The sequence below is a fragment of the Ranitomeya variabilis genome, chromosome 8 (genome assembly GCF_051348905.1).
Source record: "Ranitomeya variabilis isolate aRanVar5 chromosome 8, aRanVar5.hap1, whole genome shotgun sequence".
NCBI lineage: Eukaryota > Metazoa > Chordata > Amphibia > Anura > Dendrobatidae > Ranitomeya > Ranitomeya variabilis.
Window position 1 is genome coordinate 80,416,717 of NC_135239.1, and position 72,089 is coordinate 80,488,805.

Consider the following 72,089-nt stretch of genomic DNA (forward strand, 5'->3'; position numbering starts at 1 on the left):
TATTAAACAAAGCAAAAAAATAAATAGGCTTTCTATGGCCCACAATTAGAGAGAGAGAGGTGGCACACCCAGGAGTCAAGACTGGCACACAAGCTGAAAGGGCAATATTACTCTCCCACTGTTTTTTTATGTATTTTTTTTTTTCAGGGAGACTTTAGAAACCAAATAATATTAAAAAAAGCAAAAAAATAAATAGGCTTTCTATGGCCCACAATTAGAGAGAGAGAGGTGGCACACCCAGGAGTCAAGACTGGCACACAAGCTAAAAGGGCAATATTACTCTCCCACTGTTTTTTTATGTACTTTTTTTTTTTTCAGGGAGACTTTAGAAACCAAATAATATTAAAAAAAGCAAAAAAATAAATAGGCTTTCTATGGCCCACAATTAGAGAGAGAGAATTGGCACACCCAGGAGTCAAGACTGGCACACAAGCTGAAAGGGCAATATTACTCTCCCACTGTTTTTTTATGTATTTTTTTTTTCAGGGAGACTTTAGAAACCAAATAATATTAAACAAAGCAAAAAAATAAATAGGCTTTCTATGGCCCACAATTAGAGAGAGAGAGGTGGCACACCCAGGAGTCAAGACTGGCACACAAGCTGAAAGGGCAATATTACTCTCCCACTGTTTTTTTATGTATTTTTTTTTTTCAGGGAGACTTTAGAAACCAAATAATATTAAAAAAAGCAAAAAAATAAATAGGCTTTCTATGGCCCACAATTAGAGAGAAAGAGGTGGCACACCCAGGAGTCAAGACTGGCACACAAGCTGAAAGGGCAATATTACTCTCCCACTGTTTTTTTATGTTTTTTTTTTTTTTTTCACGGAGACTTTAGAAACCCAATAATATTAAAAAAACCAAAAAAATTAATAGGCTTTGTATGGCCCACTGAATGAGAGATGGCACACACAGGAGTGGCACACAAGCCCTGACTGAGGCCAATATTTTTCTCCCACTGATTGATGTAGTGTTTTTGTGTTGAGGTAGATTTTAGAACACAAATCAAGGAAAAAAATAAATAGGCTTTCTATGGCCCACTCAGTGAGAGATGGCACACACAGGGATGGCACTGTAGCAGAAATGCCAATCTTAATCTTCCACAAAAAAAAAAAAAAAAAACAGGGACTGTCCTACAATTACTATCTCCCTGCAGTAATGTAAGCCAGGTATGGCAGGCAGCAATAGGAGTGGACTGATGCACAAATTAAATAAAAAGTGTGGACAAACAAAAAAGATAGCTGTGCAGAAAGGAAGGAACAAGAGGATATGTGCTTTGAAAAAAGCAGTTGGTTTGCACAGTGGCGTACACACAGCAATACAGCTATCACGGAGCCTTCTAGGGCAGCCCAATGAGCTACAGCGCTGAGGGAAAAAAAAAAAATGTAGCTTCCAGTGTCCCTGCACACCGAAGGTGGTGTTGGACAGTGGAAATCGCTACAGCACAAGCGGTTTGGTGGTTAGTGGACCCTGCCTAACGCTATCCCTGCTTCTGACGAAGCGGCAGCAACCTCTCCCTAAGCTCAGATCAGCAGCAGTAAGATGGCGGTCGGCGGGAACGCCCCTTTATAGCCCCTGTGACGCCGCAGACAGCAAGCCAATCACTGCAATGCCCTTCTCTAAGATGGTGGGGACCAGGACCTATGTCATCACGCTGCCCACACTCTGCGTTCACCTTCATTGGCTGAGAAATGGCGCTTTTCGCGTCATTGAAACGCGACTTTGGCGCGAAAGTCGCGTACCGCATGGCCGACAAGCACAGGGGTCGGATCGGGTTTCATGAGACGCCGACTTAGCCAAAAGTCGGCGACTTTTGAAAATGAACGACCCGTTTCGCTCAACCCTAGCTGCAACTGCAGCTCCGGCTGCTGCAGAAACTCTTGCTGCAACTGCACTGCTCGTAACCACCGCAGACTTCATGGACCCGCCGATCCACAGCAACCTTCGTAACCCCGCCGAGTTACAGCTAGCCGCCTTCAGTCTTCGTGGCCCCGCCGAGCCACAGCAAACACCTGCACATGTGCTTTGTAGAAAAAAAACACAGTCTTTCACTGACCCTGGTCAGTACAGCACACAGACTTCGGTCTGTTTCACACCCGGCTTTACAGCCCCAACACAGTTTTTCGCTGACCCTGGTCCGTATCACACAGTTTCCAGACCGTTACCTGTTGGTGGCGGCCACACAGGTTCCCGGATCCCTCTTCTCCTCAGAGGTATCCACAAACTGCAGTTCTCACTGACCCCGGTCAGTTTTTACTCACGGTTTTTCAAGACCGTCCAATCTTCTGGCTCAGACCAGCCAGCGCTGCAACATGTGCTCCTTGGATCTTTGCCCGCATTCCAAACACCAATTGTAGGGGTTCACTCGCTCAGATGCGTAGGATGAAACAGGAGGCACATTCTCTTCAGTGTTCATGTAGGTTTATTCGCTCCATAAACCATTTAAGTCAGCAAAATAAAGGTAAACAGTCTTACAAATAGCCTTTGGCTCAGGCATAGGGAAACAAATGTCCGTTCCTTCAGGCTCAGTCCTGAAGCCTTAACACACTGTGGAGGCTTGCCCCTCCACACACACAGACTCCTGTCTGTAGTGTCCGCCCTGGACACATGGAAATCTGTCCACCATGACAGACTCCCACACTCCCATGTGCCAAACACACCTCCATTATGTAGCCTGAAACCACACCCAGTAACCCATCACATGATTAGACATGTGGTTCTGACATCACCACAGGTCCTGAAACAAACATAGACAGGCATGGTTATGCCCCTTACCCAGGGGTGAGGTATATGGGTAGCCAGACCCTCCCATCTCTCATAGCTACCCGTAACCCGGACCCAAATATACTACACAATTCCTTATTACTTTATGAGCATTACAGAGAACACTCCGGGTCACATCACAGCGACAAGCCTTCTCTGTGATACATACCTCCCGTCGATTAGACACCCTTTAGCCATGCTACAGTGTTTACTGATCGGGTTAATTGTTGTTATATTTTGACAGAGCGGATATTTCTGAAAGCGTTTATACCATATGAACTCCACAGGCAGGGTTTCAAAGTATTTTTTCAACAGCATAAAAAAAGGCAGCAACACTTACCTGCCCAGATCTTGGAACAAATGCACTGCAGGGTGCAGCCAGCCCATAAAGCAAGATGTTAGCAAACAATAAATGCCTACATAGGGCGTTGTTCACACAATGGTACTGCATAGTGTCTGGTTCACAGCCTATTAGTCACACCCCTACTTTTCAATTAGGCGGGCTGGCCAGCACACTCTCAATGCATACCGGTGCGAACACCCCTCATGCTCGTATTTTTTTCTGCTGTTGAAAATTTAATTTTTATAGACCTTGAGTCTCTAATGGCTTTGCTATTTAGTTCAGTGTAGAACTCGTAAGCGTGGGGACCCTTGGCGTGGGTTACGAGCTTGTGTATTTTGGCCAAAATATCAACCAATATCTCACTATTTTTGTATATCTTTTGCACTATATTTTTCGGGGTGCAGCCAAGCCCAAACACGCTTGGTCTCGCATGAGGGGTGTTTGCACTGGGATGCATTGAGAGTGTACTGGCCAGCCCACCTAATCGAAAAGTAGGGGCATGACTAATAGGCTGTGAACCAGACACTATGCAGTACCATTGTGTGAACAACGCCCTATGTGGGCCTTTATTGTGCAATTGTATACTGGGCAGTCACCCCCTCCAGGAGTGGGTATGTGGTGAGTGGCTGTTGATCTGGTATTTTGCACCTGTGTTGCTAACATCTTGCTTTATGGGCTGGCTGCACCCTGCAGTGCATTTGTTCCAAGATCTGAGCAGGTAAGTGTTGCTGCCTCTTTTTTTTTTTTTTTTGCTGTTGAAAATTTTATTTTTGTAGACCTTAAGTCTCTAGTGGCTTTGCTATTTAGTTTAGGGTTTCAAAGTAGCTTATTAATGAGAGGCACAGGGATCAACAACTGACCCCTGGCTGTCATAATAACCCATCAGTAGTGTTGAGCGATACCGTCCGATACTTGAAAGTATCGGTATCGGAAAGTATCGGCCGATACCGGCAAAGTATCGGATCCAATCCGATACCGATACCCGATACCAATACAAGTCAATGGGACTCAGGTATCGGACAGTATTCCTGATGGTTCCCAGGGTCTGAAGGAGAGGAAACTCTCCTTCAGGCCCTGGGAACCATATTAATGTGTAAAAGAAAGAATTAAAATAAAAAATATCGCTATACTCACCTGTCCGACGCAGCCTGAACCTCAGCGAGGGAACCGGCAGCGTTGTTTGTTTAAAATTCGCGCTTTTACTTGGTTACGTGAGGTCCCGGCTTGTGATTGGTCAGGGCGGCCATGTTGCCGGGACGCGGACCAATCACAGCAAGCCGTGACGAAATTACGTCACGGCTTGCTGTGATTGGTCCGCGTCCCGGCAACATGGCCGCCATTAACCAATCACAAGCCGTGACGTCACGGGAGGCTGGACATGCGCGTATTTTGAAAAGCGCGCGTGTCCAGCCTCCAGTGACGTCCCGGCTTGTGATTGGTTAATGGCGGCCATGTTGCCGGGACGTCACTGGAGGCTGGACACGCGCGCTTTTCAAAATACGCGCATGTCCAGCCTCCCATGGCGTCACGGCTTGTGATTGGTTAATGGCGGCCATGTTGCCGGGACGCGGACCAATCACAGCAAGCCGTGACGTAATTTCGTCACGGCTTGCTGTGATTGGTCCGCGTCCCGGCAACATGGCCGCCCTGACCAATCACAAGCCGGGACGTCACTGGAGGCTGGACACGCGCGCTTTTCAAAATACGCGCATGTCCAGCCTCCCGTGACGTCACGGCTTGTGATTGGTTAATGGCGGCCATGTTGCCGGGACGCGGACCAATCACAGCAAGCCGTGACGTAATTTCGTCACGGCTTGCTGTGATTGGTCCGCGTCCCGGCAACATGGCCGCCCTGACCAATCACAAGCCGGGACTTCACGTAACCAAGTAAAAGCGCGAAATTTAAACAAAGAACGCTGCCGCTTCCCTCGCTGAGGTCCCGGCTGCGTCGGACAGGTGAGTATAGCGATATTTTTTATTTTAATTCTCTTTTTTACACATTATTACATTAATGTTGTTGCGATACCCGATACCCGATACCACAAAAGTATCGGATCTCGGTATCGGAAATTCCGATACAGCAAGTATCGGCCGATACCCGATACTTGCAGTATCGGAATGCTCAACACTACCCATCAGTAATCCGAGATCAATGTCACGGGTGCTCTGATGGGAGGAGAAAATGACACACATGCATGCCAGGGCTGTCAGCACCTTTCCACCCATGATTGTTAGCGTCAGATCCTGGCTGTATAACACAGCCATCACATGCCAAATATGGGGTGAGCTCCATACTTAAACCAGCGTAAACCATCTCCATATACCCACTTCCAACTTGCGCAGTACAATCAAGGTGGATGTCGTGTAAGGGTTAAAACATCAAAAACAACAACAAAAGTGCTGTTTTTTTCCTATTTGTCTCATGACCACATTTCAAATTGGCCTGTTCCCACTGGTTTTCCTGGTAAATTCAATTTGAGATGAGTGAATATTTTGGAGTGGAATTTAATTGTGAAAGGTCACAGTATCATGGCATCACGACATGCATCGTCACTTTAATTGCCCATACTCAGAACCCTCCCAGGCTTCATCAGAGCTGAAATTTCCATCCTAGCAAGAAAGTTCTGTTAGTAATGTCTGTAAAAAGTTCTGTGGAATACGATGGCGCTATATAAGGGAGGAAAAAAATAAATAAATTCTAAATTGAGAGGAGTTGATAAGAAGATGTGATGAGGACCAGATGGGTGATGATGAAGTGCAAAGAGATGGAGAGCTGAGCAGTGACATGAGTATAAGGATTTTTTAACCTTTTGATGGGCCTTTATGATTCATACAAATGATGACCAGTGTCTGCCATTTTGCTAAATCCATGCAGAAGCAAATTACAAAAAACCCTGAATTTTGCTGAATGCATATTTTTGTAAAATTTGAGAAGAATTCAAATCCAATCTAATATGTTCGCTCACTGTTAGGCACCAGGATTCTCCCGCTGCACAGGGTAGATACCAAGCTTTGTCTGCATCAGCGGTCTCCCGTTCAGCTACGGCCACTGCAGGTGCTGCTAGGCATAGACGTCAGTCCCAGTGTCTTGCTCAGGCTTGGGTTGTTCATCTGGTTACTGCCGGCTCTTCAGCCAAGTCTATGGTAACCAGCGGTAGACAGCGATGAACGGATGCTCTGGAGGTTAAGTCCAGAAATCACCTTACTGAACATGCTCGTGATGTGGTAGCGTCTCATCGGTGGTCGGTCGTCAGCTGCTCTGGTGATGTGGCAGCTCTGGATTGGTCTGCAAGCATGGTTCTGTCCGACTGGACATGAGCTCAACATATAAAAGGGTCTCAGAGGCGCACAGGGGCACACTAGTATCATTCTTATTGCATGTGTGTATGGGACATTGCACCAGTGTGGTCTTTACCAGCATGTGCACAGGGTCGGTGGTAAGCCGTTAGAATTCCAGTTCTCTGGAGATGAGATTGTCTCTGTGAATTTAGGGCTGGTGGTTAGCCTTAGAATTCTGGCACCTCCGGAGTGGAGTTGGTTGAGTGCATTTGCTGATTGTGTGACCACTGTTTGCCTTTTACCCTGTTAGCGGGATACGTTCCCTTGTGAGGTTAACAGGGGTCGTGTCTAGCGCCATAACTGTTTCTGTGTGCGAGTGACACAGCTCAGTTGCAAAGCATCTGTTCCCTTTCGGTGTGTGAGTGACACAGCTTAGTTGCAGAGCATCTGTTTTGTTTCTGCATTCAAGTTCAGTTCTTATGCTGTTCACACTGAGTGGCGTTTAGCTCAGTGTGTGCAAGCAGTCGCTCACCTAGCGTTCCGTCATTGCTTACTATCAGCAGTTTTCCATCTCTGCACTGTGGACCCCGGGTTGCGATTGCGCTTTATTATTTATTTCATTTAGCGAAACCCGCCAACCCTAACCTCTAGTATTAAGTTATTTGTATCTCAAAATACTGCCACATACAAATACAACTTGTCTTGAAAAAACAAGTCCTCATAACAACTACCTGTAGACCGTAAGTCTGCAGGGGCAGGGTCCTCTCCTTTATGTACCTGTCTGTCATTGTTAGTTTATTTACAGTAATTTATATTTGTATATTGTGTGTAAGACCTTCTCATGTACAGCACCATGGGATTAATGGTGCTCTAAATCACATATTATTATTATTATTATTATTATTATTATTATTATTATTATTATCAACAAACAAATGATACTACAATTTTTGAAAGATGACAATGAAAAAATGCTTTGCCCTAAAGTCCTCAACATTTTCAAACCCTGAAAGAAAAAATGTCACTGTTTTTTTCCTAATTCAATCTGAGCACACCTCTAATTGCCTCTGTTCTGCTAATTTTGTAATTGTTTTTTTGCCCGTCCATTCCAAAGTTATGTTACCTTCTAAGAAAGCTGCAACTTCACTGTGGGCATTTGCATCCTTATTACTTGGGGGAATAACTGTAGGATGGAGGGTCACAGAAAAAAAAACAAGACCTCTAAAGGTGCTAAAAAAGGTATAGCCTGTCAGCATTTTGTTTCTGAAACCGAGATCCAGAAAATCATTCCTTTAACATACTTAACCCCTTAGTGACAGAGCCAATTTGGTACTTAATGACCGAGCCAATTTTTACAATTCTGACCAGTGTCACTTTAAGAGGTTATAACTCTGGAACGCTTTATCGGATCCCACTGATTCTGAGATTGTTTTTTCATGACGTATTGTACTTCAAGTTAGTGGTAACATTTCTTCGATATTACTTGCGATTATTTATGAAAAAAATGGAAATATGGCGAAAATTTTAAAAATTTTGCAATTTTCAAACTTTGTATTTTTATGCCCTTAAATCAGAGAGATATGTCACAAAAAATAGTTAATAAATAACATTTCCCACATGTCTACTTTACATTAGCACAATTTTGGAAACAATTTTTTTTTTTTGTTAGGGAGTTATAAGGGTTAAAAGTTGACCAGCAATTTCTTATTTTTACAACACCATTTTTTTTTAGGGACCACATCTCATTTGAAGTCATTTTGAGGGGTCTATATGATAGAAAATAACCAAGTGTGACACCATTCTAAAAAGTGCACCCCTCAAGCTGCTCAAAACCACATTCAAGAAGTTTATTAACCCTTTACGTACTTCACAGGAACTGAAACAATGTGGAAGAAAAAAATGAACATTTAACTTTTTTTTGCAAACATTTTACTTCAGAACCATTTTTTTTAATTTTCACAAGTGTAAAAACAGAAATTTAACCACAAATTTTGTTGTGCAATTTTTCCTGAGTACGCCGATTCCCCATATGTGGAGGTAAACCACTGTTTGGGCGCACCGCAGAGCTTGGAAGTGAAGGAGCACCGTTTGACTGTTTCAATGCAGAATTGGCTGGAATTGAGATCAGACGCCATGTCGCGTTTCGGGAGCCCCTAATGTGCCTAAACAGTGGAAACCCCCCACAAGTGATACCATTTTGGAAACTAGACCCCTTAAGGAACTTATCTAGATGTGTGGTGAGCACTTTGAACCCCCAAGTGCTTCACAAAAGTTTATAACGTAGAGCCGTGAAAATAAAAAATCGCATTTGTTTTCACAAAAATGATTTTTTCGCCCACAAATTCTTATTTTCTCAAGGGTAACAGGAGAAATTAGACCACAAAAGTTGTTGTGCAATTTCTCCTGAGTACGTCAATACCCCATATGTGGGGGTAAACCACTGTTTGGGCGCACCGCAGAGCTTGGAAGAGAAGGAGTGTCGTTTTACTTTTTCAATGTAGAATTGGCTGGAATTGAGATCGGACGCCATGTCACGTTTGGAGAGCCGCTGATGTGCCTAAACAGTGGAGACCCCCCACAAATGACACCATTTTGGAAACTAGACCCCTTAAGGAACTTATCTAGATGTGTGGTGAGCACTTTAAACCCCCAGGTGCTTCACAGAAGTTTATAACGTAGAGCCGTGAAAATAAAAAAATCGCATTTTTTCTACAAAAATGATCTTTTTGCCTCCAAATTTTTATTTTACCAAGGGTAACAGGAGAAAATGGACACCAGAAGTTGTTGTACAATTTGTGTTGAGTACGCCGACACCCCGTATATGGGGGTAAACCACTGTTTGGGTGCATGGCTGAGCTCGGAAGCAAATTAGCGCCATTTGACTGTTCAATGCAAAATTGACTGGAATTGAGATCGGACGCCATGTCGCGTTTGGAGAGCCCCTGATGTGCCTAAACAGTAGAAACCCCCCAAAAGTGACCCCATTTTGGAAACTAGACCCCCCATGGAACTTATCTAGATGTGTAGTGAGAACTTTGAATGCCCAAGTGCATCATAGAAGTTTATAATGCAGAGTCGTGAAAATAAAAAATATATTTTTTTTAACAATAAAGATTTTTTAGCCCCCAAGTTTTTATTTTCACAAGGGTAACAAGAGAAATTGGACCCCAAAAGTTGTTGTCCAATTTGTCCTGAGTATGCTGGTACCCTATATGTGGGGGTAAACCACTGCTTGGGCGCACGGCAGAGCTCGGAAGGGAAGGAGCGCCATTTTGGAATGCAGACTTTGATAGAATTGTCTGCGGGCGTTATGTTGCGCTTGCAGACCCCTAATGTACCTAAACAGTAGAAACTTCCAACAAGTGACCCCATTTTGGAAAATAGACCCCCCAAGGAACATATCTAGATATGTGGTGAGAACTTTGAATGCCCAAGTGCTTCACAGAAGTTTATAATGCATAGTAGTGAAAATAAAAAATATTTTTTTTTCCCACAAAAAAGATTTTTTTAGCCCCCAAATTTTTATTTTCACAAGAGTAACAAGAGAAATTGGACCCCAAAAGTTGTTGTACAATTTGTCCTGAGTATGCTGGTACCCAATATGTGGGGGTAAACCACTGTTTGGGCGCACGGCAGAGCTCGGAAGAGAAGGAGCGCCATTTTGGAATTCAGACTTTGATAGAATTGTCTGTGGGTGTTATGTTGCGTTTGCAGAGCCCCTGATGTACCTAAACAGTAGAAACCCCCCACAAGTGACCAAATTTTGGTAACTAGACCCCCTACGGAACATATCTAGATATGTGGTGAGAACTTTGAATGCTCAAGTGCTTCACAGAAGTTTATAATGCAGAGTAGTGAAAATAAAAAAATATTTTTTTTCCCACAAAAAAGATTTTAAGCCCCCAAGTTTTTATTTTCACAAGGGTAACAGGAGAAATTGGACCCCAAAAGTTGTTGTCCAATTTGTCCTGAGTATGCTGGTACCCAATATGTGGGGGTAAACCACTGTTTGGGCACACGGCAGAGCTCGGAAGATAAGGAGCGCCATTTTGGAATTCAGACTTTGATAGAATTGTCTGTGGGTGTTAAGTTGCGTTTGCAGAGCCCCTGATGTACCTAAACAGTAGAAACCCCCCACAAGTGACCAAATTTTGGAAACTAGACCCCCTAAGGAACTTATCTAGATATGTGGTGAGAACTTTGAATGCTCAAGTGCTTCACAGAAGTTTATAATGCAGAGTAGTGAAAATAAAAAAATATTTTTTTTCCCACAAAAAAGATTTTTAGCCCCCAAGTTTTTATTTTCACAAGGGTAACAGGAGAAATTGGACCCCAAAAGTTGTTGTCCAATTTATCCCGAGTACGCTGATGCCCCATATGTGGGGGTAAACCACTGTTTGGGCGCACGGCAGAGCTCAGAAGGGAGGGAGCACCATTTGACTTTTTTAGCGCAAAATTGGCTGTCGTGTTTGGAGACCCCCCTGATGTACCTAAACAGTGGAAACCCCCAAATTATAACTCCAACCCTAAAGGTACCGTCACATTAAGCGACGCTGCAGCGATAGCGACAATGATGCCGATCGCTGCAGCGTCGCTGTTTGATCGCTGGAGAGCTGTCACACAGACCGCTCTCCAGCGACCAACGATGCCGAGGTCCCCGGGTAACCAGGGTAAACATCGGGTTGCTAAGCGCAGGGCCGCGCTTAGTAACCCGATGTTTACCCTGGTTACCAGCGTAAAAGTAAAAAAAACAAACAGTACATGCTCACCTGCGCGTCCCCCAGCGTCTGCTTTCTGACACTGACTGAGCTCCGGCCCTAACAGCACAGCGGTGACGTCACCGCTGTGCTTTCACTTTCACTTTAGGGCCGGATCTCAGTCAGAGCAGGAAGCAGACGCTGGGGGACGCGCAGGTGAGCATGTACTGTTTGTTTTTTTTACTTTTACGCTGGTAACCAGGGTAAACATCGGGTTACTAAGCGCGGCCCTGCGCTTAGTAACCCGATGTTTACCCTGGTTACCAGTGTAAAACATCGCTGGTATCGTTGCTTTTGGTGTCAAACACAACGATACACGGCGATCGGACGACCAAATAAAGTTCTGGACTTTATTCAGCGACCAGCGACATCACAGCAGGATCCTGATCGCTGCTGTGTGTCAAACTAAACGATATCGCTAGCGAGGACGCTGCAACGTCACGGATCGCTAGTGATATCGTTTAGTGTGACGGTACCTTAACTCCAACACACCCCTAACCCTAATCTTAACCTGATCCATAATCCTAATCACAACCCTAACGATAATCACAACCCTAACCCCAAAACAGCCCTAATCTCAACCCTAACCATAACCCTAATCAAAACCCTAAATCCAACACACCCCTAACCCTAATCCCAAATGTAACCCTCATCCCAACCCTAATCCAAACCCTAATCCCACCTCTAACCCTAAATTTAGCCCCAACACTAACCCTAACTTTAGCCCCAACCCTAACCATAACTTTAGCCCCGTCGTCACAAAAAAAGTTCAATGTAACCTTTTTTTTGTACGTCGCGTCCGCCATTTCCGCGCATGTGTGGCCGTAACTCTGCCCCCTCCTCCCCAGGACATAGACTGGGCAGCGGATGCGTTGAAAAACTGCATCCGCTGCCCACGTTGTGCACAATTTTCACAACGTGCGTCGGTACGTCGGGCCGACACATTGCGACCGCCCCGTACCGACGCAAGTGTGATAGAAGCCTAAGGCTACTTTCACACTAGCGTCGTACTCGGCCCATCGCAGTGTGCCGGGCCGACGTACCGACGCTAGCGTTGTAAGCGCCGCACAACGGGTGCAGCGGATGCTGTTTTTTCAACGCATCCGCTGCCCCATTGTGAGGGGAGGCGGGGGCGGAGTTCCGGCCGCGCATGCGCGGTCGGAAATGGCGGACACGTCGCACAAAAAAGTTACATGTAGCTTTTTTTGTGCCGATGGTCCGCCAAAGCACGACGCATCCGTCGCACGACGGATGCGACATGTGGCAATCCGTCGCAATGCGTCGCTAATGCAAGCCAATGGAGAAAAAACGCATCCTGCAAGCACTTTTGAAGGATGCGTTTTTTCTCCGACGCATTGCGACGGAAGCCAAAAAACGCTAGTGTGAAAGTAGCCTAACCCTAACCCTAGCCCTAACCCTAACCCTAAATTTAGCCCCAACCCTAACCCTAACCCTAGCCCTAACCCTAACTCTAACCCTAACCCTAACCCTAACCCTAACCCTAATTTTAGCCCCAACTCGTCTTCTCCTGCCGGCCGGCAGATGGCAGCAGATGGCGGGTGCACTGCGCATGCGCCCGCCATAAGGAAAAAGCCGGCTGGCAGGAGAAGACAGAAGAGGACCCAGGGACACCGGGTGAGTATGTTAGGGTCCCCGAATCCCCCTATTTCTCTGTCCTCTGATGTGTGATCACATCAGAGGACAGAGAATTACAGATCGCTTTTTTTTTTTTTTTTGCGGTCGCCGGTAAACTGTTAATTACCGGCGATCGCAAAACAGGGGTCGGTGCAAACCGACCCCGATCATGTTCTTTGGGGTCTCGGCTACCCCCGGCAGCCGAGACCCCAAAGATCTTCCGGGTGCCGGGCGGCGGGCGTACTGCGCGTGTGCCCGCCATTTTTTCCCGGAAAAAAGATGGCGGCGCCCATGGGGACCCACGAGGAGCACCAGGGGAGGTAGGTGAGTATTGGGGGGCTACCGGAGGCCATCGGGGACCCTATTTCTCTGTCCTCCGATGTGCGATCACATCGGAGGACAGAGAAATTAAACGGCACATCGCGTTTTTTTTTTTTTTTTGAGTTGCGACCGCCGGTAAACGGTTAATTACCGGCGATCGCAACTCGGGGGTCGGTAAAAAACCCCCGAATCATGTTCTCTGGGGTCTCGGCTACCCTTGGCAACCGAGGCCCCAGAGAAAATCCGACTCTGGGGGGCGCTATTCACTTTTTCCACAGCGCCGTTAATTAACGGCGCTGTGGTTTAAGTACCCTTAGCGGCTGCCGTTAAAAGGCGTATCGGCGGTCGTTAAGGGGTTAATCTGTGTCTCCTACTGTCTTGGTTGCTTGGAAATAGCAAAGTAGAAAATATAATTTCAAACTGAGAAAGAAAACTTAAGTGAACTGAACACACATCTATGTTTCAAGCCACCATTATCATTGAGGGATATTACAGAAAAATCCACAATAGAAACAGAACACTCCTGCATGTTATAGAAATTAGCGAATTTATTCAGATTCGGTTGCCGAATCTGATTTTGCCATGTTCGTGCCATATTGTGACCCTATTCATGCGGAATGTATGTTTGTTGTTTGGTTCCGAACATATTCGGTCATTTCTACACCCATTGATTCTAATGACGTTCGGCTGTGTTCGACCAATGTTGCAAAACAATATTCGCTGCCGATCTAATTTGGAACTGAATCCGAACAAATTCGCTCGACTCTACATAATCATGCAGGGAATGAGCCATGTCTCTTGCTAGTTTATACATCTCGTTATATTTAGGATCTAACAGAGAACTGATGACAAAAAATGTTCAAACTATGCAAAATTGTTTGAGTTTTTATTCAATTTTCTTTGTTTTGTTTGCATATTTTTGAGGACATTTGTCTATTATGTTAGTAATGATGTGAAGCAGGGATCAAATATTGAAGTGTAACTATACTTTTTACTTATTTAAAGGAATCTGTCAGCAGGATTTAGCACCCCAAACGATTTATATCTGCAAGTAGCTATTTCAAACACAAGACCAGCAATGCCTTTACCTAGAACATCCATTTCTTCGTTACTTATTAATCAGAGTTTGAATTGATATGCAAATGAGGCTATAGTAGATCTAAAGCCTGTTTGATAATAATAGCTTAACATTACAGTTAAAGAATAATACAGTATATTATTGTTTGTGAACAATAATAGATTGTTATCAAACAAAATGCTAAGATCTTCTCAGAACAGGTGTTGTTCTACTGAGAATAAATTACACACAGGAGAACTCAATTTACTAATCATGTGACTCCTGGAAGCAATTGGTCACTTACGATTTCTTTAGAGGTATCTGACTACAGACAGCAGAATACACAAGCACCTCACATTTTCCAGATTTATATTTTTAAAATAATTAGAAAACCATGTATCATTTCCTTTACAATTCACACATCTGCTGGTGTAGGTCCATTGTGTTTTATCAACACCAAAGTCAGCGCAGCAGTCCACCAGGAAATTTTTAGAGCACTTCATGCTTCCCTCTGGTGACAAGCTTTTTGGAAATTTCACTCTCCAGCAGGACTTGGCACCTGTCCACACTGCCAAAAGTACCAATTCTTGCTTTAAAAACAACAGTATCACTGTGCTTGATTGGCCAGCAAACTCGTCTAACCTTGACCCCATAGAGAATCTATGGAGTATTGTCAAGAGGAAGATGAGAGACACCTGAGCCAACAATGCAGACCAGCTGAAGGCTGCTTTTAAAGCAACCTGGTCTTCCATAACACCTCAGCTGTGCCACAGACTGATCGCCTCCATGCCACACTGCATTGATGCAGTAATTGATGCAAAAGGAGCCCCAACAAAGTATTGAGTGCATTTACAGAACATACATTTCAGTAGGCCAATATTTTGGATTTTAACCCCTTTCTGCCATTGGACGTACTATTCCGTCCATGTGGGATGGGCCCTAATTCCCAAGGACGGAATAGTACGTCCAGCGAGATCGGCCGCGCTCACGGGGGGAGCGCGGCCGATCGCGGCTGGGTGTCAGCTGCCTATCGCAGCTGACATCCGGCACTATGTGCCAGGAGTGGTCACGGACCGCCCCCGGCACATTAACCCCTGGCACACCGCGATCAAACATGATCGCGGTGTGCCGGCGGTACAGGGAAGCATCACGCAGGGAGGGGGCTCCCTGCGGGCTTCCCTGAGACCCCCGGAGCAACGCGATGTGATTGCGTTGCTGTGAGGGTCTCTTACCTCCTATCCCTGCAGGCCCCGGATCCAAAATGGCCACGGGGCTGCATCTGGGTCCTGCAGGGATTACTTCCGGGTGAAGACCAGTCTCTGGTAAGCCTGCAGCACTGGAATCAGATTGGTGATCTGACAGAGTGCTGTGCAAACTGTCAGATCAGCGATCTGTGATTCCCCCCCTGGGACAAAGTAAAAAAGTAAAAAAAAAAATTCCTAAATGAAGAAAAAAAAAATATTATTCCCATAAATACATTAATTTATCTAAATAAAAAGAAAATCAAACAATAAAAGTACACATATTTAGTATCGCCGCGTCCATAATGACCCCACCTATAAAACTATATCACTAGTTAACCACTTCAGTGAACACCGTAAAAAAAAAAATTGAGGCAAAAAACAACGCTTTATTCTCATACCGCCAAACAAAAAGTGGAATTACACGCGATCAAAAAGACGGATATAAATAACTATGGTACCGCTGAAAATGTCATCTTGTCCCACAAAAAACGAGCCATGATACAGCATCATCAGCGAAAAAATAAAAAAGTTATAGTCCTCAGAATAAAGCGATGCCAAAATAATTATTTTTTCTTTAAAATAGTTTTTATCGTATAAAAGCGCCAAAACAAAAGAAATTATATAAATGAGGTATCGCTGTAATCGTACTGACCCAAAGAAAAAAATTGCTTTATCAATTTTACCAAACGCGGAAAAGAAATTCATGAATAGCTGGTTTTTGGTCATTCTGCCTCACAAAAATCAGAATAAAAAGCGATCAAAAAATCTCCCATGCCTGAACATGTTACCAATAAAAACATCAACTCGTCCCGCAAAAAACAAGACCTCACATGACTCTGTGGACTAAAATATGGAAAAATGATAGCTCTCAAAATGTGGTAATGCAAAAAATATTTTTTTGCAATAAAAAGCGTCTTTCAGTGTCTGACAGCTGCCAATTATAAAAATCTGCTAAAAAAACCCCTCTATAAAAGTAAATCAAACCCCCCTTCATCACCCGCTTAGTTAGTGAAAAATTAAAAAATTTTAAAAATGTATTTATTTCCATTTTCCCATTAGGGCTAGGGTTATGGCTAGGGTTATGGCTAGGGTTAGGGCTAGGGTTAGGGCTAGGGCTAGGGTTAGGGCTAGGGTTAGGGCTAGGGTTAGGTTAGGGCTAGGGTTAGGGCTAGGGTTAGGGCTAGGGTTAGTGCTAGCGCTAGGGTTAGGGCTAGGGTTAGGTCTAGGGTTAGGGTTAGGGCTAGGTTTAGGGCTAGGGTTAGGGTTAGGGTTGGGGCTAGGGTTAAGGCTACAGTTAGGGTTGGGGCTAAAGTTAGGGTTAGGGTTTGAATTACATTTACGGTTGGGAATAGGGTTGGGATTAGGGATAGGGGTGTGTCTGGGTTAGAGGTGTGGTTAGGGTTACCATTGGGATTAGGGTAAGGGGTGTGTTTGGATTAGGGTTTCAGTTATAATTGGGGGGTTTCCACTGTTTAGGCACATCAGGGGCTCTCCAAACGCGACATGGCGTCCGATCTCAATTCCAGCCAATTCTGCGTTGAAAAAGTAAAACAGTGCTCCTTCCCTTCCGAGCTCTCCCGTGCGCCCAAACAGGGGTTTACCCCAACATATGGGGTATCAGCTTACTCGGAACACATTGGAGAACAACTTTTGGGGTCCAATTTCTCCTGTTACCCTTGGGAAAATACAAAACTGGGGGCTAAAAACTACTTTTGGGGGGAAATTTTTTTTTTATTTTCATGGCTCTGCGTTATAAACTGTAGTGAAACACTTGGGGGTTCAAAGCTCTCACAACACATCTAGATGAGTTCCTTAGGGGTCTACTCTCCAAAATGGTGTCACTTGTGGTTTTTTTTACTGTTTAGGTACATTAGGGGCTCTGCAAATGCAATGTGACGCCTGCAGACCATTCCATCTAAGTTTGCATTCCAAATGGCTCTCCCTTCCGAGCCCTCCCATGCGCCCAAACAGTGGTTTCCCCCACATATGGGGTATCAGCATACTCAGGACAAATTGGACAACTTCTGGGGTCCAATTTTTCCTGTTATCCTCGGGAAAATACAAAACTGAGGGCTAAAAAATAATTTTTGTGGGAAAAAATTTTTGTTTTATTTTTACGGCTCTGCATTATAAACTTCTGTGAAGCACTTGGTGGGTCAAAGTGCTCACCACACCTCTAGATAAGTTCCTTAGGGGGTCTACTTTTCAAAATGTTGTCACTTGTGGGGGTTTTCAATGTTTAGGCACATCAGTGGCTCTCCAAACGCAACATGGCGTCCCATCTCAATTCCTGTCAATTTTGCAGTGAAAAGTCAAACAGCGCTCCTTCCCTTCCGATCTCTCCCATGCGCCCAAACAGTGGTTTACTCCCACATAAGGGGTATCAGCGTATTCAGGACAAATTGTACAACAACTTTTGGGGTCCAATTTCTTCCCTTACCCTTGAGAAAATAAAAAATTGGGGGCAAAAAGATAATTTTTGTGAAAAAATATGATTTTTTGTTTTTACGGTTCTGCATTATAAACTTCTGTGAAGCACTTGGTGGGTCAAAGTGCTCACCACACCTCTAGATAAGTTCCTTAGGGGGTCTACTTTCCAAAATGGTGTAACTTGTGGGGGGTTTCAATGTTTAGGCACATCAGTGGCTCTCCAAACGCAACATGGCGTCCCATCTCAATTCCAGTCAATTTTGCATTGAAAAGTCAAATGGCGCTCCTTCGCTTCCGAACTCTGTCATGGGTTCCATTTTCTCCTGTTACCCTTGGTAAAATAAAACAAATTGGAGCTGAAGTAAGTTTTGTGTGAAAAAAAGTTAAATGTTCATTTTTATTTAAACATTCCAAAAATTCCTGTGAAACACCTGAAGGGTTAATAAACTTCTTGAATGTGGTTTTGAGCACCTTGAGGGGTGCAGTTTTTAGAATGGTGTCACACTTGGGTATTTTCTATCATATAGACCCCTTAAAATGACTTCAAATGAGATGTGGTCCCTAAAATAAATGGTGTTGTAAAAATTAGAAATTGCTGGTCAACTTTTAACCCTTATAACTCCCTAACAAAAAAAAATTTTGGTTCCAAAATTGTGCTGATGTAAAGTAGACATGTTGGAAATGTTACTTATTAAGTATTTTGTGTGACATATCACTGTGATTTAATTACATAAAAATTCAAAGTTGGAAAATTGCGAAATTTTCAAAATTTTCGCCAAATTTCCATTTTTTTCACAAATAAACGCAGGTAACATCAAAGAAATTTTACCACTATCATGAAGTACAATATGCCTCGAGAAAACTTTGTCAGAATTACCAGGATCCGTTGAAGCGTTCAAGAGTTATAACCTCATAAAGGGACAGTGGTCAGAATTGTAAAAATTGGCCTGGTCATTAACGTGCAAACCACCCTTGGGGGTGAAGGGGTTAAAATATTTTTTTTCAAGCTGTTGTTATAAAGTATTCCAATTTACTGAGATAATGACTTTTGGGTTTTCATGGGCTGTAGGCCATAATCATCAACATTAACAGAAATAAACACTCGAAATACATCACTCTGTTTGTAATGAGTAATGACTCTATCTAATATATGAGTTTCACTTTTTGCATTGAAAAACTGAAATAAATTAACTTTTTGATGATTTTCTAATTTTGTGATATGCACCTCTAACTCTAGGGTTGGTAATGGATAAGTGTCTTATAGACGCTTCTCCATTACTAATCCATGGGCTTGATGTCACCAGACAATACAAAGATGACATCAACCCCACAAATATGAACCCCACTTGCCACTGCTACAGGGCAAGTGGGAATAGCCCAGCAAAGCACCAGAATTGGAGCATCAAATAGACACGACTTTTATGGGCGGCTGTGGGCTGCTATTTTTAGGCTTGGGGAGACCAATATCTATGACCCCTTACCAGCCTCCATCTGTCTGCTTTAGCAAGGCTAGTTGTAATAAGTGGGGGGTACCACATGCTACTTTTTTAATTAGTCATTTTTATAATTAAAAAATATGGAATGGGAAACCCTCTATTTTTGATAACCTGCCTTGCTAATGCTGACAGCTGAGGGTTGCAGCCCCCACCTGTGAGTTCTGCCTGGTTGGTTATCAAAAATACAGGGGAACACATGCCATCTTTTTATTTAAATTATTTATTTACAGCGCAGGAGCCGGCTGATGAATACTCCTATCAGCCGCCACCTGTTCTCAGTGTTATTAGTGGCAGCAGGTATCTACTGATGGGAGAAGTAGTCCCATTAGCCGACATCAATGACTGGAGGTAAACTTTAAAACTACGATCATAGCTGTACGCTCATGATGTCATTTGACAGCATGGGAACCGTGGCTGTCTGACTGGCGGTGTTGATTTTACCACTTATCAGAAGCAGTGTTTGCCGCCCTGTCATGCACATAAAGACTTCCTGGTGAAGTCGATGTTCAGTGTCCATGCCCGAACAGTAGGTGTTCGATACAGATGCCAAACTTTACTGTTCAGGTTGGCCCATCTCTACCACTAAACCTAATAATTGATTGGGCCACCCTTAGCAGTAACAATTGCAATTAATAGTTTGCAATAACTGGAACTGAGTCTTTTACAACTTTGTGGAGGAATTTTGGCCCATTCGTCTTTGCAGAATTTTTGCAATTCAGCCACATTGGAGGGTTTCCCTACATAAACTGCCTTTTTAAGGTCAGCATCTTAATTGGATTAAGGTCAGGACTTTTACTAGGCCACTCCTAAGTCTTAATTTTGTTTTTCTTAAGCCATTCAGAGGTGGACTTGCTGATGTGTTTTTGATCATTGCTCTGATGTCTACCAAAAAATCCTGAAGGAGAATCTACCAGACCCTCATATGTCATTCTCTGCCCCTCATATCATGTCCCCTGCAGATCCTTATATCATGTCACACACCAGCCTATCATATCAAGGCCCGTGAAGCCCCTCATATCATATCTCAAGCAGCCTCTCATATCATGTCCTCTAGTGGCCCTCATATCATGTCTCTCACAAACCCTGATATCATGTCCCCACAGCCCCTCATGACTCACCCAGCCACTCATATAATATTCCCTGAAGCCCCTCAAATCATGTCATCTGCAGCCGTTCATATCATGTCACCCACAGAACTTAATATCATATACACCTGGAGCCTTTTATATTGTGTCCCAACCAGCCACTGATATTATGTCCACCAAAGCCCCTCATATATCCCCCACCAGCCCCTTATTTCATGTCACTTTCAGCCCCTCATATTATGTCCCCACCAGCACCTCTTGTAATGTACCCCACAGTCCCTCTTATCATGTCCTCCACTAGCATTTCATATCATGTTCCCCACAGCCCCTTATTTCATGTCCCAACCAGACAATCATATGTCGCCCACAGCTCATCGTATAATGTCCCCTGCAGCTCCTTATTTCATGTCCCACACCAGCATATCATATCTGTCATGCACAGTGTAGGAAAGACTAAGTGCAACACGAAGGGGTAAGGTGAAGGGAGGGAGTGGAGACCCCTAGGCAGATTGAACGTCACTCTGTCTGTCCTTAGTGTCCCTATATGGGTTCCGCACAGATCGCCGGATACCTAATCTCTTCCTGACTATGACAATATGCCCTGGATAGGGAAGGACAGGATGCACTAGTCAATCCCCACTACCACTAAAGACACATGGGATACACAAACAAGGGTTACACTTAGCTTGAGTAGACTCAGAGAGAAACACAAACATCATCCAAACACCAAAGAGGACGATAGCTGACTGCTACAGCTCCAAGCCTTAACTGGCAAATGGAAATATCACCGTCCACTTCCAGCAGCAATCTGGGAGTTATAAACACCCCAGTCCAGGTGTGTCAACTAAAGCCAGAGGAAGGATGCCACTGGATCCTAGAGTCAGAAGGACCAGGAAGAATTCTGCAAAGCAAACTGCTGAGACATTCTGCAGTCAGATGCAGAGCGACGGTCTGAAGCCTCTGACACACCCGTGACAGTACCCCTGTTCTATGAGTGGCCTCTGGACAATCAGGACCAGGTTTCTTAGGATAAGAGGTGTGGAATGAACGAACCAACCTTGGGGGCATTCATCTCTGATGCAGAAACCACATCCTTTCCTCTGGACCATAATCCCTCTAATGCACCAAGTATTATTATTATTATTATTATTATTATTATTATTATTATTTATTTATATAGCACCATTGATTCCATGGTAAATGAGAAGGGGTTACATACAAATTACAGATATCACTTACAGTAAGCAAACTAACAATGACAGACTGATACAGAGGGGCGAGTACCCTGCCCTTGAGGGCTTACATTCTACAGGATGCTGGGGAAGGAGACAATAGGTTGAGGGTTTCAGCAGCTCCGGTGTTGGTGAGGCGGTAGCTCCAGTAGTCGTGAGGAGGCAGCGGGATCAGTGCAGGCTGTAGGCTTTCCTGAAGAGGTGGGTTTTCAGGTTCTGTCTGAAGGATCCGAATGTGGTTGATAGTCGGACGTGTTGGGGCAAAGAATTCCAGAGGACAGGGGATATTTGGGAAGTTTTCGGAGGTGGTTGAGTGAGGAGCGAATAAGTGTGGAGAAGAGAAGGAGGTCTTGGGAGGACCGGAGATTACGTGAGGGAAGATATCGGGAGATTAGTTCAGAGATATATGGAGGAGACAGGTTATGGATGGCTTTGTAGGTCAGTATTAATAATTTCAACTGGATACGCTGAGGGAATGGGAGCCAGTGAAGAGATTTGCAGAGGGGGGAAGTGGAGGAGTAGCAAGAAGAGAGAGGAATTAGTTGGACAGCAGAGTTAAGGATGGACTGGAGAGGTGCAAGGGTGTTAGCAGGGAGGCCACAGAAAAGGATGTTGCAGTAGTCAAGGCGGGAGATGATGAGGGCATGCACAAGCATTTTAGTAGATTGATGGTTGAGGAAAGGATGGATTCTGGAGGTATTTTTTAGCTGGAGGCGACAGGAGGTGTAAAGAGCCTGGATATGTGGTTTGAAGGACAGGGCAGAGTCAAGGGTTACTCCGAGGCAGCGGACTCCCGGTACAGGGGAAAGCGTGATGTCATTAATTGCGATAGATAGGTCAGGTATGAAAGATCTATGAGATGGAGGAAAGATGATGAGTTCAGATTTGTCCACATTGAGTTTGAGGAAGCGAGAGGAGAAGGAGGAGGATATGGCTGATAGACTCTCCGTGATTCTGGACAGCAGAAAGGTGACTTCTGGGCCAGAAAGGTAGATCTGAGTGTCATCAGCATAAAGGTGGTAATGGAATCCATGGGAATTTATGAGTTGTCCCAGTCCAAGTGTGTAGATTGAGAAGAGTAGGGGTCCTCGAACAGAGCCTTGGGGGACTCCAACGGAGAGAGGGTGGGATGAGGAGGTAGTGTGGGAGTGGGAGACTCTGAATGTGCGGTTGGAAAGGTATGAGGAGATCCAGGATAGGGTGAGGCCTTTGATGCCAAAGAAGGAGAGGATCTGTAGTAGGAGGCAGTGGTCAACTGTGTCAAAAGCAGAGGACAGGTCTAGAAGGAGGAGTACAGAGTATTTTTCATTAGCTTTGGCTGTAAGTAAGTCATTAGTGATTTTGGTCAGGGCTGTCTCAGATGAGTGATGGGGCGAAAACCAGATTGTAGATTGTCAAAGAGCAAGTTAGATGAGAGGTGGGAGGAAAGCTCAGCGTGGACGTGCTGCTCCAGGAGTTTAGATGCGAATGGGAGCAGCGATATTGGGCTATAGCTGGACATAGCTGTTGGGTCAAGGGTTGGCTTTTTAAGGATAGGCGTGATTGTGGCATGTTTGAAAGCAAAAGGGAAGGTGCCAGAAGTTAGCGATAGGTTGAAGAGGTGGGTAAGGGATGGGATAAGTGTGGTGGTGAGGATGGGGAGGAGGTGGGATGGGATGGGTTCAAGCACACAGGAGGTGAGGTGCGATTTGGAGAGGAGACAATTAAGCCCCCCTTCACTGATCTTGGAGAGGGATGTTATGGGATTTGGGCATAAGTCTGGTATACAAAGGGGTTGTGGTGGTTGAACAATTTGCTTGGTCGATCTGATTTTTAAAGTGTGTGGCAAAGTCCTCAGCAGAGATGAGGTAGGATGAAGGGGGCAGTGGGGGGCAGAGGATGGAGTTAAAGGTTTTGAATAGCTGTTTGGGGTTTTAGGATAGGGAGGATACAAGGAATGTGACGTAGGCCTGTTTAGCAGAGGTGAGAGCAGATTTAAAAGCGAGTGTTGCCTGTTTGAATGCAGTGAAGTCGTATTGCGAATGTATTTTCTTCCATTGCCGCTCTGCAACCCTGGACAGTTGCCAGAGATTTTCAGTGGTTTTATTGTGCCAGGGTTGTCTATTGATACGTCGCACTCTGCCATGAACGAGAGGGTCGACCGTATCAATAGCTTATGTGAGGGTGGCATTGTAGAAAGCAGTGGCAGTGGCAGTTTCTGCGGGAGTGTGCATGTTGCTGGACATGGGTGACCGGTGAGGAGGGATAGAGGGAGAGGGGAGGTGGTGAAGTTAGATAGGAAGCAGAGATGGGTGAAGACCAGGTTTAGGGTTTGTCCGTCTGTGTAGGTGGCTGCAGAGGACCACTGAGTAAGGCCAAAAGATGAAGTAAGGGACAGAAGTTTGGAGGCTGTTGACTAAGGGGTATCAGTGGGGATGTTGAAGTCTCCCATGATGATGGTGGGAATGTTAGCAGAGAGAAATTGAAGAAGCCAGGTGGAGAATTGGTCAATAAAGGCAGTGGCTGGGCCTGGAGGTCCGTATATGACGGCCACTTGGAGGTTGGAGGGAGAGTAGATGCGGATAGAGTGGACTTCAAAAGTATTGAAGGTAGTGTTGAGCGATACCTTCCGATATTGAAAAGTATCGGTATCGGATTGGATCGGCCGATATCAAAAAAATATCGGATATCGCCAATACCGATACCCGATACCAATACAAGTCAATGGGACACAAATATCGGAAGCTATCCTGGATGGTTCCCAGGGTCTGAAGGAGAGGAAACTCTCCTTCAGGCCCTGTGATCCATATTCATGTAAAAAATAAAGAATAAAAATAAAAAATATGGATATACTCACCCCTCCGACGGTACCTGGCTCTCACCGCTGCAAGCGTCTGCCTCCGTTCCTAAGAATGCAGTGAGTGAAGGACCTTTGATGACCTCGCAGTCACAGGAGCGGTCACGTGAGCGGTCGCATGACCACGACGTCATCAAAGGTCCTTCACTCACTGCATTCTTAGGAACGGAGGCAGACGCTTGCACTGGTGAGAGCCAGGGTCCGTCGGAGGGGTGAGTATATCCATATTTTTTATTTTTATTCTTTATTTTTTACATGAATATGGATCCCAGGGCCTGAAGGAGAGTCTCCTCTCCACCAGACCCTGGGAACCATACGCACCGCACACGCCTAGGAACTTATAGGAACTTCCGATTCCGATTTCCGATATCACAAAAATATCGGAACTCGGTATCGGAATTCCGATACAGCGAATATCGGCCGATACCCGATATTTGCAGTATCGGAATGCTCAACACTAATTGAAGGGAATGATGCTGGAGGCAAGAATCTACAATCCTCGAAATATTAAACTGTAGGTTTCCATCAACCATTATATTGGGCAGCAGTAGGGGTGAGGGCTCAAGATATTCCACATATCTCTTGAGCCAAGACCTGTGAAAAACATTGTAGATCTTAAGAGCCTGAGGTAGCTCAAGACGAAACTCTGCTTGACCAATGACAGCGGTTATCCTATAAGGACCAATTAATCTAGGTCCTAACTTCCAAGAAGGAACTCTCAACATGAAATTCCATATAGACAACCACACAAAATCATTCACATTCAGGTCCGGACCTGGCACGCGTTTACTGACAATCATAAGTTTATACCTGTCTCCCTTGACCTTGTTAGGAACAGGTAGTGGAAAACCAGGAACAAATGGTCAGGTATGTGGTTCTTTTGAACATATGAAAACATTGCAAGAAGACACCTGCTCAACCATATCCTTATGCAACCCCGGCCACCGAAAACAAGGAGAAAGGAGGTCCGTGGTTGACTTACCACCTGGGTGACCAGCAAGTATAGAGTAATGAAATTCTCTAGTTACTTTGTAGTGCAAATGCCGACTGCTATAACTCCAAGCCTCAACAGGGTAATGAAAATTGAGATATCACTAGTCACTCCCAGCAGCAAGCTTGGAGTTATAAACACCCCTATCCAGGTGTGTCAACTAGAACCAGGGGAAGGCTGCCACTGGTTCCAAGAGGCAGAAGTACCAGGAAGAATTCTGCAAAGCAAACTGCTGAGACCTTCTGCAGTCAGATGCAGAGCAACAGTTTGCAGCCTCTGACATGCCCGTTACAGTATCATGGCCATCCGCAGCCTCTCATATCATGTCCCCCAGTGGCCCTCATATCATGTCTCTCACAGCCCCTCATATCAGGTTCCATGTAGCTGTTAGGTGTTGAGTTCCCGCCGCTGCACAGGGAGAATCTCGAACCATCTCCGCTGCGGTCTCTCATTCTCCTCCAGCCACAGTGGAGCCTGCTCAGCAGAGATGTCGGTCCCAGTGTCTGTCTCAAGCTGATACTTTCTTCTTCTGAGCATGCCCAAGGGAAAGCCTCTCATTGGAGGTCGGGGGTCACATGCTCAGGCCCTGTAGCAGCTCCCATATCCCCTCATATCATGACCCCACCAGCCCCTCTCATATCCTATCCTCTGCAGCTCCTCATGTCATGCCCACGCAGTCCATCGTATCATGTACCCCGCAGCCCCTTATATCATGTCTCCTACCAGCTTCTTATATGATGTTCCCCACCAACCTCTTATATCATGTCCCCACCAGCTTCTGATACCAGCCCCTCATATGTCCCCCAAAGCCCTTCATATCATGTCCCCACCAGCCTCTCATCTGTCACATCATGTCTCCCGAGACCACTCATATCATGTCTCCTGCAGCCCCTCATATCATGTTCCCCACAGCCCCTCATATCATATCCCCCACAGTTCCTCTCAGGAAGGCAAGTGCACTCAGCGGATGCCTACCCTGCATACCACTTGTCACGGTCCTGTGTGTAGGTAAGAAGAAAGTTCTGAAAACAGCCCAAGGTCTTATTTATATGGCTGTCCCATATTATTGTCAGGTTTGAACAGAATGCTACAAAAAATTCTCCCTATGTGCCATTATAAAATTGGAAGTATAGTAGATGCTCCAATGAGAGCCTTATAAAAGTTAAGTACAGCCATGGGCAGGAAGCGTACGTTGATCCATCATATATTTTAGGAAAGATTTAAAAAGCAGAGTTATAGCTAAACTTTAGTTCACTTGTAGGGTTGAGCGAAACGGATCGTTCATTTTCATAAGTCGCCGACTTTTGGCAAAGTCGGCGTCTCATGAAACCGACTCGATCCCTGTGTGGGGTCTGCCATGCGGTACGCGACTTTCGCTCCAAAGTCGCGTTTCAATGACGCTAAAAGCCCCATTTCTCAGCCAATGAAGGTGGACGCAGAGTGTGGGCAGCATGATGACATAGATCTCAGTCCCCACCATCTTAGAGAAGGGCATTGCAGTGATTGGCTTGCTTTCTGCCGTGTCACAGGGGCTATAAAGGGGCGTTCCCGCCGACCGCCATCTTACTGCTGCTGATCTGAGCATAGGGAGAGGTTGCTGCCGCTTCTTCAGAAGCAGGGATAGTGATAGGCAGGGTACATAAAGCCACAAACCGCTTGTGCTGTAGCGATTTCCACTGTCCAACACCACCTTTTGTTTGCAGGGACAGTGGAAGCTACATTTTTTTTTCCTCAGCGCTGTAGCTCATTGGGCTGCCCTAGAAGGCTCCCTGATAGCTGCGTTGCTTTGTGCGTACGCCGCTGTGCAAACCAACTGATTTTTTCAAAGCAAAAATCCTGTTGTTCCTTCCTTTCTGCACAGCTATTTTGTGTGTTTGTCCCCACTTTTGTGTGCAGCAGTCCTTTTTATAGCTGCCTGCCATACTTTCCTGAGATTACTGCAGGGAGATAAAGATTGGCAAGTCTGCCTCTGTGCCAGTCCTGTGTGTGGCATCTGTCTCTCATTGTGTGCCACCGAAAACCACTGTGTAATACTGGGCCATTTTTTTTTTGGGGGGGGTAAATTCTCCCTTTAAAAAAAAAAAAATATTAGTGGGAGATAAAGATTGGCAAGTCTGCCTCTGTGCCAGTCCTGTGTGTGGCATCTGTCTCTCATTGTGTGCCACAGAAAACCTAGTGTGTAATATATTTTTTTTTTTTTAATTCTCCCAGAAAAAAAAAATAATTAGTGGGAGATAAAGATTGGCAAGTCTGCCTCTGTGCCATTGCTGTGTGTGGCATCTGTCTCTCATTGTGTGCCACAGAAAACCACTGTGTAATACTGGGCCATTTTTTTGGGGGGGGTAAATTCTCCCTGTAAAAAAAAAAATTATTAGTGGGAGATAAAGATTGGCAAGTCTGCCTCTGTGCCAGTCCTGTGTGTGGCATCTGTCTCTCATTGTGTGCCACCGAAAACCACTGTGTAATAATTGGCCATTTATTTTTTGGGGGTAAAATCTCCCTGTAAAAAAAAAAAAAAAATTAGTGGGAGATAAAGGTTGGCAAGTCTGCCTCTGTGCCATTGCTGTGTGTGGCATCTGTCTCTAATTGTGTGCCACCAAAAACCACTGTGTAATACTTGTCCATTTATTTTTTGGGGTAAATTCTCCCTGTAAAAAAAAAAAAATAGTGGGAGATAAAGGTTGGCAAGTCTGCCTCTGTGCCATTGCTGTGTGTGGCATCTGTCTCTCATTGTGTGCCACCGAAAACCACTGTGTAATACTGGGCCATTTTTTGGGGGGGGGTAAATTCTCCCTGAAAAAAAAAATAATTAGTGGGAGATAAAGATTGGCAAGTCTGCCTCTGTGCCATTGCTGTGTGTGGCATCTGTCTCTCATTGTGTGCCACCGAAAACCACTGTGTAATACTGGGCCTTTTTTTTTTCTAAATTCTCCCTTTTAAAAAAAAAATAATTAGTGGGAGATAAAGATTGGCAAGTCTGCCGCTGTGCCAGTCCTGTGTGTGGCATCTGTCTCTCATTGTGTGCCACCGAAAACCACTGTGTAATACTTGGCCATTTTTTTGGGGGGGGGGGTAAATTCTCCCTGTAAAAAAAAAAATTAGTGGGAGATAAAGATTGGCAAGTCTGCCTCTGTGCCAGTCCTGTGTGTGGCATCTGTCTCTCATTGTGTGCCACCGAAAACCACTGTGTAATACTTGGCCATTTATTTTTTGGGGTAAATTCTCCCTGTAAAAAAAAAATAATTAGTGGGAGATAAAGATTGGCAAGTCTGCCTCTGTGCCAGTCCTGTGTGTGGCATCTGTCTCTCATTGTGTGCCACCGAAAACCACTGTGTAATACTTGGCCATTTATTTTTTGGGGGTAAATTCTCCCTGTAAAAAAAAAAATAATTAGTGGGAGATAAAGATTGGAAAGTCTGCCTCTGTGCCATTGCTGTGTGTGGCATCTGTCTCTCATTGTGTGCCACCGAAAACCACTGTGTAATACTGGGCCTTTTTTTTTCTTTTTCTAAATTCTCCCTTTTAAAAAAAAAAAAATTAGTGGGAGATAAAGATTGGCAAGTCTGCCGCTGTGCCAGTCCTGTGTGTGGCATCTGTCTCTCATTGTGTGCCACCGAAAACCACTGTGTAATACTAGGCCATTTATTTTTTGGGGGTAAATTCTCCCTGTAAAAAAAAAAAAAATAGTGGGAGATAAAGATTGGCAAGTCTGCCTCTGTGCCAGTCCTGTGTGTGGCATCTGTCTCTCATTGTGTGCCACCGAAAACCACTGTGTAATACAGGGCCATTTTTTTTTTGGGGGGGGGTAAATTCTCCCTGTAAAAAAAAAAAATTAATAGTGGGAGTCTGGGAGATAAAGATTGGCAAGTCTGCCTCTGTGCCAGTCCTGTGTGTGGCATCTGTCTCTCATTGTGTGCCACCAAAAACCTAGTCTGTAATATTGTTTTTTTTTTCTTTTTTTAATTCTCCCATAAAAAAAAAAATAGTGGGAGATTAAGATTTGCATTTCTGCTTGAGTGCTGGTCCTGTGTGTGCCATCTGTCTCAAATTATTGGGGCACAGAAAACCTAGTGTGTAACATTGGGCCTGATTTTCCTTTCAGTGTCAGGCACCTATAAAGGTATATATAAATCCAACAGAAGTTTGAGTTCACCTTATAAGTTGTTTTACAGTAACAAATACCGTTACTTTGGTTACGTTTTGCAAACAATGAGGAAGTCTAGTGGAAGAGGTCGTGGCCGTGGGCGGTACTTGTCAGCTGGTAATGATGGTAGTGGTGGTGGAGCATCAGGTGGTCGTGGTAAAAGCAGTACAGCACCTAAGTCTCGAGTTGTTGAGCCAGGTTCGTTGTCTGGCTACACAAGGCCTCGAACGCTCTCTTTTCTGAGAGTAGGAAAACCACTTTTGAAGCCGGAGCAGGAGGAACAAGTATTGGCTTTCATTGCTAACTCTGCCTCTAGCTCTTTTGCCTCCTCCTCGGAAAGTGCCAAATGTCAGAGCAGTGCATCGTCAGTGGATGCTCCTGGTCAGGAACAAGTCGCTTCCTTGTGTCCTTCACCCAGAACAACAGTGAAGGATGCGTCAGTCGACAGAACAGGTTACTTCATGGAGCTCTTTACACATACCGTTTCTGGGTTAGACAGTGAAACAGTTAACAGGCCATGCCCATTCGAAGTTGAATCGGACATGGAGTGCACAGATGCACAGCCACAGCCAGATTACTATGCTGTTCCTTTGACTCAGACCAGAACATTGCCCTCGCAGTGTACTGAGGCAGAATCAAACCCAGCGGAGACTACGGTGCCCCGTCACGAACGCAATACCACCGGCTTACACGGTGACACAGACAAAGTTGCACACGACATAGAAGAGGAGGTCATAGATGACCCAGTTGTTGACCCCGACTGGCAGCCATTGGGGGAACAGGGTGCAAGTGGCAGTAGTTCTGAAGCGGAGTAGGAGGAGCCGCAGCAGGCATCAACATCACAACAGCATCCATCTGCCGGGCCCGTATCTGGCCAAAAATGCGTGGCAAAACCAAAACCAGTTGGAGGACAGCGTGGCCATCCGGTTAAAGAAGCTCAGTCTGCAATGCCTGAAAAGGTATCCGATAGTAGAAAGAGTGCAGTCTGGCATTTTTTTAAACAACATCCAAATGATCAGCGCAAAGTCATCTGTCAAAAATGTTCAACTACCTTAAGCAGAGGTCAGAATCTTAAAAGTCTAAATACAAGTTGCATGCATAGACACTTATCCACCATGCATTTGCAAGCCTGGACTAACTACCAAACGACCCTAAAGGTTGCAGCACCCTCGGCCAATGAAGCTAGTCAGCAACGCTACATCCTTTCCTTCACTGTAAACCCACCATTTCCCGCACCACCTGCAGTATCTGTGCAGCTTTTGTCGCCAGGCCAAAGCAGTCAGGGAATCACCAGGTTTGCAATAGGAAACACTGCATGTAGGGCACCGGCAAGAATACCATCTCCAACCCTCTCTCAGTCACCCATGTCCACCGGCACCACCGCTAGTTCCACGATCTCCAGCTCTCCAGTCCAGCTCACCCTACATAAGACTCTTGTTAGGAAAAGGAAGTACTCATCCTCGCATCCGCGTACACAGGGTTTGAACGCCCACATTGCTAGACTAATCTCATTAGAGATGATGCCCTACCGGTTAGTTGAAAGCGAAGCTTTTAAAGCGCTGATGGACTACGCTGTACCACGCTACGAGCTACCCAGTCGACACTTCTTTTCTAGAAAAGCCATCCCAGCCCTCCAACAGCATGTTAAAGACCGCATCGTCCATGCACTCAGGCAGTCTGTGACTACAAAGGTGCACCTCACAACAGATGCATGGACCAGTAGGCATGGCCAGGGACGTTACGTGTCCATCACAGCACACTGGGTGAATGTGGTGGATGCAGGGTCCACAGGGGACAGCAATATTGGGACAGTTCTGCCTAGCCCACGGTCAAGGAAAGAGTTGGCTGTAGGCGTTCGCCCCCCCTCCTCCTCTTCCTCCTCCTCCTGCAGACGCGAGAGCTCGTCCACAGACCGCAGTCGCACATCCACTCCATCCGCAGCTGCCACTGTTGCACACCAGGTGTGCCATTATGGGACAGCTAGTGGCAAGCGTTAGCAGGCTGTATTGGCAATGAAGTGTTTGGGCGACAACAGACACACCGCGGAAGTTCTGTCCGAGTTCTTGCAGAAAGAAACTCAGTCATGGCTGGGCACTGTACATCTTGAGGCAGGCAAGGTAGTGAGTGATAACGGAAGGAATTTCATGGCTGCCATAGCCCTTTCCCAACTGAAACACATTCCTTGCCTGGCTCACACCTTAAACCTGGTGGTGCAGTGCTTCCTGAAAAGTTATCCGGGGTTACCCAACCTGCTCCTCAAAGTGCGCAGACTTTGCTCGCATATCCGCCGTTCGCCCGTACACTCCAGCCATATGCAGAACTATCAGCGTTCTTTGAACCTTCCTCAGCATCGCTTAATCATCGACGTTGCAACAAGGTGGAACTCCACACTGCACATGCTTCAGAGAGTGTGCGAACAGAGGCGTGCTGTTATGTATTTGTGGGAGGATACACGGGCAGGCAGTTGGATGGCAGACATGGAGTTGTCAGGTGTGCAGTGGTCGAAGCTACAAGACCTGTGTCAAGTCCTTCAGTGTTTTGAGGAATGCACATGGCTGGTTAGTGCAGACAACGCCATAATAAGCATGAGCATCCCCCTAATGCTTCTGCTGATGCAAAGTTTGACGCACATAAAGGAGCAGGCGTCTGCAGCCGAGGAAGAGGAAAGCCTTGATGACAGTCAGCCATTGTCTGGTCAGGGCCGTGTAGAGGACGCGGTAGCGGGCAAAGAGGAGGAGGAGGACGAGGAGGATGATGGGGATGAGTACTTTTTTAATGAGGAAGCTTCTCTTGGGCCAACAGAAATTAGTGGCGTTGCAAGGCCGGGTTCTGTTTTTTTAAGGGAGACAAGTGACGTAGATTTGCCTGTAACTGCCCCTCAAACCAGCACAACCGCAGATTTGACAACTGGAACTTTGGCCCACATGGTGGATTATGCCTTACGTATCCTCAAAAGGGACCCACGCATTAGTAAAATGATGAGCGATGACGATTACTGGTTGGCCTGCATCCTTGACCCTCGCTATAAAGGCAAATTGCCAAATATTATGCCACATGAGAACCTCGAACAAATATTAGCAACCAAACAAGCTACTCTTATAGATCGTTTGATTCAGGCATTCCCAGCACACAGCGCCGGTGATGGTTCTCACACAAGCTGCAGGGGGCTACAGGGCAGAGGTGTTAGAGGTGCACAGATCAGAAGTGGCGTTGGACAGAGGGGTTTTCTTACCAGGTTGTGGAGTGATTTTGCAATGACCGCAGACAGGACAGGTACTGCAGCATCTATTCAAAGTGACAGGAGACAACATTTGCCCAGTATGGTTACTAACTATTTTTCATCCCTTATCAATGTTCTCCCTCAACCGTCATTCCCATTTGATTACTGGGCATCCAAATTAGACACCTGGCCTGAATTGGCAGAATATGCATTGCAGGAGCTTGCTTGCCCAGCAGCTAGTGTGCTATCAGAAATTCAGTGCTGCTGGTTCAATATTAACCGAAAAAAGGACTCGTCTGGCTACTAGTGTTGAGCATTCCGATACCGCAAGTATCGGGTATCGGCCGATACTTGCGGGTATCGGAATTCCGATACCGAGATCCGATACTTTTGTGGTATCGGGTATCGGTATCGAAACAACATTAATGTGTAAAATAAAGAATTAAAATAAAAAATATTGCTATACTCACCTCTCCGACGCAGCCTGGACCTCACCGAGGGAACCGGCAGCGTTCTTTGCTTAAAATGCGCGCGTTTACTTCCTTCCGTGACGTCACGGCTTGTGATTGGTCGCGTGCCGCCCATGTGGCCGCGACGCGACCAATCACAGCAAGCCGTGACGTAATTTTCAGGTCCTCAATGCCTAATTCTAGGCATTCAGGATTTTAAAATTACGTTCCGGCTTGTGATTGGTCGCGGTCACATGGGCGACGCGACCAATCACAAGCCGTGACGTCACGGGAGGCAGGAAACGCGCGCATTTTAAAATTACGTCACGGCTTGTGATTGGTTGCGTGCCGCCCATGTGACCGCGACGCGACCAATCACAGCAAGCCGTGACGTAATTTCAGGTCCTGAATGCCTATTTCTGCATTCAGGACCTGAAATTACGTCACGGCTTGCTGTGATTGGTCGCGTCGCGGTCACATGGGCGGCACGCAACCAATCACAAGCCGTGACGTAATTTTAAAATGCGCGCGTTTCCTGCCTCCCGTGACGTCACGGCTTGTGATTGGTCGCGTCACCCATGTGACCGCGACGCGACCAATCACAAGCCGGAACGTAATTTTAAAATCCTGAATGCCTAGAATTAGGCATTGAGGACCTGAAAATTATGTCACGTCTTGCTGTGATTGGTCGAGTTGCGGCCACATGGGCGGCACGCAACCAATCACAAGCCGTGACGTCACGGAAGGAAGTAAACGTGCGCATTTTAAGCAAAGAACGCTGCCGGTTCCCTCGGTGAGGTCCAGGCTGCGTCGGAGAGGTGAGTATAGCAATATTTTTTATTTTAATTCTTTATTTTACACATTAATATGGATCCCAGGGCCTGAAGGAGAGTTTCCTCTCCTTCAGACCCTGGGAACCATCAGGAATACCGTCCGATACTTGAGTCCCATTGACCTGTATTGGTATCGGGTATCGGTATCGGATTAGATCCGATACTTTGCCGGTATCGGCCGATACTTTCCGATACCGATACTTTCAAGTATCGGACGGTATCGCTCAACACTACTGGCTACCCAAAATGTGGATGATCTCACCTTCATTAAAATGAACCACTCCTGGATTTCAAATTATTTTGCCCCACCTTTCCCGGCTGACACCTAGCTTTCCTATAAAAAGGTCTTGCTTGTGGACTGGTCTTACTGAGTGTTCCAATCTCTTAATTTGCAGCAGCTGTTTGTCCAGCATACGACATGTTTACACCTCCCTCAATGGGAAAATTCCCCCCACGGGGCCGTGGTCTCGCCACTTGACGCAAGCACCCGTTACAGTGCTGTTTGTCTGAAGAGGTGGGTGTGCCCGCTTTCGGTCGACGGCACTGCCACTGGGTCCCTTATAGTACAATGAAGTGTCTCTGGCGGTGGTGGTGCGCACCCAACGTCAGACACACCGTTGTAACATGAGGGGCCCTGGGACGGTACCGCCGGCCACAAGAGAGTTCCCCCCAGCTCAAACTGTGCTCTACCACGTGCAAAATTATCTCACACAGCTCCACCAATCTTTAGTCTATGCCCTGACATCATTCAATGCCTGGCACTGACAATACCAATTTGTTGACATCTATGATGCTAGTTAAAGTAGTCTGGGTCAGTGTCCTATATTGACACCAGTAAATACTTACTGCCAAATTACTTTGTCAGAAACTCAGCACATGAGCCCACCCCTGTACCTAAGTACGCCACACTTTTTTTTTTGTTGTTTTGCGAGACATTAACATCTATTTATTTTTTGTGAGTACTAACTGTGTCAGACACTCCTTGCAATCCTCCTCCGCTGACCGCAATGCTGCCTGTGTATCCATGTAACCGATTTAAAACTGCCATGAGCCTATCTTTTGTTATTTTAGGCCTTCGTTAGCCTGTCTGCAGGCCCTCCTTGCAATACTCCTCCACTGACCACAATGCTGCCTGTGTATCCATGTAACCGATTTAAAACTGCCATGAGCCTATCTTTTGTTATTTTAGGCCTTCGTTAGCCTGTCTGCGGTCCCTCCTTGCAATACTCCTCCACTGACCACATTGCTGCCTGTGTATCCATGTAACCGATTTAAAACTGCCATGAGCCTATCTTTTGTTATTTTAGGCCTTCGTTAGCCTGTCTGCGGGCCTTCGCTAGCCTGTCTGCGGTCCCTCCTTGCAATACTCCTCCACTGACCACAATGCTGCCTGTGTATCCATGTAACCGATTTAAAACTGCCATGAGCCTATCTTTTGTTATTTTAGGCCTTCGTTAGCCTGTCTGCGGTCCCTCCTTGCAATACTCCTCCACTGACCACAATGCTGCCTGTGTATCCATGTAACCGATTTAAAACTGTCATGAGCCTATCTTTTGTTATTTTAGGCCTTCGTTAGCCTGTCTGTGGTCCCTCCTTGCAATACTCCTCCACTGACCACAATGCTGCCTGTGTATCCATGTAACCGATTTAAAACTGCCATGAGCCTATCTTTTGTTATTTTAGGCCTTCGTTAGCCTGTCTGCGGTCCCTCCTTGCAATACTCCTCCACTGACCACAATGCTGCCTGTGTATCCATGGTACCGATTTAAAACTGCCATGAGCCTATCTTTTGTTATTTTAGGCCTTCGTTAGCCTGTCTGCGGTCCGTCCTTGCAATACTCCTCCACTGACCACAATGCTGCCTGTGTATCCATGTAACCGATTTAAAACTGCCATGAGCCTATCTTTTTGTTATTTTAGGCCTTCGTTAGCCTGTCTGCGGTCCCTCCTTGCAATACTCCTCCACTGACCACAATGCTGCCTGTGTATCCATGTAACCGATTTAAAACTGCCATGAGCCTATCTTTTATTATTTTAGACCTTCGTTAGCGTGTCTGCGGGCCTTCGTTAGCCTGTCTGCGGTCCCTCCTTCCAATAGTCCTCCACTGACCACAATGCTGCCTGTGTACCCATGTAACCGATTTAAAACTGCCATGAGCCTATCTTTTGTTATTTTAGGCCTTCGTTAGCCTGTCTGCGGGCCTTCGTTAGCCTGTCTGCGGTCCCTCCTTGCAATACTCCTCCACTGACCACAATGCTGCCTGTGTATCCATGGTACCGATTTAAAACTGCCATGAGCCTATCTTTTGTTATTTTAGGCCTTCGTTAGCCTGTCTGCGGGCCCTCCTTGCAATACTCCTCCACTGACCACAATGCTGCCTGTGTATCCATGTAACCGATTTAAAACTGCCATGAGCCTATCTTTTGTTATTTTAGGCCTTCGTTAGCCTGTCTGCGGTCCCTCCTTGCAATACTCCTCCACTGACCACAATGTTGCCTGTGTATCCATGTAACCGATTTAAAACTGCCATGAGCCTATCTTTTATTATTTTAGACCTTCGTTAGCGTGTCTGCGGGCCTTCGTTAGCCTGTCTGCGGTCCCTCCTTCCAATAGTCCTCCACTGACCACAATGCTGCTTGTGTACCCATGTAACCGATTTAAAACTGCCATGAGCCTATCTTTTGTTATTTTAGGCCTTTGTTAGCCTGTCTGCAGGCCCTCCTTGCAATACTCCTCCACTGACCACAATGCTGCCTGTGTATCCATGTAACCGATTTAAAACTGCCATGAGCCTATCTTTTGTTATTTTAGGCCTTCGTCAGCCTGTCTGCGGTCCCTCCTTGCAATACTCCTCCACTGACCACAATGCTGCCTGTGTATCCATGTAACCGATTTAAAACTGCCATGAGCCTATCTTTTGTTATTTTAGGCCTTCGTTAGCCTGTCTGCAGGCCTTCATTAGCCTGTCTGTGGTCCCTCCTTGCAATCCTCCTCCGCTGACCACACCAATGCTGCCCGTGTACCCCTGGAACCTATTTAAAAGTTCATAGAGCCTATTTATATATTTTATTTAATATTAATAAAGCCATGATGGACTACGCTGTACCACGCTACAAGCTAACCAGTCGACACTTCTTTTGCGAGAAAAGCCATCCCAAACCCTCCACCAGCATGTAAAAGACCGCATTGTCCATGCACTCTGGCAATCTGTGAGTACAAAGGTGCACCTGATAACAGACGCATGGACCTGTAGGCATGGCCACAGAAGGTTACGTGTCCATTATGGCGCAATGGGTTAATGTGGTGGATGCATGGTCCACAGGGGACAGCCTACTAAGTCTGTCTGCAGTCCCTAATTCAAATTGTCCTCCACTGTCTAAATCTGAGCTTCAACCTTCTGGCTCTCCTTAAGTGCTTTTTTAAAAAAAATTGGTGTTTGTGGCCTAATACCTCTGTTTGCCGCTCCCTGGTGTTTGTCCTCAACTGTATAAAGCTGAGCTTCAACCTTCTGGCTTTCGGCCTATAGTATCAGATATTAAACTGCATTTGGCCTTCAACTTTGGTTACGGCCTACTAACGGTGTCTGCCGCTCCCAGGTGTTTGTCCTCAACTGTATAAAGCTGAGCTTCAACCTTCTGGCTCTCATTAAGTGCAGTTTTTTAAAAAGCTTGGTGGTTACGGCCTACGAACGGTGTCTACCGCTCCCTGGTGTTCTCCTCAACTGAATAAATCTGAGCTTTAACCTTCTGGCTCTTATTAAGTGCTTTTTTAAAAAAAAATTGGTGTTTGGGGCCTAATACCTCTGTTTGCCGCTCACTGGTGTTCTCCTCAACTGAATAAATCTGAGCTTCAACCTTCTGGCTCTCATTTTTTTTTTTTTTTTTTAAATTGGTGTTTGGGGCCTAATACCTCTGTTTGCCGCTCACTGGTGTTCTCCTCAACTGAATAAATCTGAGCTTCAACCTTCTGGCTCTCATTAAGTGCTTTTTTTTTAAAACAATGGTGTTTTGGGCCTAATACCTCTGTTTGCCGCTCCCTGTTGTTTGTCCTCAACTGTATAAAGCTGAGCTTCAACCTTCTGGCTTTCGGCCTATAGTATCAGATATTAAACAGCATTTGGCCTTCAACTTTGGTTGTGGCCTACTAACGGTGTCTGCCGCTCCCTTGTGTTTGTCCTCAACTGTATAAAGCTGAGCTTCAACCTTCTGGCTCTCATTAAGTGCAGTTTTTTAAAAAGCTTGGTGGTTACGGCCTACGAACGGTGTCTACCGCTCCCTGGTGTTCTCCTCAACTGAATAAATCTGAGCTTTAACCTTCTGGCTCTTATTAAGTGCTTTTTTAAAAAAAAATTGGTGTTTGGGGCCTAATACCTCTGTTTGCCGCTCACTGGTGTTCTCCTCAACTGAATAAATCTGAGCTTCAACCTTCTGGCTCTCATTTTTTTTTTTTTTTTTTAAATTGGTGTTTGGGGCCTAATACATCTGTTTGCCGCTCACTGGTGTTCTCCTCAACTGAATAAATCTGAGCTTCAACCTTCTGGCTCTCATTAAGTGCTTTTTTTTTTAAAACAATGGTGTTTTGGGCCTAATACCTCTGTTTGCCGCTCCCTGTTGTTTGTCCTCAACTGTATAAAGCTGAGCTTCAACCTTCTGGCTTTCGGCCTATAGTATCAGATATTAAACAGCATTTGGCCTTCAACTTTGGTTGTGGCCTACTAACGGTGTCTGCCGCTCCCTGGTGTTTGTCCTCAACTGTATAAAGCTGAGCTTCAACCTTCTGGCTCTCATTAAGTGCTGTTTTTTAAAAAATTGGTGGTTAGGGCCTACTAACGGTGTCTGCCGCTCCCTGGTGTTTGTCCTCAACTGTATAAAGCTGAGCTTCAACCTTCTGGCACTCATTAAGTGCTGTTTTTTAAAAAACTTGGTGGTTACAGCCTACTAACGGGGTCTGCCGCTCCCTGGTGTTGTCCTCCACTGTATAAAGCTGAGCTTCAGTCTTTAGGCTTTTGGCCTATAGTAGCAGATATTAAACTGCATTTGGCCTACTAGTGTGGTTGGGCCCTTAAAACAGTGTCTGCTGCTCCTGGGATTGCTACTCCACTGAACAAAGCAATGCCGCCTGTTTAGTCCTGTTACCAATTTTGAACTGCATTTAGCCTACTTTATTCTTTGGCCCTATATCTGTGTTTCCTCCTCATCCTGCCCATTGCCCAGCCACTGCTAGATGAGTCTGCTGGTACATTGACCTAGACCACTACATTCCCCTTGCACTCTACACAGCCAGAATCTGACCCTGCTGAAAGTAAGGTTCCCCTTCCCGCATGTTATACCACCTTACACAGGGACAAAGAGGAAGGTGCAGATGAAAGTGCAGGTTCCTTCATCAGGTGGGGGGCATACTCGTTGGCGACGTCACTGGCACAGGGCCCCTCAGCGTATGCAAAAGTGTCGCTGCTGGTGGGAGGCGCCCCCGCCGTGCAAACACACTGCTGTACTTTGAGGTGCCAGTGCCAATGCCAACAAGTGGGCCCCCCCTGCTTGCTTATGACCACAGCACTTGCAAACTTGACATACTTACCTCTCACTGCTCCACCGCCGTGACGTAGTCCACATTTCCTGGGCCCACTAAAACCTTGAACCAGCCCTACCCCCCACAACTTTTGCCAAATGACCCCCAATTTCCAATGCCCAACTATTATTATAAAGTTAATTAAGATTGACAAGCTTCAGAAACAAGAATGGATGTTTTTGGCATTAAAATGGGCACTGTAGGTGTTTTCCTGGCCTCCACTTACTGTCGACTATGCTTCCCCATTGACTTGCATTGGGTTTCGTGTTTCGGTCGATCCCCGACTTTTAGTGATAATCGGCCGACTGCACTCGACTCGACTCTGGACAAAGTCGGGTTTCGCAAAACCCGACTGGATCTTAAAAAAATGAAAGTCGCTCAACCCTATTCACTTGTAAAAATATTTTACATTTTATCTTGATCTTACAACTACATAAATGCCTTGTTAGCACTTATATGCCCATTTCCAAAGGCATACAACATTTAGAGCCCCCGTTGTTATAATCAATAAAAGCTTTTAAATATTGTTAAAGGCATTACCTAGATTTTTTACAGATGTGCAGTTCTGTTTTACAAATTGCACTAAGAATATTTTGCATGGAAAAACAGAATATCACTGGTATAGAGTTAACACCATTAAAGTGTCCCTAACTACTACTAATTAATAGCAGAAGATAATTTAATACATCATATAAGCTTTTATTCTATTATACCAGTAGAAGGGGGAGTTCATCTGTACTTAGAATGACTCCTCAGCGCCAGTTAATTAACATTTTGTGAAATATTTAAGCAATTAAAACTAACGGGGCATTTTCTGGAGGTGTAAGAAAGGCACAATCATTATGTTGTCTGGATGGAACGACGTGCTGAGCATTCGGTTCATGAAAAGCACGTATTAACTATGTAGATGCCATCATAGAGGTGCCAGAAGTACAAAAGAAAAACAGGAGAGGATAAATATAGTGTGCTCATAAAATGGTTCACTAAAGAAAAGTCTAGTGATTTTATTTAACTGATATGAAAGATATGAAAGATATAAAATATATTTATTGCAATGGGATCATAAATTGTAGATATTTCTGGTCTGCTATTGTTCATTTCTCAGTAACAGGTCTGTAGCTGCCCAAAAATGTGACATACTTTTATATTTCTTCTCCAATAAATATCTTTTATGTGCATTAAGTGCAGGCCATGATGGCCTCTGTGGATTGACCTATAACATAGCCTCTAACATTCAATGCCGATTCCAGATTGTAGTTTTTCAACAACTTTTGTGAAGAGCAGAATGGAAAAAATCTGTTAAACTCTTTAAGACTAAATTTCATTTGTCACTATTACTGAATACTATGAACAGTATTTGAGATTAGCATCATACACATATAATGCATTTCCTTAGTCTTATATAGTTTAGAGTATAAAATACTGATGTAGAACAGGACATCAGCATGTTAAAAACAGCACAGAAGTCATAACTTAGAAATTTCAACTTAGGTGCAAGGGCAATACTGGAGTAGCAGCTGGCTTGATATTCCAGGTAGCAGCATCCTATTAGTATTATGGGGCAGCGGGTTACAATTATTAACAAGCACAGGTCATTATAAAATGGGGGTAAGGAAGTAGAGAACTACTGCTATAGTGGGTGGGATGGCAAAAAGTCTTCATTAAAATCCCAGTCAGATAGAAAAGATAGAGAAAGTGAATGACTACAATCAGAGAAGATGTAATCTGTGAGCCATGGAAATAGGGATTATAGAGATGAGCAAAACCGTGGATGTTCGGGTTCTGCGGTTCGGCCAAACTAGAGTTCAAAGTTCAGTTAGGCATCCAAGCATGACCCTAAACTTGATTCCACACCTGAAAATCAATCAAAGTCAATGGCAACCCAAACTACGATGCTTTAAAATGGGTGTTAAATGGTCATTGTAAGGGCTAGGGGGTCTGCAAAAGTAAATAAAATGGAGGTAAGAGCTGGACAAGTGCCCTGCAAGCAAAAGCAGGGAGCATGCTGGGTAATGTGGAAGGGATGTATGTGAACAGAGTGATCACTCATTTCCAGCAGATTATACCAATCTGAAGCAAGACGAGACACAGCAAGATGGCAAGAACTTGATGGCAATGTCCATGTCCCTTATTTGATGTTCTCCTCCTTTTTTAATTTTTATTTAGGCAAAGTACTCTCACAAACACAGTAGCAGATTAGAAAAATTAGTTTTTACGCACAGTACTATCACAGACATGGGTGCATAAGTGTAGAAACATTTCTTTTGGTGCACATGACTCCCACAGATTAGTTAAAACTTTTAGGTGCCCACAGTACTATCACAGATATGGGTGCAGAGAACACATAGAGTTTTTTTTTTAAACTGCACATGCACAAAACTTAATACTGTCCCTCACTACAGCTGTGTCCTGACCCTATGTTAAGCAGAGCAGAAATAAAAAATAATTATTTTGAACCAGGAGGAAGAGGTCCAATGGGAGGAGGAGGTGGAGTAGGTGGAAGAGGTGGAGGTAGACATGGCAGTGTAGGTAGAAGATGCAAGAGAGGAGAAATCCAACACTATTTTTGTGTTTTTTCTGTTTTTCATTGTTTATTTATTTCATATTTTATGGAACTGACTTAAAACAACCTAGAATTGATAAAACTATCAAAATAGAATCAAGTAGTGCAAGTGGATGAAGAGGTGGACATGGCTGTGGACAATAGGCAAGAAAGGAATAATCCAACACCGTTTTCATTTTTTCCTGCTTTTTTACATTTTTAATTAGTTTTTGTTAATTTTTTTTTATTTAATTGACTAAAAGCATCGAAGAATTAACAAAAACTAAATCTAGCAATCTAGAACCAGGAGGCATACACTACCGTTCAAAAGTTTAGGGTCACCCAGACAATTTTGTGTTTTCCATGAAAACTCACGTTTATTAATCAAATGAGTTGCCAAATGACATTGACAAGGTTCGAAAAAAGATTTTTATTTGAAATAATAATTTTCTCCTTCAAACTTTACTTTCGTCAAAGAATGCTCCCTTTGCAGCAATTACAGCATTGCAGGCCTTTGACATTCTAGCAGTTAATTTGCTGAGGTAATCTGGAGATTCACCCCGTGCTTCCAGAAGCCCTTCCCAAAAGTTGGTTTGGCTTGATGGGCACTTTTTGCGTACCATACGGTCAAGCTGCACCCACAACAGCTTAATGGGGATGAGATCTGGTGACTGCGCTGGCCACCCCATTACAGATGGAATACCAGCTGCCTGCTTCTTCCCTAAATAGTTCTTGCATAATTTGGAGTTGTGCTTTGGGTCATTGTCCTGTTGTAGGATGAAATTGGCTCCAATCAAGCGCTGTCCGCAGGGTATGGCATGGCATTGCAAAATGGAGTTGAGTCGCCTGTCAGGGCAGTGGGGATACTCTGTACCGGGTCCGGTCACAATTAAAGGTTTGGTCACGGTGGCAGCGACCTGGTCAGTGGCCCTGGGTGCCCAAGTAAAAGGAACGGTCTTAATAGGGGTTGTGGAAATAATGAAAGTTCGTGACGCCACCTGTGGTTCTTGGTCAGAGGTGACTGACGCTGCTTAAAGGGGTCCTCTGGGGGTGATGGTGCTGCAGCAAAGATGGTGTTGCTTCCCACAGGTGAAGCAGGGTCCCCAGGGCTCCCGATGTGTTTGGCAGGGTATGGTGAATGCCGGCAAATAAATGGAAGACACAGTGTTGCAGTCTTTACCTGATCTACTGGTGTTTAACCGCCTCAGTCCAGGGTACCGGCAACAGGTAAAGATGAACTCCAGGCAGCCCAAAGACAGGTGAAAATCCCCTTGACAGGTCAGATTGGGAGCCTTTCACTATGCGCTGGTCTGTGGTCCCTTGCTGTCTGTAGCTCTCTAACAAGGTCCTCTTTCTTCCCTGTCCAGGGACAGTACCTGCACGGTAGGGAGCTTGAGCCATCTCATTGAGGTCTCTGTCCATGGTGACTCCAGACTCTGATTACTGCTGCACCTCAGGTATTATGTGGGCAAGTCCTTTTTTAGCTTCCTGCCCTCCGGTTCTGCCGTGGGACCTGTAGTCCCTCACGACCTTGGGCTCCCATTGCCCGGTTTCTGCGCTCAGCTTAGAGAGGCCCAGTAGCAGTCCTCCTCTAGCTCCTAAGTCCTTCTGTGCTCCTTCACTGTCTGCTACCAACAGTCAACTGTCTGCTTGTCTGCACCAGACTAACTGACTCCTCCTCCAGACTAGGATGTATATAGGGAAGTTCCCCTTAAACCGGGTTTAGAGCTCCCCCTTCTGGCCTGGAGTCAGAAAATGTTGCGTGGAAGATTACCTGCCAAAGGAATCCCACTTGTCTCCAGGCATGGCACTACCCTCCCCGAGAGGAAGGCAGCACCACTGTGGTATCCAAACTCATGGGGTGCCACAAAGTGATAGCCTTCCTTAATCAAAATCCCTTTTACCTTGTACAAATCTCCCACTTTACCAGCACCAAAGCAACCCCAGACCATCACATTACCTCCACCATGCTTGACAGATAGCATCAGACACTCTTCCTGCATCTTTTTAGTTGTTCTATGTCTCACAAATGTTCTTCCGTGATCCAAACACCTCAAATTTGGATTTGTCTGTCCATAACACTTTTCCAACCTTCCTCTGTCCAATGTCTGTGTTCTTTTGCCCATATTAATCTTTTCCTTTTATTAGCCAGTCTCAGATATGGCTTTTTCTTTGCCACTCTGCCCTGAATGCCAGAATCCCGGAGTCGCCTCTTCACTGTAGACGTTGACACTGGCATTTTGAGCATACTATTTAATGAAGCTGCCAGTTGACGACCTGTGAGGCTTCGATTTCTCAAACTACAGGCTCTAATGTACTTGTCTTGTTGCTCAGTTGTGCAGCGAGGCCTCCCACTTCTCTTTCTACTCTGGTTAGAGCCTGTTTGTGCTCTCCTCTGAAGGGAGTAGTACTCACCGTTGTAGGAAATCTTCAGTTTCTTGGCAATTTCTCGCATGGAATAGCCTTCAATTCTAACCGCCAGCTGGTCTACCAACACCTTGGTCTTTTCTGCCGGCAAACTCCTCATGACCCAGGATATGATGGTATATGATCTGTTTTTTTATTTTACTTTAATAGTGCTTGTGAGGGGGACTACTGGGGGCCATCATACAGTATGGTGGGACCACTGGGCTACTGGGGGCCATCCGTACAGTGTGAGGGACTACTGGGGGCATTCAATACAGTTTGTGAGGACTGCTGGAGTGCATCCATACAGTGTATTTTGGCTACTGGGGGGCATCCATACCGTGATGGAGACTGCTGGGAGCCATCCTTCCAGTTTAGGGGGACTACTGTATGCCATCTGTATAATGTGGGGGGAATAATGGGGCCAGTCATAGAATGTGGAAGGGACTACTAGGGGCCATCATACAGTACAGGGGGGCTACTGAAGGCGATCATACAGGAGGTGCCTAATTAGGGCTGTCATAAAGTGGGGTGGCCACTGGGGGCTGTCATACAATGGGAGGAGGCTACTGTGAGGCCCATCATGCTGTGTATGTGGGAGTTGTGGGGTGCATCATGCTGTGCATTAGAAGATGTAGGCCCAAAATGCTGTCTATGTGAGACTTGTGGGGGGACATCATGCTGTGTATAGGGAGCTATTGTGCCATATGCTGTGTAGGTGGGAGCTGTAGGGGGCATCATGCTGTGTATTGGGGAATTTTATATGGGGCGACTCGGGACATTATTAATTGTTATGTTGGCACTTAAAAAACATAACTGTTAAAGGGGCCCTCGGAGTACTGTGACTGTCAAATTGACACACACGGGGCATTATTAATTTTTCTAGGGAAAAATGTGGGCACTATTTTCTAGGGCATTTGCACATGGCATTAATTATTTCTAGCACACAATTTTATCATCACGGGGCACAAAAGTGGAGCTTTACTTTGTAAGATGCACAGTGGTGAGCATTATTATGTGGGGCTCTAAGATAATCAGTAATAGTGACACATATAGCAACAGCTCAGCATTGGGGTGACAGTAGGAGGGGGAGTTTGTACAGACTGGGAATATATGGGGACAGTGCTGGAAATGTGAGAAGTCAAACAAGTCTTTGTTTTTAACTGCAGACAAGTTGTGGCTGGAGGAGTCATGATATTGGCTTGGACCACATGGAAAAGATGGGAAAAGTGAAAGAATCCATCAGAGAAACCATCAGCTGTAAGTCACTATCGGACTGGTATCTATCACTATATGGTCACCATGTGATGGCAATATCTGTGTTAATCTTTGTAGTCAGAATTTTAATAACATCATGGTCATCTGCTGAGGTTTCCCTTCACCTAAGATTAGGCTGCACCATCGTAGTTGTGCACACGGTTACCTTGTTAAGAGCCCACTCACATGTTTCACCCCTAATGAGCTCAACCCCTAGCTACAGCTTTAACGAGTAACTATTTATTTGCACAGCTCAATGACTATAGGGAGGTAATATTTGGTCATGGTGTGGAGGTGCCTTTAGATCATGGCAATATTTTAGTTTCGTGTTTTATAATATGTTTGACTTATTTACTTAGGTACTAAAAAAACTGTGAGCTAAAATGCTTTAAAAAGCTCTGCATCAAGTCTGCAAAAAAAAGGAAAACATCCAAAAAACCCTGCAACCAAAATGTAATAAACAGTTCAAATTACTTTAATTGTTTTAGTGCATACACATGTGTAAAACATGAAGAAAGAAGTACAGCTGAAAAAAATGTGTTTACATGTTGGACATGATCTATCATGTTTTATTTCTCAGTCTATATACAATGTCCCAAAGTGGCAGTCTTAGAATTGTGCTTGTGAGGTAGGGGGGCTCACAGCTCTTGTCACTATAAGAACTCCATTCAGTGGATACATAAATGCTACTTCTATTCAGTTTATGGCATTTGTCCTGCTCTGCTATAAGAATCCTTCCAAAATACAAAGCACCAATATTGATCAGGACTTTGCTGAATACCATTGCTTATCTGTACTAATATTTCTTTAAAAAAAAACCTTAACAATAAAGCTCACAATGCTATAGCCATAGCTATGAATTTCCTGCTAGTTTTCTGACATCCATTATAAAAAATAGTATAGTACTCCAAAAGCCTGGCTGGTTTAAAGGGAACCTGTCATGAGAATCAGATCCTGGCTTTGCGATTGCAGCGAAGAATATTTAGCTCAGAAACTCTGTAGCTCTTAAGAGAAAACATAGGGCTTGATTCATCAAAGCTTTCATCAAAACCTCCAAGGAATCTGAAGCACCAAAAATAGCTTATATCATAAAACGTAAATTTTATTCCATCCTTAAAATAATATAGCAACAATATAACAACAAGGTAGGCAAGGCAAAGATTTAGCTATTTTTGGCCTTTTTCAAGCCAGACATACAATAGTAAAAATACAGCTATGGAATAAAAGTTATTTTTGGTGCCTCAATTCTTTGGAACATTTGCTTTATATTTTTTTATCCTGGTGGGCAGTCATGCCAAGTAAGCACAGAATTTACCAATAGTAAATTACATTTTGAATAAATGAAATAAATAGTAAATAGCATGAGATTCACTTACTGGATCTTCAAAGGCTTCATTCCAGAGTTCTGGAGTAAAAACAGTGAAAAGAGGCAAAACGTAGACAAAACTCCAAGTCGCACCCAAATTTTGCAGCTTTTAGCAGTTTCCCACCAGTTTCTCTCAGCTTCGCTGAAATGGGCAAAGTTGGGGTGGAACGGTGGTGCAGTGGAGTGTGACGCCACAACTCGCCTCATTCGTAATGAGCTGTAGCATTCCGTTCTACAGAAATCTCACTCCAGATGCCGAATGGAGTGAGGTTTCTGGTGTGGTGCACAATAACGCAATCTACTCTTGAGATGCTCTAGATTCATGGAAAGACATGCATGTCTTCAAGAATCAAGAGCATATGACTCCGGCACACCCCACTCATCAAGACCGACGTGAACAACGCCAGTCTTGATGAATCAGACTCCAAGTGTAAAAATCCTACTTGGAACTACAGCGGAAGACTTAACTCGTCCGATGATGTTCTTGGCTGGCTTTTCTCCAACCTACTCCAGTTGATTGACAGCTTTCTATTATGTGCATGCATAGAGACTTATCAATCAATTGGTGCGGAAAGGAGAGAGGCTAGGGTTTGAAACTATTTTCTCTGAAATGCCACAGTGTTTCTAAATAACATACCTCACTGCAAATACACAGTCAGGCACTGCCTAATTTTGAGCAGCATGAATCTAATGATAGGTTCCTTTTGGGCATGCTCACACTGGCATATAATAATGCTGAATAATATGTGATGTTTTATCCAATAGCACTCGGGGCAATGCAGATCTCAGTGCTATGAGAAAACAATGGCACCATGATTCTAGTGTATCTGATGATCAGATCATGTGCACCCATGTAAATCTATGGGTAAGAGCAGGTTCGGACTGGCCCACAGGGTAACAGGGGAATCCCCAGGTGGGCCCCTGTGCAGACCTTCGCCCCCAACCTCACTGTATGGGCGTATTTGGCATAATTCACTTGATTCACTCTGTACAGAAAAAAAGCAGCATCTCATCATTCATTAACCAAACTGCCCAGTTTATTAAAGGGCACCTGTCACCCCGTTTTTTTCCATATGAGATAAAAATACTGTTAAATAGGGCCTGAGCTGTGCATTACAACAGTGTATTTTGTGGACCCCGATTCCCCACCTATGCTGCCAAAATACATTACCAAAGTAGCCGTTTTCGCCTGTCAATCAGGCTGGTCTGGTCAAAAGGGCGTGGTGTCTTCCCCCAGATCTTGCTTAGTTTTCCGTTGGTGGCGTAGTGGTTTGCGCATGCCCAAGGTCCCGAATCCACTGCACAGGGGAGTGAAAAGAGCGCAATGTGCGTTATTTCCCTGTTGATCGGTGGGGGCGGCCATCTTCCTTTGGCCGCGCGTGCGCAGATGGAGCGCTCTGCTGCCCGCGGCTTCAGGAAAATGGCCGCGGGATGCCACGCGTGCGCAGATGGAGATCGCGGCGGCCATTTTCCTGAAGCAGAATTCGCATCTCGGCTTCAGGAAAATGGCCACCGCGATCTCAATCTGCACACGCACGGCATCCCGTGGCCATTTCCCTGAAGCCGCGGCCAGCAGAGCGCCGCTTCTGCGCACACGCGGCCAAAGAAAGATGGCCGCCCCCACCGATCACCAATGAAATAGCACACATCGCGCTGTTTTCACTCCCCTGTGCAGTGGATTCGGGACCTTGGGCATGCGCAAACCACTACGCCACCAACGGAAAACTAAGCAAGATCTGGGGGAAGACACCACGCCCTTTTGACCATACCAGCCTGATTGACAGGCAAAAACGGCTACTTTGGTAACGTATTTTGGCAGCATAGGTGGGGAATTGGGGTCCACAAAATACACTGTTGTAATGCACAGCTCAGGCCCTATTTAACAGTATTTTTATCTCATACGGAAAAAACGGGGTGACAGGTTCCCTTTAATAAATAGACATACAAGTAAATTTGTGAACAAGGGTAGTGTAATATTTGTATGCAGGTGAAAAGTGGGCCCCCCAAAGTCAATGTTACTGCTGGGCCCTTGGCACCCCAGTCTGACACTGGGTGAAAGTGAAACATGGCACTGCACTCGGATGTCATACATGTGCAGTCTGATATACAGAAACTGACAATGGAGAAGATGGAGAAATCGGATCACAATAAGATGACACTAAGATCAACCTCAACAGATTAGCATAACTAGCCTGGTTCTCTCACATGAGAGACTCGAAGGCCATGTGACCCTGCCATTTAGCACTTTTTTTATATTTCTTCCCAAATGCTTTGTGAGTTCTTTAAAATTTGAAAGTGAAAAGTATCGTATTAGCAAGGATGTGATGACTTATTCTGTCTGTGCCAAGTTGCACAATGCCATAAAAGAAATCCTTTTCCATTGTACAGTATATTAGATGTAACCAACATCATTCTAAAAGCAGAATGGAAGCATCAATATCAGATGCTGAAAGGTCATTAGGTGCTAAAAACAGATTACAGTATTAACATTTTGCTTTTTCCATCTCCTAAACTACACATTCTTGTCTTGCTAAAGACATAGAAAGAGTGATGTACCTCCAAGTAAACTAGTCACAATCATTAGGTTGACAAAAAAATCTACTCCATCAAGTGCAAATATTCACTCCACTCTTCTCTGAAGGAGAAATAAAAATTGAAAGAAAAATGAAAGCCAGAAGTCATCTTATAATAACGTCCAATAGAACAGAGATTACATAGAACTGTATCACTCTGTTAGCTTTGTAACATTTGTCTTTGTAAATATTGTAACATATTTTTAAAGAAATTTTTATTGTTATATAATTTTAACAAATAAATTGATTTGCTGATTCATACAGAAACCAAAAATGGAGCTAAGGACAATGGTGCAAACCATTATTTATTGATTTTGCTGTGCAATCAGTATGCACTAAACTATCTATTTTTTAGAATTTAAAGCTATTCCTTTGTGAACAGTTTGAAGCTCTGTTACAGAAAAAATGAACCTCTGACCATAAAGATTTATTAGAAAATTAATCTACAACAATTTCAGTCCTATGCTATACAGGGGTGCATATTCACAATTATTAGTTTGTAAGGGTTTACCATATTAATTAGGATATGTCTTTATGACATTTAAAGTAGTTACCCCCTTAGAATTTCTCCTACTTTGTCGTATTTATCACACTGAATGGTTTCTTAGTGAGCCAAAAACAATTTAACACATAGTACATGGAGAAAAAAAAGGCTACAGTAGATTGGAATAATAAAGAAAATTTTTAAATTATAATACCCATACTTAAATATTTTTTTTCCACAGGTTCCCTTTTAATCCTTTTTACTTTCCCTTTATATTATTAAATATCTTATAAGCATTATTATACCATGTAGCTCAATACTATTTTTTGTTGAGCATTATCATTATTGACATTTATCACAAACACAGAAATGAAAATAGATAAGTTTCTCACAAGTATGGCTAAAGAAAAAGCTCACAACGTTAGCTAAATAACTTTGAAGTAATACAAGAACATTGCAATATTCATCATGGAATCAGAAACAATGAATAAAACTCTAAATCAGGACAATACAAGGCAAAAAAGACACAAATGTGAGTTATGTTCACATTTGGAACTTACAAAGGATACGTAAAGAAGTGTTAAAGTGATTGCACGCAAGAATAATACAATAATAAAGTGAACCCAGCAACCTCCTTATTACCTTTATTTAAAGGGGTTGTTCGGCCTTAGGGTACAAGTCTATGCGGCTGCAGACTTGTGAATCATCACATCGCATACACTGTGCACTGTGAGGATTCTCCGGTCCCAGTGTTGGGAGCGATGGACGCATGACCACAAATATGTATATACTAGCTGTACTACCCGGCTTCGCCCGGGTTAATAACTGCTGTTAGCAAAGTAGAATGTGTTAACAAAAATTTATTCTGCACACAAAAACCACAAAACAAATAGATAGAAATGTAATTATTAAAAGGCAAAAACTAAGCTAATAGAAGCATTTCGCAACATATATTTCAACACCATAGATATTCCACACAGATTTAACTAAATTGGCCAAGTAATGTGAAGTAATCTTCTACTGCTTATTCGAGAGCCTTTTGACAAAAAACATTCTTAGTTTTTCCTTCAGGTGCAAAGACGAACAGATTTTTGGCTGTTCCAACTCTTGAACAGGCCACATAAAGTTGACCACGAGAAAAGCATGGACATTGTAAATTGATTCCAACTACTTTCAAGTACTGTCCCTGAGCCTTGTTGATGGACAGAGCAAATGCCAGTCGAACAGGAAACTAGAGGCATTTAAAGTCAAAAGGCAAATCAGATGGAATGAGAGGAATTGTTGGAATGAAAACATCTTCTCCTGTGGCACATCCGGTCAAAATGGTTGCCTCAATTACATACAAATACTTAATGGAACACATACCAGTCAATAGTAAGATAATAATAATCACATTTATGGATTAGGTATCAAAAATAATTATAGAACTGGATAGGACCATAACAGACCAACTGCACATTCATTGAGAATGAATCACCCTAACAAAAAGCAGTCATAAGTCTAAGTGTATACAGATTGCAAAAAACTTTATTAGTGTCAACAGGCATAAAAGAGCCAATGGGAGATCCCCCATGCCACCCTCAGCACGTACAATAGAACAGTCGCAGGTGCATGTGGCAATACCTAGCAGTACCAGTGCTGTCAATCGTAGCCATAAATATACATATATACACAGATCAAAAAATATATGTTGCACACAGTATTGACATTTGGTGTCACAGTTATATACCGATGTATAAAGTATACATACCGATGGCAAAATCACACAGACCCCAGCTCTGGTCCACCCCAAAGCGCATTTCGGCAAATGCCTTCCTCAGGGGGCTTCCCTTTTTTTTGGGGTATAGCGGGGGTTCATCAGGGATAGCACAGCCACATAAGATAGATTCTTTTAAAAAGGGACACATGGTGAGTGGACCTACATTTACAGCTCCTCTATCTTATGTGGCTGTGCTATCCCTGATGAACCCCCGCTATACCCCCAAAAAAAGGGGGGGAAACGCGTCGGACATTGGATGGGGACTATGTGTGAGAATTGACCACTGAGACATCCACCTCTGGACGCTATTTGGGGACTACTTGCGAGAGTTGATCATTGTATCCTGGGGCAGAAGCGAGATGAACTTTCAAAACGCTGATAAGTATTTTTTGTGCAATAGCACCTATTATTATACCTCAGAAATATGAGTGAGCGCTCTAACTGAGCCATTAATATTAAGCTCTAATAAGGTGCTGCTAAAGGTTACTAATATGTCTCAATTGCTTATAATAATTTTTCTCGCTATTAGCATACCTTAGCAATATGAGTGAGCGCTCTAATCTAATTTACAACATTAAGTTTCAATAATGTGTTGCTGATAGTTACCAATATGTCCCAACTGCCTATAATAATGCTTTTCGCTAAAGTATGTTTACCCTTGTCCAGAGCTGACTGATTGGAGTTTGGCCATTGAGCCAGTAAAACTACCATATTATTAGAGTTTTATGTGGTGTATAATTCTCAGCCTTGCATTGATTGGGCACTATATGGCAGGATTAGGCCATACCTCTCTAAAACAATAGAGGAGCATTATGGAAAACATCCAAGTGCTGCAACTGTAAAGAATCATTTGTTCGGATCAAGGTATATCATTACACTCCAGTGACCTGTGATCCCATTTGGGACGTACCAGTCTATTGTTTATCTAATCAGCACTTTAAATCACCCTTCCGGTCAACAATAGTCTGGAAAGTTTTTTACACATTTTTTGGTTTAGTTTTGCTAATTTTTTCTGGTTATTTTGTCCATTCTGTTTTGTTTCTTTTTTCACGGGTTGGTGGGATGTATTGGGACATACATCTTTCATCTTTCCTGATTGTAGGGTGAGTAAGGGACCCCAGGGTCAGCCGCCGCGGTGTGGGGGCGCCTACCGTGACAACTTAGGGTGCCTACCTCCACTGACAGGTAGTGGTCACTATAGGAGTCTGTTGTAGTGCCTATCAGGTTTCCAGTACCATAGGGAGCCCTAGGGCAACAACAGGGCCAGTCTTCGACGAGTGGGGGCGCCTACCGCGGTAAAGTAGGGTGCCTACCTCCACAGCTAGGTAGGGTGTATTAGAGTACCATACAGGGCTATTTAGGTACATTTGATGCCTTTTTAATTCTATATAATTTTTGATTAATAAAGTCCATTTTAAAAGTACCCTAATAAAGGTTATATTTTAGGGATCCTTGTTTGGCTTAGGTTAGTTCTTGGTTCTAGGATTCCGCATTATAGCAGTTTGGTTTTTGGTTGCATACACCAGTTCCAGTAATCCTCCTTCATCTGCTGTTCGTGTTTGCTTCCATCTGCATTTGCTGGACATGTAAGCTGTTTCTGCTCTGCAAGAACCTGAGACTATTACCCAGACCTCCCTGGTTGAGCTAAGATATTATTTGAACTGCCTTATAAGCATATCTATCTGTGTTGTGGACTAAGCAAGGACTTATTCATGTCAAGTATCCTCAAGAATAATTGTGCTTCATAGACTTTCTGCGTGATTGCATTTTCCTCTGAAGTTTCCTATAGACTGCTGAGCTGCATTTGATATTTGCACCAAGTGTTGTGGACTTGAGTTTCTCTCTGCACCTGTTTGAATCACCGTGTGATAATATAGACTTTACCACTTATAAAACTGTGTCCTGTAGTTGTCTTGTTCCATGCAAAGAGTCTCCTGAGTTATCCCCTATAATTATTACAGACTCATTGGCCCTTGAGGAAGCAGCTCTTCTTCCCTTTTCTGCAAGCCTCGCTTCCCTCTCCTCAGAAAGTTCATTGGCTCTTGAGGAAGCAGTTCTCTTGTCTGCAAGCCTCACTTCCCTCTTCTCAGAAAGTTCATTGGCTCTTGAGGAAGCACCTATTGCTTTCATGTCTGCAATCCTTGCTTCCCTCTCATCAGAAAGTTCATTGGCCCTTGAGGAAGCAGCTGTTGTTTTCATGTCTGCAAGCCTCACTTCCCTCTCCTCAGAAAGTTAATTGGCTCTTGAGGAAGCAGCTCTTGTTTTCATGCCTGCAAGCCTCGCTTCCCTCTCCTCAGAAAGTTCATTGGCCCTTGAGAAGGCAGCTCTTGTTCTCTTGTCTGCAAGCCTCACTTCCCTCTGCTCAGAAAGTTCATTGGCTCTTGAGGAAGCAGCTGCTGTTCTCATGTGTGTCAGCCTTGTTTCTCGGTCTTCACATTTTTCATTGGCCCGTAATGCAGCTTTTCTTTTCGCATCAGCTGACATTCGTGCCATGGAATTCCTTTTCTTATGAGGCATTTTTGTGGTAAAAATAGTCTGTAACTGTCAGTTTCTATATCCTCTCACATAGAGGTAATGTGACTGACATCAGCCTTTCCACCAACACACCCCAACTGACATGCTATTACCTCACACAAGCTTTCTTATACTGAGAATGTCCTTTGTTGCCTATATTAACCAATCAGAGCTCAGATTAATTAACTGTAGCAAAATAGAAGCTGAGCTGTGATTGGTTGCTATTGACAGCCTGATAAATCCCCAGCCAACAGGAAGCCCTCCCCCCTGGCAGTATATATTAGCCCACACATACACATAATAGACAGGTCATGTGACTGACAGCTGCCGTATTTCCTATATGGTACATTTGATGCTCTTGTAGTTTGCTTATTAATCAGATTTTTATTTTTGAAGGATAATACCAGACTTGTGTGTGTTTTAGGGCAAGTTTCATGTGTCAAGTTGTGAGTGTTGAGTTGCGTGTGGCGACATGCATGTAGCGACTTTTGTGAGATGAGTTTTGTGTGGCGACATGCGTGTAGCAACTTTTTGTGTGTCGAGTTGCATGTGACAGGTTAGTGTAGCAAGTTGTGTGCAGCAAGTTTTGCGCATGATGAGTTTTGCACATGGCGAGTTTTATGTGTGGTGCGTTTTGAGTATGCGCAAGTTTTGTGTGATGCAACTTTTGCATGTGTTGCAACTTTTGTGCATGTGGCAATTTTTCCGCGTGTGCAAGTTTTGCATGTGGTGAGTTTTCCATGAGGTGAGTTTTGCACGTCTGGCGAGTTTTGCATGAGCTTAGTTTTGCATGTGGTGAATTTTGCGCGTGGTGAGTTTTGAGTGGCGACTTTTGTGTTTCGAATTTTATGTGGCGAGGTTGGTGTATGTGCGGTGAAATGTGTGCTGAGGGTGGTATATGTGTTTGAGCACGTGGTAGTGTGTGGTGCATTTTGTGTGTGTGTTTGTAGAGATTAGACTGAAAGAATCCATTGTGTCTTTGTCCTGAAACATCTGACTTCTTATCAGAAGAAACTAGAGCAAAGTTGACATTTCTTTTTTATGGACGCATTCCTTCTCGACTGATGTAACTTTTTACCTACATACTAGAGGTCGTAAATTTCACAGTATAGATAAGCTTTGTAAGAGAATATGAGCGCTTGTGCGCATGTCTTAAAATGTATAACTCTTCTCTGTATAAAGGAGGGGTGAGCACCCGGTGAGTCAGACAGGCTCCTGAGCTTTCCCTGTTATGATCACACAATCTTTTGTGTTGCGTGTCATTCACTCGGATGCCTACTTCTAGTAAGCCAGGGACTGAAAAGGACTTAACATTTCTTGGCGCCTGAACAGGGACCTGAGGAGAGAGTGTTTGCTCGAGATTTACCTGCGGATACGGACAACGGAGATCTGGGATAATGGACGGCAAATGAACTGAAATACCTGGCCAGGTAAGAGACATTATTAGTTCTCTTTTATCTGCCCTGTATTATCCGAAAGATCTCTATGAGCCGTGTCACGCTGGGTTAGTCTAGTAGTGAGTAGATACCTATAAAACTCGGGTTACCATATTGTATAGATTTATGAGTCTAGTCCCTGGCAGTGTGTGAGCAGTGTGTGAACAGTGTGTGAACAGTGTGAAGGTTGTGACATGTTGTGAAAGAAGAATAGAAGTACGTAGAACAATAAGCCACGATTGTTAGAACAAGGTTATTGGTGAAGTCAGCCTAACTGGGTTATGAGGTAGCGTCCTTCTGGGAGACCTCCGCCCATGCTTGACTCTCCTATAGAACTTGTTTCTACATTCCCTGGATAAGGTGTGATAGAATGAGCCCAGGACGCGGTTTTCATGAGCCTGGGACAAGTATGTTAACTGACACAGAAAGTTTTGTGATCTGTATGGTGTTGCTGGGTTTGTGTGCATAATAGCACTTAAGTACGTCCTGCATATTAGAAGAAACGGAGCAGACGAGCTCTTCAATATTTTAGCTCCCTAGGAGAGAAGGCAACGAGACGCCACCAACAGAGGAAGTGGTTGTCCAAACGTCACCTGGGGTAGAAATAGCAAATATTGAAAGGATATTTTAGCTCCCTAGGAGAGAAGGCAACGAGACATCACCACAGTGATTGTCCAAACGTCACCTGGGGTAGAAATAGCTAAAATGAGAAATAAACAGACCAAAACTGTCTTAGGACAAGTGGAAGCAGCAGATATCATACAGGAAAGATGTGGAAAGATAGTCAGAAGTCAGATTAGAAGAGTGAGAGAAAAATTGGGAATTTCAGAAGCACTTATGTTCAGTACAGAATGGGAAAGACTGAGTAAAGAAAGAGGAGGAATTATCAAAGACAATGGGTGGGAAGAAATCATACACTGTATGATAGAGGTCTCAAAAACAGCTAAAGAGGAGAATTGGAAGTATGATCCAGACACTTCCAAATGGATCATGGGAAAGGGAAAAAGTTGTGATATAATCCCACCACCTTACCTAGATCCAAAAGCCCAATCATTTGTACCATCTGGAAGAACAGAAGGAGGAAAACAGAGGGAAAGGGGGTCAACAGGTGTGATTATGCAGAAATTTGGGCAAAGTATTGAAGAATATAGTCAAGAACTAGAAAATAGCTTTAGGGATGAAGGATTGGATATGACTGATGCTTCAGTAAGGAGACTTTTTACAAAACAATTAATAGAGGGGCTAGATCCAAAAATCAGAGAAAAATTTAAATCCTCTACTCCAGATTGGAGAACAATTGAACAACCAAATATTGTGAAACAGCGATGTTTAGGAATAGCCATGGATATGAGAGAGAATCATAAGCCTGTTAGAATAGCACAAGCTAATACAGGAGGAAGAGTGAGACACAATTTTCCTTGCCACTACTGTAAAAAGCCAGGTCATTTCCAAAGAGAGTGCAGGAAGAAGTTGGCAGATATAAAGTCAGGCAAATTTGTTCCCAGAAATAACCCTCTCCAAACGGCCAATCAGCAGAAATCTACCATCATAGATGGTCCCATATCAGATTCAGATTGACTCGATGTGTTACAAACTTCCCTACCAGCTAGGAGACCTATGATACAGGTGAATGTGGGGGGGGAGAGAGATTCCATTTTTGATAGATACAGGTGCAACTTCCTCAATTTTGAATCAAGATTTTCTTCCGAATCCGGAAGATATTTCAGAACAAACAACTTTTGCTGAGGGTTATGATGGGGTAATTCGAACACTGCCATATACTGTGCCCCTAGAGGTCTCATTAGGACCTAAATGTTTTGCATCCAGATTTTTGTATGCCAGAGGTGCCCCAACATGTCTGTTAGGAACTAATGTACTAAAGAAATTAGAAGCTAACATCAATTTTAGGGACGATGGCACAGTTATGTTGACTATCCCTGATGACGCAGAAACATTAGAACAATATGTCAGAATTCAGGCTTTTGAGGATTATGCTGAAGAAAAGAGTACACCACAGATCTAGACCTCTCAATGATCCCAGAAACACTGTGGGCACAGGGTGACACTGATGTGGGATTATTGCATATTTCTCCTGTAAAATTATCTGTGCAACCAGGAGCTGTTCTCCCACAGCTCAGACAATACCCTGTGAGTGCCCAGCAGGAATTAGCAATTACAAAACAGATAGAGGAATATAGAGAGAAAGGGGTTTTGGTAGAGATACAATCACCTGCTAACACTCCTCTGTATCCAGTCAAGAAGAGAACTCTTGATAAGAGTTCTATGCCCAAATATCGTATGGTACATGATCTAAGAGAAATAAACAAAGTTCTAGATCCAATCACCCCAGTTGTACCCAATCCTCATACGTTACTATCACAGATACCAGCCAGTTCTCAAGTGTTTACTGTAATAGATCTTTCAAATGCATTTTTCTCGGTTCCTTTACACCAAGACAGTTGGCATTTGTTTGCATTTACATTTAAGGGCAAACAGTTGGCGTGGACACGCCTTCCACAGGGAATGATACACTCCCCTACTCTTTATTCAAATGCCCTACAAACAGTCCTTCAGAGGTTTGGACCTGAAACACAGGTAGTAATTTTGCAGTATGTGGATGACATACTACTTTGCTGCCCAGATCTAAAAACAGCAGAAAGGTCTACTGTGAGTTTACTATGTTTTCTAGGAAAAGAAGGGTGTAAAGTGAATAGACAAAAGCTACAAGTTTGTCAGACCAAAGTGGTCTTTCTAGGTCATTGCATTTCTCAAGGTAAAAAGCATCTTACACCTCAAAGAACTGAAGCAATAAGACAGATGAATGAGCCTAGAAATCATAAACAGCTACGAGCATTTTTAGGAATAGTGTCTCATTGTAGACAATGGATTATACATGCCAGTCAACTAATGCAATCACTGTATGACTGTGTAAAAAATGAACCTTATTTGTTGACAAAAGAAGGTCAGATTTCATTCCAACAATTAAAAGATGCCCTTGTTTCAGCTCCAGCGTTAGGGCTACCAGACTACACCAAATCATTTCAGCTTATGGCTGCAGAAGTTGATTCCCATGCTACAGGAGTTCTTACCCAGAAGCATGCAGGGAAACAAAGACCAATTGCATATCTTTCAGCAAGGTTAGATCCAGTAGCCAGGGCAGCGCCAACCTGTGTACGTGTAGTTGTTGCTGTCTCGCTATTGTTGGACAAAGCATCAGAAATTGTCCTAGAGTATCCACTCACAGTTCAAACTACACATGATGTTTATGGGATATTAAACCAGGTACAACCAAAACACATTTCCATGGCCAGACATTTGCGGCTACAGTGTTCTTTGCTGCTCCCCTCTACTATCACATTTGCAAGGCTTCAGACTCTCAATTTAGCTACACTGCTACCTCTCGAGTCTGAAGGGGGGAATAAGGACACTGATCCACACGCAAATTTTTTCCCTACAGACACACATGATTGTACAGAGCTCATTTTACAAGAAACGGTAGGCTTACCCAATGTATCCGAAACACCACTTCAAAATCCAGATTTAGAGCTGTTTATAGATGGTAGTAGGTTTGCAGATGACACAGGTAACTTCCATACAGGGTATGCAGTTGTGTCAGAATCTGAAACTCTCAAAGCAGAACCTCTTCCACCGAAACAGTCTGCACAAGAAGCAGAACTGACAGCATTGATTGAAGCGCTAAAAATAGCTGAGAATCAGACAGCTAATATATACACTGATTCTAGGTATGCACATGGTATTGTGTTTGATTTTGGAGTAATCTGGAGAGCTAGAGGTTACATGACAGCGTCAGGACAACCTGTAAAACATGCTTCTTTGATCAAACAGATCTTAGAGGCTGCACAAGAAACAAAAGAAGTAGCAGTAATCAAGGTAGCTGCACATGTGAGACTCGACACTAGGGAATCTAGGGGAAATGATAGGGCTGATAAAGCAGCCAAAGCAGCAGCAGTTAAACCCTTACAGCAGGTTCATACTGTAAACCCCACAGAAAATACTGAAGATAGACTGAGACAAGCACAGGAAGATGCAGGAGAAGAGGAGAGGGACAGGTGGAAAAAGGAAGGGGCAGAAGAACAAGCAGGAATTTGGAAGAAAGATGGACTAATATGTCTACCTAGAGCCTGGTATCCGATTGTAGTTGGTGGACTGCACCACCCTACTCATGTGTCTGCAAATGCAATGACACTACTGGCAAAGCAAGTCTGGTTGGCTCCAGGTTTTGGCAACTACGCAAGAGACTATTGTGCTGCATGCGTTATATGCCTGGCACATAATCCCGGACAGACAACAAAGACCCCTATGAAGCACCACGTCCGACCTCTCTATCCGTTTCAGCGATTACAAATAGACTTTATCCAGCTGCCAAAAAGTAATGGGTATGAGTATGTGTTGGTGTGTGTGGACATGTTCCCAGGGTGGCCAGAGGCCTATCCAGTTCGGAAGGCTTCAGCTAAAAACACTGCTGTAAAGCTAGTTGCCGAACTGATACCCCGTTACGGTCTCCCTGAAGTGATCGAGTCAGATAGGGGTACTCATTTCACTGGAGAAATATTTCAAAATGTACTGAAAATGTTGGGTGTTGAAAGTCAGTTACACACTCCATACCATCCTCAAAGTTCTGGAAAGGTGGAACGCATGAATGGAACTTTAAAATTAAAAATACAGAAAGCCATGGCTGAAACAGGAAAGCCTTGGACAGAATGCCTTCCACTGGCCCTTTATTCAATACGCAATACCCCAAGGGGTAAGACTAAACTGTCTCCATATGAAATTTTGTTTGGCAGGACTGCCAATTTAGGATGTTATTTTCCACAACAACTTGTGTTAAATATTGAGTCATTGACTTCTTATGTGCAAAATCTTCAGAAACAATTAACTAAGGTGCATGCACAAGTTTTTTGCTTCCCTTCCAGATCCTGACAACACTGAAGGAAGTCACAAGTTGGAACCAGGTGATCAAGTCTATGTAAAAAGACACACCAGAAAGGCTCTTGAACCAAGGTTTGACGGACCCTTCCAAGTCCTGTTGACAACACCTACATCAGTCAAGCTTGAAGGAAAGGCATCATGGATACATGCAAGCCATTGCAAAAGAGCAGTATAAAACTCAGAATATTGATGTTAATAGTATTAACCTCAACGGAGGCATGGGATAGACTGAATTCTTTAACCCCTTTGAATAATAGATTCGTGCAACATCATAGAAAATTAGTACATGACATTTAAATTAAAGGACGTACAACGACTCAGAGATCAGTATGACAAAGATAATGACCAGAATAAGGATAGCTGGTGGTCAGATACCTTTTCTTTTCTTAACCCAGCCAACTGGTTCAGAGGAATCGGTGGGTGGGTTGCTGGGATTATGCAGAGCATAATACATATAGTTATAATTATTGTAGTCATATACGTACTATTCCAGATTGTGCTCAAGGGTATCTCAGTATGCACAGATAAACTTTGTGTAATAGATGCAAGAGTATAAAGTTTTTTTTTTTCTTTATTCTTATGTTATCCTCTAGTGATTCTAATTAATATTACTGTACTAATCTTTGTTTTTTTATATTTTAGTATACTTATTGCAAAACAAAGAAAAGGTTGTGAGAGTTAAACGGAAGAATTGATACTAGATTTGATTCTCTTATTAATGATATAAGCGTGTACATGTGTAATACCAAAAATAAAGGCTTTGTCTTTGGCCCTTTGGTAATTAATAAAAAAAGAATATGTCAAAGGGGGGAATTGTAGAGATTAGACTGAAAGAATCCATTGTGTCTTTGTCCTGAAACATCTGACTTCTTATCAGAAGAAACTAGAGCAAAGTTGACATTTCTTTTTTATGGACGCATTCCTTCTCGACTGATGTAACTTTTTACCTACATACTAGAGGTCGTAAATTTCACAGTATAGATAAGCTTTGTAAGAGAATATGAGCGCTTGTGCGCATGTCTTAAAATGTATAACTCTTCTCTGTATAAAGGAGGGGTGAGCACCCGGTGAGTCAGACAGGCTCCTGAGCTTTCCCTGTTATGATCACACAATCTTTTGTGTTGCGTGTCATTCACTCGGATGCCTACTTCTAGTAAGCCAGGGACTGAAAAGGACTTAACAGTGTTCATATCCCCGTGTGGTGAGTATCCCATGTCGGGGCCCCACCTTAACAACTGCACTGTATAAACTCTTTGGCACCATCGCTCTCATTCTTTAAGTCCCCCTTGTTCACATCTGGCAGCTGTCAATTTGCCTCCAACACTTTTCCTTTCACTTCTTCCCCATTATGTAGATAGGGGCAAAATTGTTTCTTGAATTGGAACCTGCGGGGTTAAAATTTCACCTCACAACATAACCTATGACGCTCTCGGGGTCCAGACATGTGACTGTGCAAAATTTTGTGGCTGTAGCTGCGACGGTGCAGATGCCAATCCCGGACATACATACATACATATATACATATACTCACACACACACACACACATTCAGCTTTACATATTAGACTTGCATACATGTGGTCATGTGCCAACTAGACGAGGAGAGTGGCCTTCCCTCAATGCAGGAGCATTGAACAAGGCTGGCACGTCTAGTCAGAATGTGGCGGGATATATGCAAATTGTAGCGCCGATGTCCCTGCCCGCATCCCTCCTCCATCGGCAGGGATGCAGACTCATTCACCGCCGTGGCCCTGATCCTGCACTTTCTCCTCCACCTGCACTTTTTCTTCCTCCTGCTGTCCACGGTCTGCGTACGTCTTGCAGATCCCCAGGCATCTTGCTTAGGGCTCATGTGCGCGCTCCCTCTTTCTTAAAAAGACACCACACTGTCCAAAAGTGTCCCCAGCCACTGGTTGGGAGACATTTATTATTTAAGGCTCCTCCACCTGATTGTAGGTGCCTGTACAACATGATCACTTTGTTAGTTACATGCTTATTAGTTCTAAGGTCCTCTGTTCTAGTTTATCTTCAGGTACCTGCCTGTGCCTGCCTGTATACAAGCTGTACTTGCAGTACATGCCTGCACCTGTTATTCTACATGTCTTCATCACAGGGGAGGCATCACAGTGATCAATTACAGTCTCTGCTCATTATATAGTGAACACTGCTATGATCACTTACTGGCACTATGAATGACAGCCTGCTCAGCTCACACAAATGTTGTACCCACAGGTTGTAAAGAAAGGCTGTCAATCAAAGTGTTTGGGAGTGATTATATCAGCACTCACTGTGTTATGAGAGGAGGTTGTAATCCATCACTGCACTGCCCCGGTACTGAAAGTGAGGCGTGGCAGGAAGAATAAAGCTTCATTTTCACCCTTTCATTGCTCTTTCAGTGAGACGAGAAGGGTGATATCACAATCCATTTTTTGATTCATGTCAGGTCTGGTTCCACTAACATTTAATTGTGGCCTTTTTTCCTTTCAGTAAAGCAGGGGATAAGGTCAGTTTCCCTTGCTGCCAGCATGCTGCAGTTGCTGAGTTTATAGGTTAGGTAATGTAGGTTGTGACCACTCCCACCTAATGCATCAGCTGACTGTTGGTGATAGAGTTATTCTATGGAGACCAGCCGTGCAGTTGCAGCTCTCTGGTGTCAGCTATTTCTGGAGTTTGGAGTCCTGTTTCTGTGTCATCTGTGGTGTAGAGTTTGGCAGCAGAGTCTGGAAGCTTTGTGGTGTTTCTACCTTGAATGTCTCACGCTTGTCACCACCCCCTTTTGTACCATTTGCAGTGGTGATTCTAGCTCCCTTGCCGGCCAGAGCACTAGCCAGGGCAGTGCGAGGTGACAGCAAAGGATGAGGCTCGTGACAGTGGCGGGGGAAGGACCCGCTTAGAGCACTAGGAGAGTGCAGGGACAGGCTCAGATTGGAGCTCAGGAGGTGTTCTGTCTATCATTCCCTATGGGTAGGGCCATCCTCATCACCTTTTCCATCCTGTTGTGTGTGTGTGTGTTGTGCCATCCCTTGACCGACTCCTTGGTGGGATCGTGACAGGTAAACAACCAGTAGCCAGTGTTGGCCTAAATGCATATAATGCAAGGGTCATGGGAAAGGCAGAGGGAAATAATATCAGCCATGTGTGCCCGAATCACAACAGGCAAGACCTCTTTGTCCTCACCAGCAGGACAACTATTTATGTCCCCCTCTTCCTCCTCCCTCTCCTCCTCCTCTACTTCTTCAAATCATTCATGCTAAACAGATGGGATGAAGCTGGTGTGGCTTGTACCCTCTGTAGTGCATGCAGCTGGAATGCCCCCACGCAAGGGCAAAGTAGCAAGGGCTATGCCCACGATGACATGCCCCACTCCTCCTGCACGCCACATGGTGCGGTAATGGCGGCGGTTTTGGAAGTAAACGGCAATTCTCAGTCCTTAAGCAAATCACAGTTCAAATACAATTCTGGCACAGTCTTTAGGCACACATGACCCGATTGTTCAGGCTTAAGTAGATCCTGTTCGTGACGCCAAAGTTGGAATGCCCCCATGCAAGGGCAATGGGGTACTCGGCACCGGGTCCTTCGGTTCGGGGGGATGTCATGGTGGCCTGACCCGGTCCGTGGCCCTTTGAGGGGTGTCCAATAAAAGTGAGAGTTTGTATGATGTTCGTGACGCCACCTGTGGTATTCGGTCAGGGTGACCGACGCTGCTTAGGGGTCCACTGGGGTGATGTTATGGCAGCTTGATGGTATACCTCCCCACAGGTGGAGTGTGTCCCCAGGGCTTCCCAGAGGTGTAGATGGTGATGGTGGAAGTTGCAAGGCACAGGAAATAATGAGGACACAAGGTTGCAGTCTCTTTACCTTTTACTGAAGGCTTCAGTGTCCGCAGTCCAGGGCACCAGATAACAGGGTAGGCAGAGTCCGGCTGGTCTGAAGGCAAATCCAGAGTCTCCTTGTCCAGGTGGAATGAAATAGCCTTCCTATGCGCACAGTAACACAGTAGGTTCCCACTTGCATAAGCTCTAATGAGGTCCTCACTGTTATTACTCCTCTCACTGTTCCCCGTGGTCGGATAGAACAAAACCAGTATGACTGATGGCCTGAGGCTTCTTTATAGGGACCGTAGAGACGCCCCGACCCCCACAAGTTGCCACCTTGTCTTCTTAGGAATTAAGGTCGGGCAGCCAACTTGGAATTGACTGTCCTGCCGGTCTCTGGAGCAAGGCTTGGAGACAGTTGCTCCCTCGGTATTCCGGCCACCGGATCACGCACCAGAAGGATGCCGCTTCTCTTCGGTCACTATCCTCTCTGGTATCCACTTGTTGCTATGCCTTCGTTTCTCACTCACTGCAATACACTTCCTTTCAATGTCTCTTTCTTTGGATGCTGCCGCACGTGGGGCAGGCGCAGCTCTGTGGACCCTCGTCCTCCTCAGACCGCAGTCTGGATCTGACTGGAACCCACTCCAGCCAGCTTCTGCCAAACTCCGTCGGGCTCTTGCTGACTCACTTCCTAACCAACCCACCAGTTTTACATATCTGTGAGGAGTGGCCTGGTAGATAGAACCTTTGCTCCCCCTGGTGGACTGGAGTGTGAAGTGTGTTGTGTGTGGTTGTGATATCTGGACAGAAGATCTCCTTTATTGCCCTCAGACGTAATATCACTCCCCCTGGTGGAAGAATGACACTACTGCAACGACCAGAACTCTGGGGCGCTGCACAACCATTCTCCTCCTCCTCCTCCTCTTCAGCCTCTTCCTATTATCACCCAATCTGTACAGAGAAGAAGAGATGATGCTGGGCTAGGTAATATCACCCTATTAACTTTCTTTCTCCATCTCCATCTGGTGCGCATGCAAAGCTTTCAATTTAAGTGTGATCAGCGAGCCTTTCAGTATTCACAGAAGTGGGATTAAAATGCTGATTATGGCATCATCGACTCTCTCATCAACTTTTTATTGTAATCTTCTTAATACAAATTCATGTATTTTTACCCAATGTAAGAAACCAAATGGGCGCACGTACAGCCAGATCTTCCTGATACACTCTGCTTGATCTCTGAAGCGTGTAAACCGCCACTACGGACTAAGGTGCTATCTCAGAAAAAACAGTGTCCATAAATGCAAAAAGAAAAGAGAGAGAAGCACTCACCGTCCGTGCAAGAATCCTTTATTTGTGTGGCATTACATAAAATAGCGAAGTATGGCAGGGAGAAGTCCTCTTCCACAACTTCTCCCTGCCATACTTCGCTATTTTATGTAATGCCACACAAATAAAGGATTCTTGCACGGACGGTGAGTGCTTCTCTCTCTTTTCTTTTTTCATGTATTTTTACACCATCGTTATCCTCTCTATAATCCTTATTTTTATGATTTTATTACATTCATAGCTATCATCATTGTTTACTTTAGTCACAATATATGTCCTTTCTTTCCCCCTTCTTTTTTCTTTCTCTTTACACACGTATACTTGCATTATTTGCACCTCCAAATAGTTTCCCCCAGAGAACTGAGTCCAAATCATATATTTTTGAGTTTACATAAAGTGAATCCTATTCACTTCCTTTCTTCTCCATCGCTCTGTATTGATTCATTACCATGATTACCGCCTAGCACTTGGTGTGCGCATGCGTACTGCTTACTTCCCTGCTCTCATCCCTGGTCGCGTCTACCCATGACTGCCCTGTGCACTCGACCTGGCGGTGGGCTCATGTGCCATGTGTAGGCGGTATGCTGGGTCATGTGTTCACAGCATTGCTGTGGTGCACCTGGGATTCAGACCGTGGGCGAGTTCTCCCTCTGCATGTGCCAATCAAGCCAAGCGCTCAGGGACACAAATGCATAATGAAATGTATTGGATTGGTCACCTTAAGATTTTAAGATTAAGGCTCAAGATGATACCCAGAGGTTTGCGCATTCATGTTTTCCCCTCATTTTCAGTGAAGAACTCTATTTTATTACTAAATGGGAAGAAATATCTACACAGAGTTTTATCAAATTTATGGAACTTTTGATTGATTTAAACATGAAATCTCTACATTTTCTTGATACAGACTGACACTGCACAAGCCACCGCACAAGAGGTTAACTCTTTTTCTAACAAAATGAGTAAATGCTTTTGCGGCGCCCCAGTGTCCTGGTCGTCGCAGTGATGTCATTATCCTTTCAGGGGGAGAAATGATGTCATGTCTGAAGGCAATGAAAGACAACCACATTCAGGTATCACACACATGCAACATGTTCACACTCCAGACCAGAAGGGGAGCTCTAAGCCTGTTTAGCGTGAACTCCCCTATTTAACATCCTGGCTGGAGAAAGTCAGGGTTCAGTTCCTGTCAGGCAGACAGAAGGAGAGGAGCTCTGCTGGCATGAAGTGCTGCAACTCCTGGGAAAAGACACAAAAAGGTGTCTTCTTCACAGGAGAGAAATACCAGTGGGAGATCAGCCAGGAACAAGCTGCTCCTTTCTGAGGCGCAGGAGCTGGTAGCCAGGATACCGAGGAAGCAATCGTCTTCAAGCCTTGCTTCAGAGACTGGCAGGACAGTTAATTCCTTGTTGGTTGCCCGACCATATACCCAGGAGGCACGGTGGCAACTGTGGGGGGCCGGGGCGTCTGTAGGGTCCCTAAAAAAAGCCTCAGGCCATCAGTCATATGGGTTAGTCCTATCCATACCATCTGGGGGACAGAGAGGAAGACATAACATCTAGAACATCTACAACATTTGAGAGGACCTCACCGAGAAGCTCAGCAGGGAGGTACTACAACACACAGGCGCTAGAGGAAGGCTACTGATTTCCACCTGGATAACCGGAATCTGGATTTGCCTTCAGACTGACCGGACTCTGTCTGCCCTGTCATCTGGCGCTCTGGGCTGAGGAAGCCATCTGAAGTCTTCAGTAAACAAGGTAAAAGACTGCAAACCTGTCTCCTCATTCTTTACTGCACCTTGCCCATATATAAACTCTTTTACTGGACACCCCTGAGGGCCACGGACCGGGTCAGCCACTGTGACATCCCCCGAACCGAAGGATCCGGTACCGAGTAAACCATTGCCCTAATGTGGGGGCGATCCACTTTGATGACTGGGAGGTACAAATTCGGGATACACAATGAAAAAAACTAATTAGAGACATTAATGATTTTCAGCAAAATAAAGTATACAGATGGAGACGTCCAAATCAAAACCCCATTGGTGAGAGGTCATCCTCCATATCATCGATATTATCGTCTGGGGAGCAGTCACTCATCCCATTATTCCACCTGACCACATGTGGGGTATCAGCGCGCTCAGAAGGAACTGGGTAAAAAATGTTGAAGTCCATTTTAGAGGGAGTCCCACAATTGTCCTTAAGTGAATCCCATAGATTATCCCATTTCTTTGTGTTGCACCTAGTATGCAGAGCACCACAATTCCTATTTGACACAGGGCTTGAGCCATACCTTCTATGTGACAGATGTAAAGTGCACTGAGCAAACTTGCTACACATGATGTGGTTCTGTCTTAACTTGGAATCCCTTTGAAAAGGTGTATTAGAAAATTTAAATAGGGTCTAGTTAGTCAACATAAATCATTTGCCCTTCGGATGTATACTGTGGTAAAATGAAGATTTAAGTACTGATGATCATGGCAAAACCACAGTGTCTCCCTTGTTGTTTATGGCCAGGAAATTAATAGCTCAATATTGGATATTTGATCAGATGCCTACTAGTGATGAGCAAATATACTCGTTACTCGAGATTTCCCGAGCACGCTCATGTGACCTCCTAGTATTTTTTAGTGCTCGGGGATTTAGTTTTCTTCGCCGCAGCTGAAAGATTTACAGCTACTAGCCAGCATAAGTACATGTTGGGGTTGCCTGGTTGCTAGGGAATCCCCACATGTAATCAAGCTGGCTAACAGATGTAAATCATTCAGCTGCGGTGAGGAAAACTAAATCTCCGTGCACTAAAAAATACTCGGAGGACACCCGAGTGTTGTGATTTTGCTTTTTGCTCCCTCTAGTGGTCATTAGTGATTTGACTCTGGAGCTTCTGTCTTTTCCTATATCCTCACCTGGGCCGTTAGTTCAGGGGCGTTGCTATATAAGCTCCCTGGACCTTCAGTTCAATGCCTGGCATCGTTGAAATCAGAGCTAATCTGTTGTGCTCTTGTCCTATGATCCGGGTTCCTGTATTTCAAGCTAAGTCTGCTTCCTTGCTTTTTGCTTTTGTTTTGTTTGGTATTTTTGTCCAGCTTGTTCCAATCTGTATCCTGACCTTTGCTGGAAGCTCTAGGGGGCTGGTGTTCTCCCCCCGGACCGTTAGACGGTTCGGGGGTTCTTGAATCTCCAGCGTGGATTTTTATAGGGTTTTTGTTGACCAGATAAGTTATCTTGCTATATTCTGCTATTAGTAAGCTGGCCTCTCTTTGCTGAACCTGGTTCATTTCTGTGTTTGTCATTTCCTCTTACCTCACCGTTATTATTTGTGGGGGGCTTGTATCTTGCTTTGGGGTCCCTTTCTCTGGAGGCAAGAGAGGTCTTTGTTTTCTTCTCCTAGGGGTAGTTAGATTCTCCGGCTGGCGCGAGTCATCTAGCGATCACCGTAGGCATGATCCCCGGCTACTTCTAGTCTTGGCGTTAGGAGTAGCTATTTGGTCAACCCAGTTACCACAGCCCTATGAGCTGGATTTTTGAATCTCGCAGACTTACACGTTCCTCTGAGACCCTGTCCACTGGGGTCATAACAGTATGCCAGGCCAGTATTAAATGTTTAATGCATTGCCGAAGTGGGATTATAAGAAAGAAAATTTTGAGTTTTTTTTTTCCCTCTCTCATTTTTTTTTTTTTTTTCTTTTCCCCTTTACCTCAGAGTGGCTTAAGCTTGCTGCAGACATGAATGTCCAGACCTTGATTACAAGTGTGGACCAGCTTGCCGCTCGTGTGCAGGGTATACAAGATTATGTTACCAGAAATCCTAGGTCTGAACCCAAGATTCCGATTCCTGAACTGTTTTCAGGAGACCGATTTAAGTTTAGGAATTTCAGGAATAATTGTAAATTGTTTTTGTCCCTGAAACCTTGTTCGTCTGGAGACTCTGCTCAACAAGTAAAAATTGTTATTTCATTCTTACGGGGTGACCCTCAAGATTGGGCTTTTTCGTTGGCGCCAGGAGATCCGGCATTGGCTGATATTGATGCGTTTTTTCTGGTGCTCGGTTTACTTTATGAGGAACCCAATCTTGAGATTCAGGCAGAGAAAGCCTTGCTGGCTATGTCTCAGGGCCAGGACGAGGCTGAGGTGTATTGCCAAAAATTTCGGAAATGGTCCGTGCTGACACATTGGAACGAGTGTGCACTGGCCGCTAATTTTAGAAATGGCCTTTCTGAGGCCATTAAGAATGTTATGGTGGGTTTTCCCATTCCCACAGGTCTGAATGATACCATGTCCCTGGCTATTCAAATTGACCGGCGGTTGCGGGAGCGCAAAACCGCAAATTCCCTCATGTTGTTGTCTGAACAGACACCTGATGTGATGCAATGTGATAGAATCCTGACTAGAAATGAGAGGAAAATTCATAGACGCCGGAATGGCTTGTGCTACTACTGTGGTGATTCTACACATGTTATCTCAGCATGCTCTAAACGTATATCTAAGGTTGTTAGTCCTGTCACCGTTGGTAATTTGCATCCTAAGTTTATTCTGTCTGTAACTTTGATTTGCTCACTGTCATCTTATCCTGTCATGGCGTTTGTAGATTCAGGTGCTGCCCTGAGTCTTATGGATCTCTCATTTGCTAAGCGCTGTGGTTTTATTCTTGAACCATTAGAAAATCCTATCCCTCTTAGGGGTATTGATGCTACGCCATTAGCAGAAAATAAACCGCAGTATTGGACACAGGTTACCATGTGCATGACTCCTGAACACCGCGAGGTGATACGTTTTCTCGTTCTACATAAAATGCATGATTTGGTTGTTTTGGGGCTGCCATGGTTACAGACCCATAATCCAGTCCTTGACTGGAAGGCTATGTCAGTGTCTAGTTGGGGCTGTCGTGGTATTCATGAGGATTCCCTGCCTGTGTCTATTGCTTCTTCTACGCCTTCGGAAGTTCCTGAGTATTTGTCTGATTATCAGGATGTCTTTAGCGAGTCCAGGTCCAGTGCATTGCCTCCTCATAGGGAATGTGACTGTGCAATAGATTTGATTCCAGGCAGTAAATTTCCTAAGGGAAGACTGTTTAATCTGTCGATACCTGAACATACCGCTATGCGTTCATATATCAAGGAGTCTCTGGAGAAAGGACACATCCATCCGTCCGTCTTCTTCCCCTCTTGGTGCGGGATTCTTTTTTGTGGCTAAAAAGGACGGATCTTTGAGGCCTTGTATTGACTATCGGCTTTTAAATAAGATCACTGTCAAATTTCAGTATCCTTTGCCGCTGTTGTCTGACTTGTTTGCCCGGATTAAAGGTGCCAAGTGGTTTACCAAGATAGACCTTCGTGGTGCGTACAACCTTGTGCGCATTAAGCAAGGGGATGAATGGAAAACCGCATTCAATACGCCCGAAGGTCATTTTGAGTACTTGGTGATGCCTTTTGGGCTCTCTAATGCCCCTTCAGTTTTTCAGTCCTTTATGCATGACATTTTCCGGAACTATCTGGATAAATTTTTGATCGTTTATCTGGATGATATTCTGGTTTTTTCTGATAATTGGGACTCGCATGTGGAGCAGGTCAGGATGGTCTTTAAAATTTTGCGTGAAAATTCTTTGTTTGTCAAGGGCTCAAAGTGTCTTTTTGGTGTACAGAAGGTTCCCTTTTTGGGGTTCATTTTTTCCCCTTCTGCTGTGGAGATGGACCCAGTCAAGGTCCGAGCTATTCTTGATTGGACTCAGCCCTCGTCAGTTAAGAGTCTTCAGAAGTTCTTGGGTTTCGCTAACTTCTACCGTCGTTTTATCGCTAACTTTTCTAGCATTGTGAAACCTTTGACGGATATGACCAAGAAGGGCTCCGATGTGGTTAATTGGGCTCCTGCTGCCGTGGAGGCTTTCCAGGAGTTGAAACGTCGGTTTACTTCGGCGCCTGTTTTGTGCCAGCCTGATGTCTCGCTTCCCTTTCAGGTTGAGGTGGATGCTTCAGAGAT

At 44.4% G+C, this 72,089-nt stretch overlaps 1 long non-coding RNA gene across 1 annotated transcript; it reads right to left on the reverse strand.

The window, feature by feature from the left end:
* Positions 1-37,892: 37,892 nt before the first annotated feature.
* On the reverse strand, positions 37,893-38,239 carry LOC143788878 (uncharacterized). The gene is made up of 2 exons (XR_013218741.1): positions 38,192-38,239; positions 37,893-38,079 (listed from the first exon to the last, which is right to left on the reverse strand). It is a non-coding gene; the product is annotated as an uncharacterized LOC143788878 (long non-coding RNA).
* Positions 38,240-72,089: the final 33,850 nt, after the last annotated feature.